Source organism: Ischnura elegans, chromosome 10, assembly GCF_921293095.1.
Source record: "Ischnura elegans chromosome 10, ioIscEleg1.1, whole genome shotgun sequence".
NCBI classification, from domain to species: Eukaryota; Metazoa; Arthropoda; class Insecta; order Odonata; family Coenagrionidae; genus Ischnura; species Ischnura elegans.
In genome coordinates, this window is record NC_060255.1 from 59,606,372 (window position 1) to 59,678,460 (window position 72,089).

Here is a 72,089-nt window from a genome sequence, read left to right on the forward strand (position 1 = left end):
CTTAATCAAAAATGAATGAGCCAATAAATAAAGCTGATTGTAGGAGCAAGATCCATTAAAATAAATATGGACGCTTAGAAGTAGAAAATTTGATCAAAGGAAATGTGCTCTCTCTCACATCTCCCCTTACGGTGCGAGATTTGAGTATCTAACCGTCGGATATGGAATAATAGACGCGGTGGAGTACCCAAACGAATCTTAAAACTAGTTCGACGATAAAGCCCTCGGTCTTATTTCCTAATTTTTTTACATTTAAATTTAAAGTTTCAACATCCATTAAATGAATTCTCACGATTAAAGAAAGGCTGAAATATCAAGGTTATTTACCTTCTATAGAGATAATAAGAAAAAGATAGGGGATCCATTTCCAGCAAATATCGGTAGAAATAAAACTCCAGGAGTCTTATCTCGGTCGCCTCAACCACCACGAGTGAATATGCTTGGTCTTTGCATTCAAAAGATAAGCCAAGTCCTCTCTTTCCTTCAATCGGATAGCTTCATGCGGGCTCTCTCACTCAAATTCCCTCTCAAGCATTTCCAAGGATACGGGAGCTAACGCCTCAGTCAAGTTCCGCTGTTGGCCACTTCTGTGGAACGCGGCGCTGCCTTCAACGGCCGTGTGCTAACTTTTACCTCTATTTCAAACCGTTATTCGGTGGACGGTAGGCTTCCATCAGTCTCTCTTCACAGCTATCCGTTTCTCTTCATTGTATGTCTTACATCTCATACTTTGTATGACTTTCCTCATATTGTGGTCGTAGTTTTCGTTCAAAATTCATGCCATCAATATTTCTTCAATTGTATTTTTAACATGAATGTGGAAAATGAAAATGCCCCTAACTGTGGATTGCCCTTGTTCAATGATTTACATTATACTTCGTTATTCATGAGAAAGTTCGAAAAATTTTTCACTGTACGATATCCATGATTTTTAGCAAAGTACTTTAAACACACTTCACTAAGAGAAATATATACATAGTACCACAATCCTGAGATTGGTATACTACTACCCTAAAGCATTGCCTTACCAAAGCTCGTTCCTTCAGCTCCCAGATGTCATTTTAAATTTTCTTTAATCTTTCTTAACTAATTATTGCTGGGTTGTTATTTGTTGACTTTTCCTTCAATTTTTTCTCACTTGTATTTCTCCTTTTGTTACTGCTACATGAGACGACCGATTCGTCTGCTCTTTCTCTGGAATATTGCGGTAGACAATTCCCTTTCTTTTCCTTATCCTCGTGTACCTTCTTCGGCACATTCTCTGATAACATCAAAAAGTAAAAAAAAGCATTTTATTATCCACAGTGTCATAACTTCCATTTTCATAAGAGTGTTGATCTTAAGTTCAAGTGTTGATGGCATTGGCCGACGAATAGATGTTTTGATACAGTTTCAAATTGTAAATTAGGCTATTTTGGGATTAGAGCGTTGTTTTTTCCCATAGATGGTTGGACCGGTATCTAGGATATCATTCTCTTCATACATTTATTTATTTTTCCATTTTCCCGTAAAAAGCACATGGAGACCTTTGCAATGGAGGATTGTCATACATGCCCTGGATAGAGACCACCTACCCCGGTGGGATTCAAATCCTCAATCTACGGTGATCTTAAATTTTTCTGGAAAGAATAAATCTAGTTTAGCTAGCCTGCCTCGTGATTGACGGCGGGGGAATTCTTCCATCTCCTTCCCTTCGATACCTATCCTTTCGCTGGAAGCGTCGACAGGCTCTGAAATCGCGGCGGCGCGGCGCCTCCGTCTTAAATTACCCCCTGAGGTCTGGTTATATAGGTCTCTGACTTATGACCTTGGTCTAAGGTCCAATACAACCGCGGGCCCCGCCCTTAGGATTTTTGGGATTAGCAGCTAATTGCTGGATGGACCGGCGGGATAATGTTTTGATTTTCACTATCATTCAGAAAATTTTTTCTTTAGATGAATTTTAAAATCTCCACCCGTTGTCGTAGATGTAAGTTATGGAGCAGTCCCTTCCATCCTGAAAATAAGCTGCTTGATCCATGATTTTCAAGAAATGAACTTTTTTAGATGAGACTCAGAATTTTATCTCTACGTTAAAACACTATGTTGGCCAATCAACCTCTTCCCCGCGCTCACTTTACCCTTCCCTCCTCACTCCTACCACTCATTTCATCCCCTCTCTATTTTATTTTAGTTTGCCTTTTTTCCATCTTTCATCATGTGTCTTTTGTGTGTGGGACGAACGGCGAGAATAATTTCAGTCCAAGGGTAGAAAATCTGTAGGAACTCGCCTTTTTCATTTTGAAAGTGATAAAAATCTCTCAGCTGTCAATGGAGAGGTGACCATAAAGTGCGGTGGGTGAGGAGACAAAGGAAAAATATGGATAAAGGAGGAGGGTGTAGGAGATAGATGTTGCCTAGGAGACGGAGTTACAATGGAATGGGATGGTGAGGAGGTTATGTGGGAGATTAGGGTTCGCACTTGCTCATCTCACTTGTGACTTCTTTGGGGAGGCGGCTATCTTGCCTGAAGGGATGGGTGAGACAGAAATAAGGGTTGGATATATACGATTTAAAGTGGAAAAGCGCTGTCATTGGGAGAGCAGGGAAGCCCGCAGGATGATGGGGCTTTTCATGAGAGGCAGGGTGGAATTGAGATAAGAAGTGACTACGACGAAAATTCATCTCCTCACTGCAGACGAATAGGATCGAAAGGTTTGGAGATAAGAGAACAGCAGGAGGTAGCCTTTCACTTCAGCGTAAATATTTAGGTTTTAGTCGAAGATTTGCGCTTGAAGTGGATGTGTACACCCGCATATGAAACGCTCGCGTAATTTTCGGTCAACGGTGTGGCTTGAGCTTTTCTGAAATAAATTGATCCCTTAGGAATAAATTTCACCTTCTCAAACATTTGTGTAGGAAGGACAGGCTGCCAGATCGCTTCTTAATTACTCCATGGAAACCTTGCTTAATCGGTTGATTTCTTTAATAATAATTAGTATTATTACTACTTTTCCTCTTCTATTCTTGACCTTGTTTAATAACTTTTTATGGTGCTTCTTGGAGTTTAGGTCTTAAACCTAAACTCCAAGAAACATCATAAAAAATTTAATAATAAAAATTTTCTGTCATTATCAATTAAATTTCAAGAGTAAATGGTATTCCCTATCTTTCCACTCTGTCTCATTTCACTAACTTCTATATTCTGCAACGTCTTAGTATTATGGTGCGAGTGAGGAAAGAGCTTCCGTCTCTTATTATTAAATATTCAGACAGATCAAGCATTTTTCTTGGATAAAGCTGAAAATAGGCGTAGGAATAATGTCAATTTTACTGATGAGTTTCATGTAGGGAGATTGGCTGCAAGCTTTATCCTCATTTTATTCCGTCACCCCTTGGAAAATAGTTGCGTTGAAGGGAAGGGACTGAGGAACGTAAAGCTGTGGAGGAATGGAGGGCGGGAACAAAACGTAACTGTAGTAGTCTTAAATGTCCTCGCACTTGTGTTTATCGCTGTTCATATTAAACCCTTCTCTTTACCCTGAACCCTTTGCCCATTCGTTGCAAACATAAAAAACAGAGACTTCCTGTTTCGTTGAAGAGCAGAGGCGTGAATAATATGGATGGTTCGCAGTTTCCACATTCCGCCGCTGTTATTGAGGAGGGCGTGGCTCTCTCGCTGCTGTCTTATGAGGGGAATTCCTGGCCCGTCCTCATTGGTTATAGCTCGGAATGAGCGCGTGAAATGAAAAGGCAGGCGACTAAAATGCGGATAGTGCTGCAGCCCTGATGTAGCTCGATGCGTCACTGTATAAGTCTACAGGGTTGAAATTGTCGACAAATAAACAGTTAAAAATTAATAGTTAAATGACGATGATCAAAGTATTTTTTGTCACAATTCATAAGTTTCAATATGTGACCCCATTAAAATAGAACATTTTTTAGAAGAGCTTTAATATACCACTCTTACAATGGCACTTAATTTTGAAGAGCATTCATTTTAGAATATGTCGAAGCAAATTTCACATTTCTACGTTTGCCTTGAGAGTCTTCATCTACTAACAGTTCCAAAATGTGTCGGTTTCGAAAGTAAAAGGATATCGCCATGAATTGCATAGTATTCCATCGTCTGGGAGTCTTGTCAAAAAAGAAAATTGTTTTCAAAAACTAAGTCTTTGTGAAGCCGTTTCCTGGGATTTGTTGATTTGATGAGACAACTTCGTCCCATGATATCGCTCTCCTTGCTTCTTCCCTTAATCGAGTAAACGAATGGGGGATATAATTTTTTACGTTTCTTACTAGTAAAAATTAGGCTCTCAATTCAGGTTTATCATAAAAGAATATCCCGTTTTTTAATATGAGTTAAGTGGAAATGGAGAAACTTACAGTTAACGTTTTTTAAACCTTCAAATTTGTCGTATCAAGCAGTTTTTTACATCAAGCTTTGCACTTCTCCTCCCTTGCCATATGTCGATGACACGAGGCTACCACTCTGTTTCTTTTCTCTCATTTTAGATTCCTCTCAACATAAATACAGTCCACATGATAGGGAATGAATGATAATCTACGATGCCGCCACATATTTCAGGCATATGGTTTAAGCAGGGCATTTTTTCTATCTTCACAGATATTAAGGCCATTACCTACCCCTTTCAACAACGCCGGGATAAATGCTCGTCCCGCCAATTCAAGCAGCTGGACTTCATCCCCAATTCACTACCGATAGTCGGTATGTATTGGGGAAACTGAACGTGGTCGCCAACGCCCTATCACGAATCGAGGAAATATCTGCTACAGTCAACTACACAGCCCTTTCAAGATCTCAGGGGAATAATGGAGGGCTTCAAATGTAAATGAAAATGATCAAATAACTTCATATCCTACTTGATAGTCGACCTAACATGTTTTATCATCTACCAGTGCGATTTTTATATTGTTCCAGAGATAGAAGCAACGAAATTGACGCAGGTGCTTAGTTTTTGGGACTTTTTTTGCTATTTTGCTCAATAATTCACTTTTGAAATCAATACGCAAAAATTATAAGCATTCCTCTGACATAGAGCACAAAACGCCGTCTGTTTTCCTTGTTTTATATCACATGTATAAAACTCCAAGGCCACCCCAAAATCAATTATCACGCCAAAGAAATGCAAATTAACAACTATATCAATGTCGCACATAATTTTTGCTAAAGGTTTCACCTAATCATACACACATGCATCATATTTAAGAGAACAGAATCCCGCGTCATTATCTTGATGGTTGCATGGGAGTTTTAAAGTCAGTTGAGATTGTATTACACAATTAAATTAAAATTTCGTATACAAATAATTAATTAACTAATGAATCCCAGTCCCATAAATTAAACTCACGATTCATAAAATAGAAATCTACCAGGTGTTTCCGTGAAGGTATTGGTGCAAGACGTGGCACAAATTTCAACTCTTGGTCAAATATCTTCTGCTCCGTTTTAGAAAGGTTTGGTTAAGATGTTCTAACTCTTCTTTGATGAAATATTTAATAATTTTTCACAAAAGTTTATGGGATAGATGAGTACTAAATTAGATCGTGAAGTTTTCTTGCATTAATTTCCTTATTTTCGGCCATAACTAAGGAGCTGACAGATAAAATTTTAAATTTAAATCGATAAAATCTAGCTGCTCCTTAATGGAGGGAAAGAAATCATTTCCGAAATGAACAAAAACCTTTAGTATTGTGACCTCTGGGATCTCAAGACCCTATTCAGATATCAGACATATGTTGAGTACATCTGTCATAAGATATTGCTTTCAAATTGAAGAGAATGCTTTTTATCAGGAAACACTCCCTCTACAGTGACAGATTGATGTTGATTGACCGCTTTGAGACATCTAAGAGAGAAATGTTCTCCCTCTTTTTCCCTGGAGTCCTATGGGAGAAGTGGAAGTTAAAGAGATAAATTTTGTATATCTTCCATGGATTTTAACGATAAAATATATAGTAAAATATATTAATTTTAGGTAAATCCAATTGCCACTCATGATATTCAAATCTAACATCAATCATTTCATATATTAGACCATGTTCTGGGATAAAGTTATTGAGACTTAAATATTTTAGTAAAGTTAACTTAACAAGACCCTGATTTATAACTCTTTAACGATATAAAATGAAATAGGAAATCTGCAATAAATTATTTTATTCAATTATTTTACGTATTTTAAGGAGATTAGAGTGAATTGTATGGTGGAATTGAACTTGGAAGAAGATTATCCGTTTTATATTCAACCATAAAAACAGCCTACCTACCGCCGTTCGTGCTGGATTAAATATCACCATTATAAAAGTGAAAAAATAAGCAAAACATTTATGGACACCAATTGTAGTTTCATGTATGATCTGATTTACTTTACCGAAACACTATGAAATATTTGCATAGATAATGTTGGCAATCTAAGTACAATATACGCCATATTAGAATTCATGTAAGATAAAGGTATGTTGTTCACAGCTGAATGTCATGGATCTAAAACAAGAGGAAGGAATCACGTGTCGAGGAAGTGTTGGTCGCTATAGAATGCTTTAAAGAATTCCTAAAAATACAGAGATTTATTTTGAAAAATCTCACTCTGTCACATGAGAGCTGTTTTATAATGGTAGTCCGGTCTGCATGCCTATCCCTTATCAGTAAGATTAGAATTTGTTACGCATACAATGATTAACTTACAAATTCAGCCGTTCTTACTCGTGCTTCAGATAAAATTTCTTTTCTTTACTGGGTATTATCGGCTAATCTGTTGAATGATAAAGGATCATTAATTTTTCTTCTGTACGAAGTATAGGTTATTTTTCAAAAGAAATTTCAGATGGCTAATTTAATTGGACTTGGAGTTTTGCTTGCTCGAAAACAATCTTCGGATATCCTTAGTGAGAGGGCGAGGAGACGAAAACTGGTGTGGGGAAAGTTTGACCATGAAAGGATAAAAGTCATTTCAGGCATAAGTTGGGTGTTGGGAAAAAGAAAAATTTCTGAGAGGCTCACTTTTTTCAAATGAGAGATTTAAAAAAAATGTATTTTTTGGTCTAATTTGTCCGAATAATTCTTTTGTTATTTTCTTCCTTAAGGTTTAGTTACACAATAAATTAACACGCACAATTTAATGTCTAATTGCATGAACACGAAATTGAACGTCATTTTATAATGCATCAAAGACCTTTACCTATCCGCATCTACATCTATACACTACCCCATGAATGCAACAGCTCAAATTGTAAACGTGAATGATAGAAGCTGCTCTAATATGAGTCGGCCATTCACATGTTCTGTTGCGGTTCATCAAAATCTATCGTGCAAGTAGACATTACCTCGTGCCGTTAAATGTTTACTTGTAACCAGGCTTTAAGGATCTGCAACCTCACATTTAAATGGGATCGTTAGCTGCCACAAAAATCATTTGTCCATCCGTATTGAGATCTTTGTCTTATATCTCCAATGCTGGTCAGTTTTTTAAACTAACGTCTGTCTTTTCGTTTCATTTAAGGGTAAATATATTAATGAACTTCTAATGAATAAATTTTTTTCTGAATTTTCCTTTTCTCAACAGCCCCAATAATTTTCCAACCGTTGTTATAGCATGTCTTCTATCCGGAACCATCTTAATTTCCAATTCTTTTCAGATATGCATAGATGGATTCATCTTTCTTCACGCTCAGCACAATTATCTTCATGATATAGTGACGTATTTTTTTCCTGTCTCTTATTCATTTTCTTATAAGATATATTAACTGGAAATATGCTTTCAGCTTGTATCTTTTAAGTCTGTAAGCCAAGAAAATAGGCAAAGAATATTGTGGGATGCACGTAAGAGGCACTTAACTATATGATCCTATATACTATCGTTTAAAACAGTGGTCGGCAAAGTGCGGCTCCAGAGCCGCAGGTGGCTCTTTGGCATCTCAAGTGCGGCTCTGACACAAATATCCACGGAAGGTGCAATAGTATTTTAATTTAAAGAAACAATTGGTGAGAAAATAAATTACATCTTATTTTGAAAATTAAAATTTTTCTATAAATCGAGAACATTTATAATTTTTTGTTTGTGTTAAAAGATGGATAGGTATTTAAAAATTTATATTGTTGTGAACTTCGCAACGAATATCGTGTTTAATTTTAGTAGTTTTCGTGAACGGAAAAACAAACCATTACAAGCTACAGGCTGAAATTGTTCGTATGTTTTCGGCGTACTCCGGTGTAATACCTTAAAGGTACCACATTAATGCGCTCGCATACTTTTCCTAAAGTAGTGGAGGTAAAAATTGGCATCACCGACCAGCAATTGCAGTGTGAACAGTTTTATCTTCTCCACCGTGTCTGCCGTCGTCCTGTTGTATAAAGATTTGTTGTATTTTTCATTCTAGCTGCACATCTAGCAGGTATTTTTATTCGATTTTATTACAGCTGCTATTTATGTTTGTGGTTCCGGTACCAAATTTGTAATCCATTCTTTTATAAATTCTATAGACACCCCAATTAACATGGCTACCAAAAAAGCAAAGAAAAACGGAAAATGAAAACCGCGAATTTAAAGCGACAATTTTGCGTTTATTCAAAACTTGAAATGACTTCCGACATGTCTTATTTGTAAGGAGTATTTCGCGCATAACGCGCATAGTCAAATTTAGAAGGATACTTTACAAGAAAGCACGCGTCAGTTAGCACTAAATATCCTACCGGTGATGCAAGGGAGAAAGCAGTTGAGGAACTTCAGATTTAGTATCTTACTTGATTCAGGTTTAATAACTTAATTCAATCTTCCAAAAAAATTAATATGACAAGATTTGTTTCTAGCCAAGAGATTCCTAAGAGATGGAAACAGTACGCAAACAAGACGGCGAATAGATAGGAAATTTTTTTATAAATGCATCCAAAGAGCTATCCGAAGTAAATTCGCTGAAAAGAATTAAAGAGTTACCATTGTCTTCGAAAACTATTAAAAATAGAACAATTAAAATGTTTTCGAATATAACCACCCAGCACATCGAAGATCTAAATTTTGTTCATAATAATTGCAGTTGACAAGTCCTGTGGCATAAATGATACAGTGAAAGATCACTTTTTTTTAAATTTATGTCTCATTCAGGCCCTAAAGAAGTTCTAGGATTATGCCGCTCAATGGTCAGACGCGTGGATAAGATATCCAAAATGCTGTAATTGAGTGTGTGGATAAACATCATATTCTCCTCGATAAAATTGTGTCCATTTCAGCAGATGGGACCAAAAGTATGACCGCCGTAGGAAAAGGGTTTATTGCTATTTTGAAAGAAAATATCAATGAGGAGATACTAGTTTACCATTGTATCACTCACCAAGAAGCGCTTTGTGCGCAAACATTTCCGGGTGAAATTTGTGAAATTATGGAATTAGTGATCACCACTATCAAGTACATTATAGATAAAGCTCTTTGTCATCGCCAATTCAAGGAATTTTTATTTGAAATAAAAAGTGAGCACGTTGATCTTCTTCTTCATAACAAGGTACATTGGTTATCAATAGAGAACGTTTTAAAACGTTTCGCTTCCCTTTTTCCGTAAATTAATGCATTTCTCCTTGAGAGAGTTCACTATCCAGAACTAACAGGCGATCAGTGGATCCAAAACTTTTATTTCATGGGAGATATTACGTCTCATCTAAATCAGCTTAATCGTAAACTACAAGGGGAAGGAAGCTTAATTTTTTTCTATGTTAGAAGATGTAATAACATTAGAAAACATAGTATCCATTTTTGCTCAGAATTTGGAAAGGGAAACATTGTATCGCTTTCCGAGCCTGCTGAAGCATCACCAAGAAAATAATTAATGAATTCCTCGATTAATAAACACCATTTTAAAACAATAATTTTAAATATGGGGAAAGCATTTCTCTGCAGGTTTAAGGAGTTTAAAAACAGTAGAGCGACTTCAGCATTAATCAAAAATCCTCTCAATGATGCGATAACCGAGTTAGAACTTTCTCCTTTTGAAAATGAAATTGGTAGCTTTGAAATACAAATTTTGGATTAAAAAAAGAGATATGGTGCATGGAATTCGAAAGTATTTGTGTTGAATCGGAAATATTGGAGAAGAAAAAATGTGATCTTAGTTCAAAACACAAGTGGTCCGCTTTGAATGATCTGGAGAAGGAAGATATGATCATTTTCAACGCATTGAATAGTATTATTACGATCAGCTGAAAAAGATCGCGTTTACTGTTCTTTCCCTTTTCAGTTCTACATATATATGCGAAAAAGCTTTTTGTAGCATGGACCTTATCAAGAGTATTCTGAGAAGTCGTCTTATGATGAGAACTTGGAATAATGCCTAAAATTAAAAACAATAACATACACACCTGACTTATTCAAACTTTCCAAGGAGATTCGAGCACATTTTTCGCATTAATAAATATTTATTAAGCATGAAATTCAATTTTGTATGTTGTACTACTTATTTAGTGCAATAAAAATTTACCAAAAAAGCAGAATTGGCACCATTTTTTAAATTGTTTTAATGCTCATATTTAGCTCTTTGGATAATAAGTTTGATGACCACTGCTTTATCCGAAAACATTTACTGCACCGATGGAGTAATAATAACTGAACTTGGTGAGATCAATAGTCAACTCGCAATCGTGTATGACTTTGACTTCCATATTAAAGTACAACTTTATATCACCTTGCCAAATCTTTTGTAGACTATGCTCACGCAAACGAGGATTGCCTCTCGGATATTGTTTTCCTATCGTCAAGAAACACATTTCCGCCGGCATCTAGCTGCTGTTATGGGATGAAGCGTCGTCCTTGGGACAGGCTGCTCCAAAAAATTGTTTTTTACTTTATGTATCACACGTCATAAATATCCGGGAGTATTATCCTAGTTCCTCTATCAGTTCCTGCGCAGCTGAGTATTTTTTTCCGATATGTTTTCGTTTCATCCCGTCGCCGGCGGTGCCATCTACTTGCCTGAAGTTTGAATGTCATCAAGGAAACGAGATTTGAAAGGTTCCCTTTGCATGGAAACAGGTCACAAGGATTATCAACCCTTATGCAGAAACATTGGTAGCAGAGTAAATCAGACAACGTCTGCTAAAAAAACCCATTAAAGGTTAATAGGAAATTAATAATAAAGGGAGAGTAATCATGAGAGATATCGCATGTGTATAGTTGAGTTAAATCTACCAGATAGTTTGGAGAGTATAACCTATTCATATATACATAATCAAAGTGATATGCGTGGATGTAAATTGAATGAAACATTTGTCTTTATTTTTTCTGTAAATATTTTGTCTTTTGACCTCAGTGAGTGGTTATTACTTCAACTAATGCTGGGTAGCAATGCAATGGGAATTTCACCGTTGCTAAATTTCATAAGTGTGTCATAAAATAATCAAACGTCCATTCGCCGATTGTTTTACTAAGCAAAGACAATAGCTAAAGGACAGATGGGCCGGAAAATGTGCTAAGGAAAGAACGGCTCCGAATGAATCACTCCGGAAATTTTACTAAGGAATTAAAAACGTATAAATACGTCACTAAAAATTCAAGCAGATGGAAATGAAAAATGGAGCCAACAGCCCTAACTCTAGCTTATTTGCCCGTGGAATTCAAATCGTTCTGCCAGTCAGCGTTGCGAGTGGCGTCTTAATAAACTAATTAAAATAATTTTACTCCGCAGTGGGTGACTACATATCTAAAGGCTACCTGGGGAAACTTCCAGTTCAATATTCGTTGTTTGAAGATTGTCAAGCGCCTCTTATTTTGTAAACACTTTCATCTTGCTGCCCGTTCCTGTTTTTTTTTAGTTTTAAGGGAATGGACCGATAGAGGCACCACGGGTGAGTTAAATACTACGGAATGATTCCTGGGAATTATATTTGTATCTTTTTATTGGATTCCGTTGAAGTGGGATTAACCTTTAAATGGATAGAGGGCTGCACTGTTGATTGGCGAAAAATTAACCAATTATCGGGGTTCTATCCCCGCCCCCAGAAAACAAAAAGTTCTCCACCTCAATCCTCACTCATTTAATCAAATCAACTTCATTATGACCACCACTTTTATATTTTTTCCTCAAATCCAATGGCCGTTTGGCGGTCAACGGAGAAGGGAATTTTTTCGCCAGTAATTAATTCTTTCGTTCCATTAAGCCAACCAGGGATAAAGGATGTGATGATGCTGGCCAAAAAGCAGTCGAATATCGGAGATTTACGGAGAGCTGAAAGGGATTATTCTCTTCCTTAAAAATACTGAAATCAAGTGTGTGGAACTTGAAGTGGATAGCCCTTGGACACAACATTAACAATACTTATAAAAAAACATGAAAAATATGCATGAAATCTGCGAAAAACTTTATAGCTGAAACCTTTTGGTCGTAGGAGTGACCACATATCGTCCAAATGCAGCGGAATAATTTCAAATATCTATGACCTGAATATGAGGAAAAACACACATAAAATACCTACATTGGAAAAGTCTAGGTGTAGTCATTCTTGGACGATATTTGTCCATTTTATGGGCAATGAATATATAGTATTTATCGCAATTGGAATGTATTTTAGAAAAAGATTTAGGAGATTCGTTCATAAATTCCGGTTCGCAATAATTTTTTGCAGAGAAAACAGGGTTTGTGGGATTGAATAACACACTTTAGGAAACCTTAGATCTTTTTCCGTTTTTCACTATCATAACTGCTCGTATAAATACTTGCATACATAGAGTGTACCATCTTTTTATGCCTGCATCATTGAACTCTCCTACCGCAACGCGAAGGTAACGTGATACCTTTACATTCGTCTCCTTTCCGGTTCTGAAATTAGACTCACCCAAGTGCTAGTTCAACTAATGGAGGAGATGGTATTCGCATCATGTCATGTTTGAGCTGTTAGGCAGGTGCGTGGCAGCATCAAATCGTCTCAAGTTTGGTGATGAGAGAGGTTTTTACTCAGGGAAAGTTTGGATTAGCGCTGTTCTATGCTTTTTCGTAAGCAGTCTTTCAATTTTTTGATTTATTTAATCCAGAAAAAAACAAAATGCCAATTACAAAGTGCTGATAATGCTAAATAAAACAATAACAAATGTAAAAAACCGTTGAAAGCAATGAAGAGACAATATTTACAGGATTTTTACATACAAAAAAAATAATAGTAGTATTCATAGCGTGGATACAGTAGTAGACGGAGAAATACGGTGGAGATGGTGCAAGATGAATGAAGGACGAAATAAGGATCAAAATTGGGAACACATTTTTTACAGGAGTAAATTTAAGAAAGTGTCTTAGTAGCAGATAGCGAAAAATACACCAAAGGATGGAGTTTGCCAAGAAATGTATAAGGCGGTACTCAAACCCGGATCTCAAAATTGGTGGTCAGGTGTGTTAGTCAGTCACATTTTCAAGCCATTTTCTCAGAGTGAACTTCGGGGTGGGTTTTACCTAACAAGGTTTTGACGTCACAAGTCCACCCTTTGGCACGTGTGGCTAAGGTAGTGCTTTCTAAGCCATTGTCGGAGTGAAAAAAACCTTATTTCGTCGCTGGTTAGCGTCGACGAATTTCAAAGCACTGCATGAAACAAGTGACTCTGTACGCAATCACACACACGGGTGCAAAGTTTAATACACCAAAGATCAATTTCACCATGAAAAACGGGTTCTAATCCCGGAATGGCGAACTATACTCAGGGAAAAACCCATAATGCATGGCTTATAAGTCAAATCCCTCAAAGCAATACGTAGTTGTTGGCACACATGATTGATTATTTGAGAGACAGGGATAGTTATTGCAACAACTTAAATACATTGATTGAAAGCACTCAAAACAGTATCCTCTTCCACGTTTCAGCTTTCTCTTTCGCTGGAAGGTAGAGGATTATCCCTTAAAATGGACTCGGGGACTACTGGTGTTTTTTAACTGTTGATTGGAGCAAATTGGACCGTGCCCAATCCAATTGTAAACTGCTTCACCACAATATTCACCCTCTCCAATGGTCCTCCCTTTAATAATCACCTTTAAATTCTTTTTTTTTCTCGAATTTCGTCGGAATCCCATTTGACTCGTTGGCTCGGTTGGTCTTTGACGGTTGCTTCACCGGAGATTTTTGGCCAGTAATTAATTCTCTCGTACTAGTTGACCAATCAGAGATAAAGTAGGGTTGGCGTTGGCTTAAAAGGAGCCGGAGGTTGGAGATTAAAAAAAAGGAGTGATGAGAGTTTATTTCCGCCCTTGTTCCATATTTTATCCGTTGGTCTTCCCTTTCCTCTTCATTGAACGAATCCATAAATTTCTCTTTCGCTTCCACTTTATCAAAAATCGCTGTGGCGCCTTAATTACAAGTCTATGCAACAAAGAAAAAACTGGAAAATTTAAGATCAATTGCTTGATTACCACTCAAATTCATTGACTTTGACGTCAATCTCCGGGAATATCTATTGCATAAGATAAGGATTTATTTATACAAATAGCGGGATATAGGTACCTTAACGCTCTCATGCATTGTGTCCTCATATGAGGACGCCAAATCTCTCTTGCTACAATGTAACCAAATGTAACTGTATTGGTTTCCTAAGCTACTACCAGCTTTTTCATGATGTTACGATCCAGCAGAGAATGGTAACAATGGTAATTTTAGAATTCATATTCAAAAATAATTTTTATCTGGAATTACCAATTTTTTGTAAAGTTAAAACAAACGTTTGCTGATGATTTTTATGTTATTTTCCTTGCCTTTTTGCAAGGTTGATGTTAAAAATATTGAACGTGACAACATATGTAAATTAGCAAAAGGTGGTCACAAACACCCGAAAAATATTTCTATGAATGTTAAATAAACAATTAATGATATAATAACACTAAAAGTAGAGTTGAATATTTTTTCTACCTAAAAGATGCAATTCATAAGTTTTGAGGATTAAATCACTATGAGCTGTTTCAAACATAATGCCCTCATATGAGGACGTTAAAATTTTGCCATTATATGTCAAAAATGTTTATTTATAACAATATTACTTCAATATTAGAGTCAATCACACGTAGAAACTTAATTTTAAAAAATTATATCGTTTGAATTTAGTAACTCATGCATGAGGGGGGTTAATAATGTGCTTGAAGGGAGGGAGGGGTTAATAATGTGCTTGAAGAGTGCGACAAATGAATCAGTAGCTATCTTCCTTCCACTCATTTCTACTTGGTATTATGTGTTTCTACGTATTGGTACCATCATCAGGTACTCTTATTCATAAAGATTCATTATACTGAGTGAAAATAACGATAAATATTCTTCGCGTACTCTAACCTGCTACTGAATTTTCTTCTTACACCTGATCCATGAACGTTTTGTTTCAACCTGTCAACATTGAAAAATTCATCACCAATGCGTGTGCGTCAAAACACTGATGCATTTTGGGCTAAGGAAATAAATCTGTGTAAGGAAGTTTAAATGTTTCATTCTTAAAATTCAACTTTTTCGTAGTAAAATCATGCGATACAGTAACATATCGATCACTATCACAGTTAATTCTGGAATGTTCGTGATCTGATGAGAAAGTTACTAGATGATGATGAACTAGAGGATCATTTTTGGCCAGTAAAAATCTCAGAACCACAAGTTTAATTCAATCTGTGACGTCATTTTCGACGATTGGTTGTTAAAATCTGCAGGAAAAACAACTATTACAGCTACTTACTAAATAATATTGTATACTGAAGAGCAGCGGACCCTAACTCGCTTCCTTAAGTGCAGCAACTGACCTAATATGTCGATACATCTTGCTATGCGCCCGCTGCTAGTCCGCGAGACTCTCCATCTCTCGCGTCTCTTACCTGCCTTGCTCCGGCAATAACGCTCAATTGATCCATGTGCCAGTCTGTTCAATGCACGAGGCAAACGTTGTTTGCTGAGACCTCACATCACTTGAGTGGAGGCTGCTGTTTGCTATTTGCTCACCGAGGCAAGGTAGCGCAGACCTTTACTCACAACTCTGGATTCCTGACTGCTGCATAAATTGGCTGAATAAAAAACATATCATTTGTGAATCAGCGTTTATTTTGTGCAGGGAACGATTTTATAAAAATCCCCTTAAGGAAGGCAAAAGTTATTTGAAAGACAAAAGAGGTGAAAAAGTAGATTAAAATGCTGCGTACCGAAAACGGGAGTTATCGTTTTTTTCTGGGCAATGGAAAGATAGAGTTCTCATTTTATTGCTGACTCCTTTTGTTTTGCTAATTTTATATAATTTTTTATATTTTCCGCATACATAATAGGAAAATATTATTACTTTTATAATTTTGTGTAACTTGTATTCTTTTGGAATGCCTGCATTTATTTTTTTAATGAAGTCATAATTTTTTATTTTCATGCGTTAGCATTACACCAGAAAGGATTACTAGCATCATATATGAGTAAGCACAAGCAATTCAGCTAAACGTCAGTTGAAAAATAATGAAACCATGGCACTTTTAAGAGATATCATTCATCAGCATCATCATTATATTCTTTAAATCCAAAATTAATATTGCTTAAGAGATTGCCCAAGTGAGGCAATTATTCAATTAATGACTACCCTTGTCACACTTACCGAATTCTTCTTTTTCATATTCTCTTCCTTTTAAGGTTCCTGTCTCCTTTTCTTCTATCCCTCTTCCCGCTCCATCTCACACTCTTATCATTCCAAATTAGATTTTGCGTCTCGTCGCCTTTGAAAATGGGCGCTGATCAAGTCGACCACCACCTCTACAATCCCACTCTTCGGCGGTTGTCTCACAGGAGTTCCTTTCTTTATTTCTCCCTACCGACAGACTTCACCGGAGTCATCTCTCTCGTGGACCTTTTCCTTGAAATTGGCCGATTCAGGAACCTGACTCACTCCTTTTCTTTCCGACGTCGTTCAACCACTCTGTCTTGAAAGGAACTCTCCGGTCCTCTTGTGTTCTTTCATTCCTCATCCGCGTTTCTTCTCTTTTCCTCCTTGAGCAGGTTCTTGGATCTTTTCCTCTTCATTCCAGTCATTTTTTGCGAGTGCTCTCATGTGGGGAAAATTCTCAGGCTATGTGCAGTAGAATTTATTTGCATTTGTTTACGGAAGGCAGTCTCAGTACAGGTGAACTTGGAGATTTCTTAAAGGTCTGAATTATTAGCACTAAGATGTAGCCCTCTATGGAGTACAACTACACTTTAAGGTTATATTATGTACTTGATAAGCTATATAACTAGCCTTTAAAAAAAATGGAAACATTTAAACCTATTTCCGTTCTATATTTTGTAGATGGAGTTCATGCGCAAAAGCAGGATTGTAAATATATATTTAAGAAAAGTTATAACAATTGGAATATTGAAGAAGACAAATAAAACGGTAAACTTCGTTGCTTGTACTTTTGGAAAGTAATGCAGTTGATAAAAAAGGCATTCCTAAATCTGAGAATAGTCGAAAAACGGCTCAATGGTAGATGTGGTTGAAATTATTTCATCCTGGCACGATATGACCGCTTTATTTGTGGAGAATAACGTAGAAATTATGTGCAGAGTAAGTTAATTCAAAGACAAAGTGATCTACTTTAAGCAAGATTAAATACACACACTGATTAAAAAAACAGTTAATGAAGAATCAATCCGCAGCATCCTTTTGCATGGTTGAATGCCATGTAAAAAGACAGCACATGAAAGAGCAACAGTGAAATTCTTCAACATGTTAGGCTTAAAAAATTATGAACTCAAAAGAGACCAGCTGCTGGAAAAACTTAGAAGTTCTCAGATGAGTGACAAAAAAGGAAGCAATCTAAAGCCTTTGGTAAATAAAAAAAGTTTATCTGAAGACTTAGAAGGGTCATCACACCGTATTGAAAAATGATTGTCCACAGAGGGTCTCATATTTTGATGAATCTTTCCTTAAATCGACTCATCATAAATACAGCGAGACCGTATGTGGAAAATTTCATTATCTTTATTTGGCATTTTAATTTTTTCACATTTTATTCAAATGTTTTGATGAAATTGTCTTACATCCATGATGAATGCTTTAGTTAAAGGCGATGAGTTTGAATACCAGGCAAGTCCAGTGATTTAAATTTATAAAACGACTTGCATTCGAAGAAGAAGTCAGTTTTTCTAAGGTTTTAATGGAAACTCGAAATAAATTTCTAATTAAAGAAGATAAGCTGATAAAAAGTATTTAGATAAAAACCGTTTCATTTATTTTGGAGTGCTGGTGCATTTCAAAATTTATCTATGCCGCCTTCAAGGCTATAGCTCCCGCTTCCTAGCTTCAGTTCACAAGGAGAATATTATAGTCTTCTGTACCATGCGCTACTTCTTTGCATTCAATGTTATAGTTGGTTGTAAAACCAAAGAAAAGTTAAAAATAAGTATGTAGCCATAAGGATAGTTATTAAAAAATGCTTCGTTAAAGCAATAAAGTTAACATGGACGATGATGAATCGGGGAGTAACATCAGGGATAAGGAAAAATCTACCGACATTTTTCACGTGAAATTTTGTGTTTTGGCATTTCTAATGGCATGAATTTGAATAAATCCAAACTTTTTGAGCGATGATAAAATTGTGCCCGTAAATGTGCATAATTTTGTGTTATATTTGATGCGAATTTGTTAGAATCTTGAATGCGGGGGATGCTAACTCCAACGTAATACACCAATGCAGCTCAATAGTAATTATGCTACAGTTTACCTTTTTTAGTATATCACTGGAAAAAAATATTTTCAATATCGTGCTTAGTTCAAAACCACTTTCTTTTCACAAGCTTACAGAGGAATTTCCCGATTTTTATTCCAGCACTAAAAGCCTTGTGCCCTAAGTATATGAATGAATTTTTAGTATAGTAATATTTTTATATGAAATAAACGTACAGCCGTAATCTCATAAAAGACGCACTTAAACGACGGCGGAGATACAATAATATGCCATTAGGATTTTGATTGCCTCGTGAAAATATATCCTTTCTCGTAGACCTTTGAATTGGCGGAACAGGTAACAGTAGATCCTATATCTCCAACGTGCGTTCAGGTCAATAGAGACTGGAACACAGCTTGAATCTCCCCGAAAGGGCAAGCAGTGCACTGTTTTTCGGCCCAGAACCCAAAGGAGATGTAAAGGGCCAACCCCCTTTGGAAATCTAATCTGGAGTTCCGGGCACAGGATGAGGGCCTCCCATCCAACCAAGCCTATAGCCTAGGAGATCGGTCAATACACGCACCACGCCGAGCTTTCTCTCTCGCTGTAAGAGACCAAAGTACTTTCGCCCTTTACTTCCCTGTTCGTTTATACTTTCATGGAAGGCATGAATAAGGAAAGGGATTGGTTAGAGACAAAGAGAGATTCAGAGATAAAAAAGGCCAGAGTACGCATGTAACGGTGAGAGGATCCTTTGTTCTTGGATGCTTTGGGTTTTTGGTTAAAAGCTGGGAATTCTGGGAACACCTACGAAACAACTTTGTTTTTATCTCCCTTTTGCTCTTTTCCTGTTTCCATCTCACGTGTACCTTCTAGGGGTCATCAAAACCATTTACGTACCACATAAGGGAGATAAGGAAATAAAAATAGACACCGTACGTATGTAATAATAAGATGGGAAGTCTTTCTCCACGAATGCTCTGAGTTTCGAAGAGCTATGAGAAATTGTGAAACAACTTTCAAACTTTTTCTTTCCTTTTTACCATATCTACCTTGTGTGTGCCCTCTAGAGGTCACCTTTATGGAAAAAGAGTTCATCCTGTTTCCATAGTAAGAGCGATTTATTACCGCACAAATATCCTATGGTTTTGTAGTATCGTCGCTTAGCATATGTAAATGTCGCGATGTAGGCTAAGGTTTTTTCCTGGAAATAGTCTTCTGATTAGCGGTAACTGACTCAAATCATTTAGTAATTATTTCCTTAAAAAGAGCTTCTTCAGCAATTTTGCTCACAAGTGATACAAGGATACATTCTTAACAATACTTCACTCTACTACCGATTTTTGTTGATATACTGGATTGATAGCGCGAATCATTGATAAGAGCAGACAAATTCGTTGATATATTTAGAAATTTTATTAGATTAATTGCAGTGTTTAATGTTTCTTTCTGGGGTTAAAATGATATATCAATATTGGGCAGGAAATGATTAGAAATATTACCAGTAATAAGTAGGTCCAACTTCAGTAAATGCTAGCTGTAGGCCATTCAAAATAAAGTCTAGTTCATCTTATAGTGTTAAAAAAATTTCAAGCATGGAAAATTGCGCTTAACGATGTTTTTAGAGACACTTGTATTGATTTTTCTTGCAACTTTTACAAATTCATCTTACCTAATTCTAGCCAAATGTTATGGATACACGGATTGAATTTTGAAAAACTATTTTGATTTAATATTGTTATTTTTATTTTTTTATTCTCGAGAGAAAGCCTTCATAGCCTTGCATATAATTTTAGGTATGCGATGTAGACTTTTTACCTCTTAGGCTGGGCATGTTTTACTTCGTTTTCTAAGAATCAAACTCCTGCTCACTGAACTTGAAATAGTTCTCTTCAGATTTAATTTTATCGTCTCCAACTACCGTCTAACATTCGGAAATTCAATACCAAAGTTTTATAAGAGGTCTTTTACTGTCTCTCCTCCAAAAAAGCCTCCCATTCTCTGCATCCAACTCCTGCACGGAAATAAAGGGAAGAGGAAGACCACTGAACATGAAGATACAACCCTCAATGACCCACTCCTTCATTTCACTTCTCTCTGCTCAACCCCTGCGGCCTATTCATCTACTTTAGATGGCTCGTTTTTGGTTACTGTTAGCGATCAGTGAAAGGTGTATCGATGGAAACGCAGGGAACGTTACAGAATGTTTTGTTGAATTAGTTTTCCAGTTCATAACAGCCGTTGTAATGGATTAAAATAAAATAACGGTTGAAGGGGTTTCATTTGAGGTTTCTTACGGTTGAAATGAATGAAAGCTAATAGTTAACAACGCCTTGCTCCTATTTTTTTATATTATTCAGACTTTTCCTAGAATTCATCGGCGTCTCTTCGTCATAGTATAGGTTGTTTTTTCCTCCAAATAAATGTTAATGCGTTTGAAAATCAAGTAGTTTATATGATATGAGGCCAATCATACTCTTTTTGGTAAATTGTGCATCATGAAATGTTTAATAGGCGGTTTAAGGAAATACCTATTTCTTAGTACTCGATTTAATTTACTCCTACGCAGGCCCCTCGCTAGCTGATCTGGCGCCCGGGGCAAACTGGGATCGTGCCCCTCCCCCCCCCATAACATTGATATACCATCAATCGGGAGATTTGAAAATTAATTGAAAAATTTTTTTCATAATAAAGATATTTTATTGATTATGAAAGTAAAACGTACAACGATATTTAAAAATTTCGGTAAAAAACTTGCCAACCGAGTAAGTCACGAGCCGATGTCATGTGTGCCTGCGTTTTGCGAAGTGAAGGAGCCTCGGAGCTCTTTCATTGTGTTGAAGAGAGCTGAGAGCGCCACACAGCGGATAACGTTGTTAGTCAAAATTTAAAAAAAATGTTAGTCGGCGAACACGGTGCGCCCCCAACTTGCTGCGCCCAGGGCAAAATGCCCTGGTTGCCCCGCCCTCGCGATGGGCCTGCTCCTACGTCACCGAGAGTATAATAATAATGGTTTTTATTCGCCACGTTATAACCAGTGACATCCCATCTTTTGAGCAACATTAATGGCTGTACTGAGAGTGTAATTTATGTTTCTAGCCGTAGTTCTTTCGAAGCAATGTCGATTATAGATAAGTTTCTTCTTGAGCTAAAAAATCGAATGATGGAACGAAAATAACAATTGCAGTTATTTTTTGTTTGCGGCAGTGTAGGGATAGCAGATGATAGAAAATTCGATGATGACGAATACGATGCATCTCTTGATTGAAGTTTTAGCGACTCATGATGATTATATTCAGGTATTGCTCTATTCCATGTGATCTATCAGGAGATTTGGTCTGACTATTCGTGACCCACTGTTGGCTATTTATCCATTGGGAAATGAATAAAAGACTAGCAGGGAGTCTCGGAAATTTTACTAGCAATTGGTAACCAGAGGTGGGTCATGAAAGGTCGGGCCAAATTTTTTAGTTCAACATGCGGATTACATCCGTATTGTAATTATATTGAATCGATGTAGTTTTTTTTCTTATGTGCCATAAAATATAAATTATTATTGTAATTTATTGGAATAAAACTAATGTTTTCTTGTTATTACACAGTGATGTATAAAAAAAATTTGGAATATTTATTGAACATGGCATATAAATCATGGTATATGCGAAACATATTTTAAATATTTGCCTACGTACGACAAGTGGAGAATGATGTATTTCACTTCGAAGCCAAGTGGGTTTAGGATGAAAGTCCATTTCATGTATTGTGATTTATTCGATGAAGGATTCTACCAAACAGTGTACAATTTACATTAATTTGATGACCAAAATTACAAAATTAGAGTCCCAACTATTTCAAAATTCACCTTGTTCATAAGATTTTCCCCTCCCTCCAGTGACTTTTTCCTATTTCACAACTTGAATAAATGGTGGACAAATGGTCATGTCCAGAGAGGAGGTCATCGACCAAATAAATGCCTGAATTGAGAAGTTAACTAAATTTTAGTTTTTGGACGACTTAAATTGATTGCAAAAATGCTTACAAGAATTTACTGAACTTAAAGGAGACTTAGTTGAAAAATATAGAAAAATTGACCCAATATAATTTTTTTCTACCCTTTTCTCGACGAATATTGGACGAGCCTCGCACCTTTATGACACTCACGTCAAAAACAGCATTTGAAGCCCTGGCTTCACCAATTACTCATCAGGAACCGTAGATCGAGATGAAAGGGCGGTAATATTTTGGTGATGGTGGGAGTTTAGTCACCGTTGGCTTTTGCTTCACAATTGGAGACTGTTTGGCTGTTTACACGACGCACTTGAAAAGATTGGGGAGTAGATGGAGCCACAGGTGGATTCTGTCTCGTCATTAATCTTCGAGTTGATTAAGGAGAGAGCGAGTGCATTAGGAACTGTAGACCAAGGGCCCTCCAAATAATTGTATCCTTGAAGTCATTCCCCCATTTTGCGAAAATCAATCGATAAGGCTTTTACTATGCTCTCCCTAAAATTAATTTCGGAATCAGACATTGAAGTCTATTTTACTCATCAAAAGTCTAACTAACTGGATTTGTATCTATGTCTTGTGATTTTCCGGTCAACACATGGGACCTCGTTGTATCCAAATGCGCGTACCACTGCATTACGAATTGCAAATTTTGTGCTCATCTAAAGAAAAAGTAACATTTGGCAGTATTTTAGCCAAATTACACTTAAAAAAACCTTTAAATCAATAAATATTTCATAAATTACCCGTGTATAAATTATCTGCATCAATAAATGGTGATGATTCGGGAGCCAATTTTGGAGCATTAAATTTTACGCTATTATTTTGAGTCACTAGAAAAATTAATTTCAGTACGAAAGTTTTTTTATAACATAATGGTAATTTCTCCAACAGCTAATTGAAACTGACCAGTGGGACCATTGAGGCATGTTTTATGCGTAGAAGAAATGAATGCTCCTTATTTGCCAACTTAAAATAATCTAAAATGACGTAATACGTTTGAAAACTTCAGCAATTAAAGGTATTTTGAATTGCTTGCACGATACGGGCGAATTGCATTGCATATATTTTGAGGACCTCTTCACATGTATTATAGTGAGAATACTGCTGCCTTAGAAAATAAATCCTGAGATTTAAATTAAAAGTTAATATTATAATCCCTATTTCAGTTTTATCTCCATATAATTTATGCCGTTATTGAAGATATATTGCTCTTTATACGCTACGGATAAATATTTTGATAAAAATTATTTAGTTAATTTCAAAAATGGCTCAAGAAAACGATTTCTACACGTTCTCAATCCAAGCCAGTCTCAAGTATTATTTAACATATCTTAATTCAGAAGTCTTCTTGAGCTTATGCCTAGGAAATATACCGAAGAGTACCATTCAGTAGGTATAACGATATATAAAAAGCTCTCAGTTCTTTTCGGAAGATACATTTTCTTTTTTTTCAAATTCACTGGCTCAACACTATTTAAATGAACATAAACAGCCTTGATAATATTTGACCTCAGAATGTTGAACATAATGATATAATTAACCTGTTACACTTTTTTTCTTAGGGTTACATTCTTTCCTACACGTGAATGTCGATTCAATTTCAGAGGGATAGCACTAACTAGTTGAAGGTATTTAAGTTCTATATATAAACTCCAAAATTTGCCTAGTCAATTCAAGAAAATCCAGGGAACTAAATTTAAAACTGAGTACTATACCTCAATTACTTTCTTGAAAATTATCACGTATTGCTGCGTAGAAGACTCATATTAGAAGGTGCCTTCTTTAGGTTTTCTTGTCAACTGGAAAATTGGCCATAGACGAATAAACTAATTTCTCCAGGTTATGCGTACCTCATATATCAACGACGTGTCCTTGGGAGAATAAATGTTAAATCAGAGGATATGTTTTGATAGATTAGTGGGTACCAAATTTATTCAGTGACGATGCATGCTTTCATCACCATGCATAATAAGGGATTTGGAAATAATTAAAGTCGAATTAGAATCTAGAATTGACGTTGGTAGTTGCATATACGGCTATGACAAGCCGCGAAACTTTTAAAAGGGATTATTAGGAGGATTTGGTGAAAATGGCTAGCTCATAAATGCTTTTATTCATGGGTGTCTTTATCATAGCAGCGAATGATCACCATGGCAACGGCTAAAGGCAAGATAATGTACTTCTGTGTGAGAGACACATTTTCGAAGATGTCATCAAACCTCGTGATATTATTCAAATGAAGGTTTCCCTTCGCGGGTGATCCTGCGAGGCTATGTTCACATATTTGCTGTATTTGAGAATATTTAATCTCTGGATTTGTTGACATTTTACTGAACGAAGCCATGTAAGTGGCTATTCCTCTCATTTTTAGGGAGTAAAACAGAATATTATGAGGGTTAACAATGAGAAATTTCTAATTTTATTTTCAGCGCTCGCATGAAATATTTGAGGTATCAACGATGAAGTGACTTAAAATTACTTTTAGTTTAATCCTCACTTAATTAGATGGGGAGATAAACTTCGTAAAATGAAAGAACGCTATCTCCTCATCATTAATTCTATTAGTCCAACCTTCCGTCTACTTTCTCTTCTGTCTCCTGACATCTCTCAACGCCCGGGGATAATTAAGATAACCACTCCTACATCCTGGTGTATTTTATGAAGTTCCTGCGTGAAAAATGGGTGGAAGAGTTGTTGGAGGTGAAGTAATTTTGAAGGAAGAGTTTTAACCTAAATACAGAAAATTAGACGATTTGAAACGATGCATATAATATGAGCAAAGTACAAAAAGTGTCCTGTATTCTATCAATTTCAATGACTTCAGCGTTTTGAATTTTTTCGTCTCTTTTTAGCATTTAAAAATGATTGCTGACGTTGAAACCGATAGATGAATGGATTAGCTCTAGCTTTTGCAACTATTGAAAGTGCTCTAATCATGATCCATTCAAGATTCTCCTAAAATAATATGTCTCGTTTTGATTCCAAATCTTCTTTAGCATGTCTTTTAACTACTTTATCCCATACTCATTGCTGATTTGATGAGAAATCATTCATTAACACTCTCCGGATTAATATAGAGACTAACCTCAAGACGTAGCGAGAAATCTTGCTGTTATCATCTCAGGGTTAATGCTCTAACAGAGAATCTTTTCCCGTCAATTCCCTTTGATCTGTTACGACCTTTGCAGGGCCCTTCTTTTCATTGGTGAGCCGCCGGCCCTGACATTCATCACCTCTTATTATCCTTTTACTCTTGATTGGCCCAGCGTCGTCACTTTATCCCTCTCCGAAACTTGATAGGCATGCGCGTGATTATGATTGGAGAAGTCAATAACGATGTAATTATTTACGGGGTTTATGGCATGACGTTGATGTCGAAGAGAAAAACAAATTGACGGTAGAAGAAGACTCCAGTTGCATGCGATTTATTTTGATTGATTCTGAACCAAAGAGCTTCTTATTTCGCGGATTTCTTTTATTAAATCAATGGCTCTCATTTTTCTCTGGGAACCAGCTGGAATCATAAGACATAATAAATATCAGAGATTTCCTGCCATTATTTCGCTTGTGTATTTTTATTCAAATTTGATTTTATTGCTATAACATTAGATCTACACAATAATAACGTAAAAGGAGTTAAATTTCAATATTATTCAATTCAATGACTCGCTTAAATGTAATTTGAGTTCATCAGATGTCCCTAAAAAGTCAATTTGTACTGGACAACGAGGAAAGAGAGTTTTTTTAGGCTCAATTTGGTGGAAATGTTACTCATTAATAAACTATTTTTATCTGTTTCGATGGAAACAGAAATGGAATCTGTTTTTCATTCATATCAATCAATTCCCCTCTACCTAATGCCCACTATCCTCATCAGCCCATCTGTTCTCTTTTGTTCCAATATATTTCGAACCTCTAAATATCGGTTCACTCGTTTCTTCCGGTCAAAATAGAAGATCCCCGAGAACAAAGAGCGAGTCATGGTAGTTCTGCAACTGACATGTCACTCTGCCTTTACACTTAATACAATTTTATTTCCCTCTATCTCTTCCATCACACTTCAATCTCTTTTCCAATTAGATAAATCGAAGCCATCGGCTCTGTTCTATTAGCCGCTGTGATTGGAGTCGGCGACCCAAGTTTTGGACTTGCCTCTTCAATTCATCAATTTTCAAGTAGAGGCACTCTTTTAAATGAAATAGTCAAAAAATGCTCGTTCCATATTGAATGTATGAATATGTGAAAAGGTTGCAAGAAATATGGTGGTTGACTTTTTATGAATATATATTTCGTGGAGTTAAGCATTTTAAAACATCAGATTACGTCAGCTTATCTTGCTACACTACAATCGGTGCGATATGCTCACATACAATTGAGAAAATGTTACTAATGAGGTCTTTTTGACTCATAAATTTTTATGTTGGTGACATATTTATTTGGAAAATTGCGCACTTTTTAGGCAGATTGTATTTAGGCATTCATGACATTGTTTTTTTACTAATAAATAAAATGCCTTTTGAGCATATTGCATATTTAATTTCATATTTAATAATGTCTTCAGCTTAACCTTAAAGCATGAGAGAACCTATTAAGTAATGCTTATAGAAATTGAAATTTGTCGAATGAATTTTTTATTGCTCTTCATAATATAAACATGAGATATATTTTGTAAAATTTTACACGGAAATTGGCATTTGCCATAATAATGTATCTTCTGAAAAAGTTTCCTCTCATTACCTTCTAAGAATACAAGACACCAGAACAAAACCTCTCTACTATATTTAATATTTAACTCTTAATAGAGGTAGAGAAGATATCGAAATGAAAACTTATTCCAATGTGATATATTGGAAATGTGAACTTGAAGTGAAAAAAGATGCACTGGCATGTTAAGAGGTCCTAAGAGCTCCATTGTTATTTTGAAAATTCATGCGTCTCATATGCTAAGGATATTTTTGCATTTTTTTAAGGTCAGTTTTAGATTGCGATGGTGTCGAAGGAGAGAAGAGGAAAGCAAGTGCCTAACCCTTTACTTTTTCCCTCCAGCTAGTCCTTTTCTTTCCCAATTCCTCATAAACCCTTTCTCGCACAGAATTAGCAAAAGTTCTCTTATCTCCGTTTGGGTGGGGGGAGGTGTTGGAGGAAGTTGTATCCGCTCACCCTCCGAGTTCCTCCCTGCCAACCATTCCGTTTTATCTCCGTGCGTGGGCGAGTCTTCCGATACGCCATCTGAGTCGCCAGAGGGGGAGTGTCTCTCTACCCGTTTGGGGTAAAGGGGGTGAGTTTTTAAAGGTTTAAGGGTTCAAAGGAAGGGTTGGGTCGGTGGGTAACCGTAGCTCTTTAACTTGAAGTTATGTGGAGGGGAAGCAAGAGTGAGGAGAATATTATACAACCAGTGGCGCCGACTCCATGGGGCCTGAGGGGGCCCGAGCCCCCTCAAAAATTCTAACGGGTGGGAGGAAAAAATGTGTCAGGCTTGACGATTTTCCTCGGAGTGCCCAGACATCGAGATTCGTGTAATCATGGTTCTAATTTTGATCATATGACTCTTCTAAAATGCTTAAAAAATTTAAAACTCACTACTTATAAAATTTCCCAGGGCTAGATCCCCGGTTTGGGCCCCCCCAATATTTTTTGTAAGTCGGCACCCCTGTATACGACCCACCATTTTCGCTTCTTTTTCAAATCCGTGAATGAGAGTTTTCTACTCCCAATGCGTGGTCTTTTCCACCGTGTAAAAAGAAATTGTGAGATAAGGATTCGCCGTTGCCAGGTCAAAGTTTACAGTGGTAACCTGCATCTCTCTACGAGGGTTGGCACGGGATAACAGATCGTAAAAATTGTATCAGTTGTACTTATTTTAGTTAATAAGAGATGGAGATTACTTTTTCTTTTGTAATCCCAAACCTCAAATCAGTTATTACTGCGTAGTATATTTTTCTGGTCAAAGTAAATTGTACACACTATTCATACCGGTATCCTCCTTGTCTTAATTTGACCTTCCCTCTTCTATTCAAAATAAAGATGAAATAAAGGCGGATATTTTTATCCATTTAGGCGCGATAACTTAAACAACATCAAAGCATTTAATATTTATTTGATAGTACGTTTTTAGCTATTCTTCATTACTTTATACGAATGTAAGTACTGTACTATTTAGCTGGGATAAGTTATATTTTTAACATTAGTTTTATAGCCATTTTTACACAAAATGTAGTAGGTAAGCCTATTTTATGAGCCAAAAAAAAAAGTAAAAATAGTTGCAAGATTAGCGAATAATTTATTCACTACAAAAATATCTTTAGAGACAGAATAGTTTCTTAATAGACTTAATTGCTTTTAAGAGTTCTCTCTGCTTTTTCTTATTGTATCTCTCAATTCCAAATGCCTCTGTCTCTATTGGAAGTAGGCTTCCGATGTGTTAAAGGGAAGAGTAACCCCTTACGTGTTCAGGGGAAATTTCAGCAACTTGGAGCCCCACCACCCTATGCTAATTACCATAGCAACCCTTCATGCCAGGAAATTTGAGTTATCACATAAAGATTAAGTACGTTTTTGAACAGTAAAGTTAATGCAGGGATTTAAGCATCGCTTTCTCATCTCAAACACTATGTACCCGTTTAAAATCGGTATGCATTTTATAAAACACAACGTAATTAAAATATCTAAAATAATATTAAAATGACCAGTGATTGTGTAATTTAGTTAGCTGATTCTCCTTTGTGGAATATTGCTAGGGTTTTTCCTAATCCATTTAAACGATTATACTTAGTGGCATTTGGTTATGATAATTGGAATGAATATAACCTTTGGTACAAGAGAAATGGATCCATCTAAGAACCTAAGTAGGCTATTGTTGACTCCGGCTTTCTCTTTTGTCGCATGGTTAAGGGCGCACGCATTGAAATCGATTAGTTTTTTTAAACAGTTTGAGATGATATATTCGAAAAATAAAATAAATGTGTATAACTAGTTCTGTTTTTATTGAAATAATTTTCAAAATCTATCATGATAACCCAATGTTCGCTGCTGTGCTAGAAATGTATTTTCTACCCGTCGTTCTCCTTGAAGTGATGCTTATGTTTTACTTTTTTCTTCCACCTAAAGTTATAGTTACACCTCTCTGAGTAGCAATTTTGGTTTCAAATTGATAATTATAAATTTTACTTTGTTATTAAAAATTTCTGTAAGTCTGCAATCAATTGAGTCAGTTTATATTAAATAGATAACCCGAAAAAATATATGATATGATTATTTCACCTCAAGTAACGATTAGATGATTTTTTTCTGATTCGGAATTCGTGTTTGGTATATTCGGGCGATGTCCTCCCTTGGGTTGATAATATTTCTTTACGGATGAAACTATGTGAAACGACTACTACAGCTAAATTTGATTTTTCCAATGTGAATTTGCTAGCATTTATGTATTTTTTCCTGTCATAGAATTTTGTAGAATTATATCCATTTCAGGTTCAGGATATGAGTATTTTTATTTAAAGGTCTTCAGTATAAAATCATGAGTCGTTTAAGGAAGTTAAGAGACACCATATTCCGTACAACACTTTTATATCCTCCACATTACCGTACATGTGATAAAGTTTGCACTTTAATATTAACCTCAAGAATCGATAATCAGAGCTCCTTATCACTATTTCAGTTTATTGGCTTCTCCGTCATAAGCCATATTTTGAAAAAAACAAGTTAGTATTTTAATTAGATTTTTTCACGTTTTCTTAATGGTTAAAATATTGTTGTATGCATATGTTATGTTTTAATGCATATAACCATTTGTTTTTCTTAAATATTTAGTAACGATAGGACAAAGAGTTTTATTGAGTAATGGCAGCACGATTTTAGCATTACTTTCAATGCAAGGGACACAAAATAATTTGGGTACTTTGATGCACCACATACTAATTTCAAACTTGCTCTAAATAAATAAGAAATTTCCTGATAATGATGCATTTGTATATGCAACCCTTGATCCAACGGCTTTTGACGTGTTCAGGTTCATTAATAATAGAAAATTGTTTTATAGGTTATCAACAGAGTATAAATATCTCATAGTCAGTATGAAAATTGTAGCAAAGGAGTAAATTAATGATAAATGTTAATAGAGGGCTCCACGATGTTCTCTTCAAGAATTGAACTCTAACTTCTTCATTGGGTTCTCAGCAGCCATATACTTTTCCTTTCTTTGGAAAATAATTTTTATTTTTTCCTCTGTCTCATTCATGTCTACTATGAATTCATGTAATTTTATATTGTATTCTTTAATTTTTCTAAATCAAAAATAAGTATTTCAATTAATATCAAAGATCAATGAAATTAATAAGGCGAAAATGAAAATAGTGTATTAATTTATGGCTAGGGATTCTTTTATCGCTAATAAATTAAAACGGTTTCATTATTACCCAAAGACTGCAAAAAAAGGAAATTTTTCCATAATTGTATGGAAATAACCCAAAACGAAGCATCATTCTCTTAAAAATTAGTCCTAAAAAATGCACATAATCAAATTTAATGGTGTCACATTCCAGTAAAATGTTTCTTGTATAGTTAACTTCAACTTATACCACTTCTTCCATTTTCGGTTCGGTTTTCGATGAGAAATATTCATCATTATAACCCGGTGTTAATAATTTATGATGAACATTACTCATCGAAACCTGGGTCACTTTGTGTAAAAAAGAAGTGGTATAAGTTAAAAAAAACAAAAAAGAAACCTTTTCTCCTTAAAAACTTTTAATTAATTATTATATAGGTGTTCATAAACTCATTAGCTCATCCCTACCATTTAATTCCATTGGTTAGTTTGTGATTTTCCATCAGGTGGCAAAGGATTCGTAATGCAAGTGAATTATAGTGAAAGAAGCCATTTGGGGCATCTTTTGCCATAGCATCGACACGCGCGGAAACAGCTCCACGCACGCACATACTCTCTAAATCAGCCAGTAATCCCTTAAGTTAAATACTTTCGTTCACTCACACCCTTCTTCTTCATCCTCTCTCCACCTCCTTCGCACTCTTAAACCCATTTCTCACGCCCTATGTCGCTAATTCTGTTATCCAGCATAGAGTCTGGGTCTCTTTCCCTTTAAATGAGTTTTCAAACAGGCAGGAAATAATGATTAAACGTTGGAAGATGGTTAAACCATGGATGAAAATGTTTTCTCTTCATGTCTTTGTTTGGAGACTTGAAAACCGCTTTCTGCCTAATATTTTATCACTTCTTTCATCTTCCTTTTGCATACAGTCTCAGTTCCGTTGGTTCAAATCCTTCGTATTCAGTATTGTTTCAGACGAAGTAGTCACATAAGGTTACGCAACTTGGTTTGGAGCATTATTCGTTGTTTTCTTAGCGTGCAGTTGCCCGTTTTTCTTCCTCCATCCAAAACCATACTATTTTCACGGTCACCAAGTTCTACATTTTAGGTGAAATGAATTCATAGTGGTAATCTAGTGAGAGTAAAGTGTTTATAGCAACATTATTATCAGATGTTGCTCATTTTTAAGTCCCGGGAGCAGTATGTTTAATTTTGCGGGCAATTTAAAAAATGTCAAAAAGTATAAGTAAAAAAAATCTAATTAACACATTTATTTTACGAACGATCTCGAAACTTAAGCTTGCAGCCTCACCGATTGCCGCAGTGACTCTGCCCGTTCTTACGATTCCTCCAATATTGCTTTATGGTTTGCTAGGATATTATGTAATGGTAAACATTAAAATAGCTGTAATTATTTTTGCTATTGTGATACCGAAGTTTTAATTCATACACCCGATCGTATTAAAAGATAATGGAAGCTGACATCATAGTGCATATACGTTTATTTTACTGAGAAAATACGCTATTTCATGGATTTCAGTGAACGGATTTCTAGACGAACGGATTTCTGGACGTAATAAACCTAAACTGCCATTCGTGTTATTAAATAAGCTATTTTATTCATTTTATTCCTGTAAAGTGTATGCGATTAATAATTCATACGAAGGTCTTATAACTGAAAATCACGGCTTTTGATATTATGTGATTCTATTCTGCTAACCTAAGGTTCTATTAGCCTGGTAAAATGACGAAATTTAATCTAAGATAACTATATAATATAATTATTTTTTTCCTTCTGTGATCGGACCTTTCCCACATACACTTCGTAAGCCGTTGGGAGACTGTTGCACACTAATTATCCTTTTATCAACTGCTTTTTTCCAAATGTCAGCGTATGCCTCCTTTCATGAGAGACCAATTCTCAAATAAATAAATTTCTATGAAGAAAAGGAGTTACGAAATACGTGGATTGTAGATTGCCTTCAAGTTGCATGGAAATCGGAGAACTTACGGAACATTTCTTGATCGATATAACATAGAATTACATTTTAGAAATTTTTCACTCCCTACGTTTTCTAAATGCTAGTTTTTTGTTACCCTGATGAAGGAAAGGATGAAATATTTGACCTCAACCTGTGTAAGACTATTTTAAGGCCAGAATGAGCTTAGAGCATTAAATTAAATCCTGTCATTCATCTCGATCATTTAGATCCTTCGACTCTAATGGAACGAGACTTTATATTCTGTAATCGGATAGAAATTGTTACAAGGCCAATGTACCCTTAGCAGTTCGTTCAAAGCATTCATCTAATGTCTGCTGCGAAAGAATCTTCGAGTATTTGTTTCAAAAACAGTTTATATATCTGGCATTTAATTAATTATTTATGTTATTTAACTCACTAGTTTTATGAATGATAAGTTTTTGTTTGTCTGATGGGAGGAAGACGGGAATTTTGAATGTTTGTTCAGCGAATATTAACGCTAAGTTTAATCCTTTGACGCTGGTGGGCAGAAATTTCGAGATATCCTCTAATGCAATACATCAAAGTCTCCCATTTTGCGATTCCCTTCTGTCCTTTTTGGTCTCTCTTCCCATCCTCTTGTATCAGACGCTGTGCCCTCGATATATTTGTCGCATCCAACGCCAGAGGGCATCACAGATGCTTTCCCTTCCCACTCCTAACCCTCTATCGCTCCCGGCATGCGTAGCGTCAGGTCACGTAAATCACCTTTGATATTACTCGCTCCTTATCCACCAAACGTTACTTTGCAACCGTAATCATCCGACCACACACGTTTAGAAGTCTCATCCCGGTCGTGTATCCTCCTCTTTTCATGGAAGACATGCATTATATATCATACTGATGTATTCGGTTAGCTTGTTTACGTCGATATCAATATCTGCGGTTACTCATCACTCCTGAATTTATTTAATCCCTATTTCAGTAGAGACCAACCCATCCATCAAAACGAGACCATATCTTTTGACGTGAGAAGAGCGATGATGGACGCCATTATGGTGATTCATTTGCGAGTTCTCATATTCTCACCATGATTTCAGAATTATTAAATAGAGAAACAATATTTAGGACGTCATTCTCCCCTCAAACTACCAGGGATAGTCACAGCTGCTGAATTTATGAAATTAATCGCTCCACTCGTTCCGATGGCTGACGCAATTTTCTCTTTTTTGTTTGTCCCTATTTTTGAATTTGGAAAGCATAATTTTTCACTTTATCATTCATTATCTATGCTTTTCTCTGGACAGACATTTAGGTCATGTACGAAAGCCTACAAAATATGAAAATCATTTGATGATAGTAAAGCCTATTGTAATATTGCACTTTACACCAGGAACTCAGTGAATGTACATTTCCAATTGATTAGGTTGTTGTTAAAATTGTAATCCGCACCATTCCGTTGCTCCATAATCATTAAATTCATTTATCTTCGTAAAAAATAATTTTTCACCTTGTAAATACCGTTTCTTTTTCCAGAGTGAACTTATTTTGATTAAGCTTTTCCGTCCTAGCAAAACATAATTCTAACTCATATGCTGAGATAAATTTTTTGAAATTGATATGTCATATATTGTTCACAATACTCATTTATTGGCGATTCTTCGTGATAATAACGCAGTAATAGAGTGCATTTGAGGTGAATATGTGAGAATTGGAATTAATGCCACCATAATGCTGTGCTGTGCTATAGTAGTACAGCTGTTCTCTATCTTTGAAAAAAACAAACGACGGGTAGTCATTATTCCGCTTTGAAAACAATGAACTGCGCCATATCAGAGACTATTCCTCAGATCACTGGGTTAATTGGATGGCAAAAAGGGAATATTAAAAATCGTGATCATTGAAAAAGGTAAGCGTCCGAAAAAAAAAATTGCTTTTTTAATCACACAGAGGTAGTTCATCCGTCGCATCAAAAGCATCGATGATTTTTTTGTTTTTTTTTTTCACTCTTTCATTCCATTCCCATTGACCCCTTTTGACGTCTGCTATATTTCCTATGCATTTTTATCATTTTTTATCTTTGAACGCTATGCGTTCATTTGGACGAAATCGGCAGAGTACAGCGAGTGACACCCTTATTCTTCTCCTGCTATGGTATTACTATTTCATTCCTCGGCAATGATCCGAACTGATCGATTTATCGCAGTTATACGTCCACTGGCACGCTTTGAATAGAAGTAGAAACGACACGAACTGCTTCGGAATCGACATATTTGAGGTCACACTATGAGTTTAATTATATTAACGAGCAACCGAAGGACTTTTTTTTCAATTCAGGTGCGTAGGTTTTATTCCTAGTTTGTGTTGACATAAAAACGCAAGCTATCACGCACAAATTGATTTTTTCCGTAAAGTATTGTTTTTTTATAATAATGCTAAAAATATTAAAATCGATAGAAAAACCGTATACGATGGTTATTTAGAAATGAATTTCATTTACATATTTCTTTTAATTGCAGTCTAATGCATCGGAACGGAACTGAGGTTTATGAAGGTGCGAAAGCAAGTAACGAAAAAGGAAAAAAAGTCTATAATTTAGGTATTGGAATTACGTAACCATTCAATTATATGGAAAGAGGTTCGCTGTGAAAAATCCAATGTAATTATAATAAATATGCAATGGGATAAAACATACATATAAAGCTTATGACAGCTGGAAATGAAAACATAATATACATTTAGCTTTAACATAATATATATCTTAGCTTTTTAGAGGTCATTTACATTCCAGCTAGTGCCTATTGGAGTCCGTTGTATTTGAGATGATAAAAATTAAATTTTACTGGGTAAAGATGTCTTTGTCGGATTACATCTTCAACCATATTGTGTTCACCTCAGATGAAGGATAAATGAATGATGAGGGCAACACAAAGAAAACTAAAATTCCTTCATCAGCTCATTTCTAAGTACCTATTCAAATCCTCGATCAAAGTACTCATCTGTGAAACTAATATGCTTCATATGTGCTTCGAAAGGAGTCCTCTAGACATGAAATACCTTGGTACTGTTCATTATCATATAAAAGAAAATAAATTAAGCCTTGATTGAGACCATTTAATTTATTTGTGCCACTGGGTTGCTTTAAATAAAACCGCTGAACAATATATAGGTAGCTCTGAAGTTTCATTTCGCTGGACGATTTATTATAACCACCATAGTTAAATTTGTCAGTCTGTTTAGGGAAGTAATTGGAAAGCGAAGGATTATTAATGTGTTTATTACCATATTGTGTTGGAGGACTGTGTCCTTAATAACCGCTGGTGTTTGCACTGTCATTTGAGTGAATCATGTGAGTTCGTAGGAGTGATCATTTCTTTCACCTGTCGATATTTACAACTTTGAAAATGCTCCCAACACATTCTCTGCTCATGAAAGACAAACACCATTACATTAACCATTACGTTCGTACCTTTGTTTACACATTACCGGGAAATAATAAGGTATGTTGGATGAACGTCAAACAAGCCCTGCCCTTCAGTGCCGGTGATGGATGCAAATCCGTGATTAACTTATGAAACACATTTTTTCACATACGACAATATAGTCAAACAAGGCTGAATAAGTCGAACAAGGCTTTGTATGCATAACCGCCAATAACCATTCCCTGATTATTGTGCCATTGCTTACGTAGGGAATTTTCTCAGTTATCCAATTAATCATTAATGGATTTTATTCCAAATTCAATTATTCCCGAACGCGAAGGAAACAAAAGATTTTATCACTGAACGAGCTCATTCACACTAAGGATAGAATAGAATATACAGATTCCAGGTGTGCGTTATAATGAACTTTAAATATTCTAAAATTGAAGCCCTATAAAGTGTAATGGTGCAGAAGCTTCAAGAAGAAGAGCATGGTAATCGAAACCATTTCTGCATTGGATGGTTGACTAGCACAATGAAAACTCCATGTTCACATTTCAGTTCATTATCCTATTAATTTTGTCGTCTTATGATATTTCTCTTTAATCGCCAAATTTTTATTACATGCATGATAAAATCAAAATAAAAGCTGGATTCATCCATTTCTTTTATATTTTACCTTGTGATTTCGGACATAGTCAATATCTTTTTAAACGGAGTTTTGTCTTTCACTTTGGGCGGAAAATCAAAAGAATGTTTAGAGAAATAAATAATCAGCTGCGGCGTGAAAATAAGAGGGCGTGGGAGGCCTGTCGGAAAAGACTGCGAGGAAATGGAAAAATTTCGGAAGGAAGTGGAGGGGTAAGCGCGTTGCATATTATCTCTTTGATCTTTGAGCCAATCATCAATGCAAGCATATAGGCATTTGTTTTCATACATTAACGGCAAAAAATTTTCAATCGTTTGTTATTTTTCCTTATTAGACACATACGTGCTTAGATAATCTACTTCTTAATGGAAGCAAAACGTAAACGTGAAAATTTATATTCGGGAGAGAATTCCATAATAGATATGCTGTGAACATTAACACATCACGTTGAGATGTTGTACAGGATATAATTGTAATTTAGAAATTTAGAAAACTCAATGTACCCCGCTAATCCTCTCTTTCTTCCCCAACACCGCCACCTTCTTTAGCTCTCGTCTCCTCACCCACTTTAACCCCGCCCTCCCCTGGCTGGTCAGATCCTCACAGGAAAAACCCTCGTCCCAAATCAAGGCTGCCCCTTTCCCCCACCCCCTCTCCCTATTTCAGTCCGTGTTTAACCCTCACCCCCGCTCTTTCAACCAGTTCTTTTCCTTTCCGATAGATATCCTCACAGTCACTTGTGTACTTTGTGTATAAATATATGATGCATGCAAGATCAGTCACCTGACGATGTAACCAAGTTACGAAACCCGGGTCGTGCCCATAATTAAATAACAGTGAACCTTACAAAGTTTTATTTCCTTACTTCCAAAATGATTATGCTTCTAATTTATTAGAAAAGACTTAATCCTCTAAAAAAACCAAAACCCATTCCAATGATCAAGGTACAATAAATCACCTATGCAAATTATATTTAGTAAAAGTATGACGTAGTGCACGCATATACTTACCTATCTTTATTGTTTTGTTCCATTTCGGGCCGTTTCCCGGTGTGTTGCGATTCAAATGTAACACACCGTTCACTCCTGAATGTTTGCCTTCACTGATCAGGGTTCATGTAACGCTATGCACACAGTCCAATCATGTATTCAGATACGCTCTGCTCCTGCCGCGAGTCACGCGTACCATGCTGTGCTTCCATTCGATGAAGTAACGCGCGTGAGCGTGCCACGCTCGCCATTTCCGGCACCACCTATCGGGAAGTGACCACAAACTCGCACAAGGGGAAAAATGAATTTAGTAGCCACTGCAGTATCAATGAAAGAAAAGAGAATAGGAAGATTTTTCCAGGAAGATTCAGTGACAGTTTTTGATCCATTAGTAAGATGATTCAGGGAAAATTGCGTTTCCACTTTGTTTCTCAGAAGATGTGATTCAACGCTGATTGCCGATTGTAAATAGTCATTTTTTTCCTGTTTTAATAATGAGAATTTCTCATTATCAGAGTAAGTAGTAGAGATATAAATCACATACTTTAATATTTCCACATTGTCAGTCTCTCTACCTCCGTGACAAATTGTTTATTTTTCTTATTTTTACATCCATTGGTGATTGCTCAAAATTTTCCTGCCCAACTATTCCGGTTAAAGCGTCGAACGAACAATTTTGAGCAATATGCTCTCATGTACATGTGTGACAATAAAGGAACAACCTGCAAGATAAGGGACATTCCCTAAGAATCGGCTAAATCCTCATTTTGTATTTGCATCGTAAGTCCCCAATGGAAAAATTGGTCTGACGTAGTTCTCCACTCCACTACTCCTCCCCTTCCCCCCCCCCCCTGGCCTTCTCTTAATTACTCTTTCCTACAACTTGAGATTGTTTGTAACATATCTTACGCAGCTCATTCGGGGCCTTCCGATGCCTTTTTTCCATCCTCTTGCTCTTCGATGATTGTTGTCCATCATATCCCATTTTTTTCATCCTTTAGCTTATTGATGAAAGATTGAAGCTACTAAACGTAATAAAGATGCGGAGAATATCGTTAATAAACACAGAATCACCATTTTACCTCAGCGTACAGTTATATCAAAGTTGTGTACTCGATTCGATGTAAGAGATGCTATTTTCTTTGTCTCAATACATGGAGTATGTTGCAAAAACTAGGATTTAAGTCAATTCATTTAACTTATGGTTTTAAAGCTGGATGCATGAAGTAACACAGTTACTGTCTTAAAGCAAAAACCGTGACTCTTTAGTGTAAGGAATTATTTTATCATTTAAAAAGAGGGTAATAAGAGTGGTCTATCTACACATAGTACCAAAAAATATAATAAAACGCGGTGCCTCAAGGTACTAGTTAGGAGCCACTACTCTTACATTAACGCGTAACTTTTCCTCTATTACTGTCAATTGGAAGAGTTTGATGATTAAGAATTATAAATTGGTTTTCGCTATTTTGTGGTTGATCTGATGGAGCTCAGTGATCAAAAAAGCATAATTGAATTGCTGTTTAACTTTTACACTGCATGAATGAGACTATAGTTTTAATTTTAATGAGATTGAGAAACCAGCTACGAATATGTTGGACTTTAGGGCAGAAAATACAATATTCATAAAATCTATAGAGGAACTAACCTTATGTTTTTAACATAAGAACGGATATTTGGGGAGAGGAGATCAAGGAAAAATTTGAATTTTAAATGAACTTATTTTGTGCTAGCCGAACAATAAGAAATTCTATTTTTTCTAGTTTCCCAGTCAGCGACGGAATTCAGCGCTCTTCGTGACTCTAATTCTATCATTGATTAAAATCTCGCTCCTCAAATCTTCCATCTTTCATTCGTGCATTCATATTCATGATATGCACCATATTTGCGACTCTCATCCACGCTTAGCAATGCAGTCGAATTCGCTCTGTAAACAGCGGAGGGAGCGGTAACCATGACAATCAACAAATCCGATGAGACATTGTCACCAATGCTGCTCTGCAGCTGCCTCACAAGTACACACGAAACGAGACCAAGCATATTAAACAACCAACCAGCAACATTTTCCTCATCACGGAGGGACTGTTTCTATATTTTTCTGCCCCAATTTGTTTACATTGTCCTCAGAATAATTGCACTAATGTCGAGTCTGCTCTCCACATGAAGTTTACTCAAAAATTCTAGTTTACGCGCTTTCTGGCTTCGAGATTGGGCATTCATAAACCGTATCAAATAATCAACTGCAGTGGTCCGATCTGAGTTAGCACTACGTTTTTATTTCCATTGGATTTGGTCGCACGATTTGTATATATATTCATTTATCTTTAATCCCCAACTGCTAGGTTAATTAATAGACTGATCTTGTTAGTTTGCTGATAAAGCAATCCAACGTATCGATAGGCCAAAATGCAACATGCAATTTACTTTGTTTCACATTCATAAAAATATCTAAACAATTGCGGGTCCTGCTTGAAACCAGATAGTATTCACATGTTTAGTAGAATAATCGCATCCATACGTATCAGCAAGGCTCTGATCACTAAAATTGGTAATTACCAAGGGCATTGAATCGAAATAAGTTTTTTGTGTGGATGAAAATTGAATTATTCAGTTCTTTTAACTGAAGCTTCAATAATTAATGAAAGATGGAATAGTTATACCATGTCAATCATGAACTTGTTGTCTACCCCCTGACCCGTCCTACACACCGAAGCTTCCTACACCTCCTCCTGTCCCTGGTCTACTTCTTGGTTTCTCTGCAACTAATTTTACTGCCATTTTCAGCCATTCTACAGTCATGTTCAGCCTTCACCCTCCCTATTTTGGTTTTCTCATTCCACTGCTTCCTCTTATACTGTATTTAAATTCCTGTTTTCTTTCAAAATATGCCCTACCTAAAACTTTTTTACGGTTTCCCATTCTCCTGTTAACTATGTCAGTTTTCAGCAACTCTTTATTTCCTCTTTCCTGCCTCCGTCACCACCAATGTTTCAAGAAATTCAACCCTTGTTTTCACTGACTTCATTAATATTATCCTTGTTTCAACCATACTGTCTCGAATAATAATAATTATAAATATAGTGCCTTTTTTAGAAGATAAAAAAATGTTAAATCAGAACAATAAACGTTGTTAGATTCACAGGAGTTTAGAAAAATATTTATTATAAAGAGAGATTCGTTACATTGTAATATGAAAGGAATCATTTATATCTTCCATTAATATTTTATAATTCTTGCCGGCAAGCTATAATCAACGTAGCTACGCGTAGAGAGTGTATGGCAGATGAATGTCATCTAATTTCTATAAAACTTTCGCTAACATGTGACTATATTTTCCTTGGTAATTGAGGTCTCTGACTTCGTGAAACATATTGATGTTAGCAATTTGTTTTTATATTAAGGGACACAATTGTTAAAATCCGATTAAATAATCAATCGCACCCGGTGTTAGTTATAGTTATTCTGCAAAATTTAATGCGCATGAGCTACCGAAACGTTAATTAAACACGGAACCGCATGAAATTAAATTTTCGATATTGACAGCAAAGGATGCCAGATTCCATGCTATGTATAATAAAGTATTTAGTACAAGCCTCTTTTGAAGAGGTGCAAACATGTTGTTGATACCCTAAGACGATCCCAAAAAGAGAATACTAAATATTGATAACTTTAGTAGATAAAAATCCATTTGAGTTGCACTTAATACACAAGAGAAACATATTAGAAGTCATTTCATAGAAAAATATTAAATCCATCGCAATCGTCATAACATCGTCAAATATCACAAATAACATTCATTAAAACAGCTTTATTAATGTGATTGACTTGCCAAAGCTTCAATTTCTAGCCTTCAGGCAACAAGCACCTCGTATTGATTAGCGAATACCGATACGGCTTCATTTTGGGAATGCACCGACATTTTATTGCCAAAATTTTTATTATTTAACGATTAATTCAATCACTCCTTGTATTCCGGAAGAAAAGCTTCACTCCGGTCCAAGAAGGAGAAGTGAAATATTTTGAAATTCTTGAAAAATCCTCAGAGATATTTTTTGGAAACTTGCATTAGAACGTGGAATTCCAGTGATATCAGAATTTTCCTGACTTCTAGTACTTTCAAAGTTATGACTCCAGTTTTATAATGTAATACTTAAGTACAATTAGCATTACACTCTGAAGATTTGAAGACGTGTTATTCCATTATGGTATGTGCTTATAATCGATCGTAAAACCCGAGTTCAAGAAAAATTATACGGGTCGATAATTTCGCATTTCAGGCTATTTTTAAGGTAGGTATGACATTTGAAATTAGCAGGCAACAGATAAGATTATTATTAGTATTCTACCGATTAAGGTAGGTTTTCATGGAGTATTCAAGAAGTGAGCTGGGAGCCTCCCTTTCCTTCCAGCACTAGGGGAAGGAAAAGAATAGGATTTTTAGATAGATTGAAAGAGAGGTTGGACACTCTTTCAATCTATCTAAAAATCCTATTCTTTTCCTTCCCCTCCCTCGTTTCCCAAACATTCTAGCCTCTAACACCATTTTCAACATCCCCTCACCGCTAAGCACTAACTCCATCCATACCTTCCGTCTCCTCCGTATCTCATCTAAAAGCTGCCTCTCCTCGCCAACCATATCCAGCACTTCGTCATTCCTTTTCCTCTCCGTCCATTTCACCCTCTCCATTCTTCTCCATACCCACATCTCGAATGCCTCCAATCTTCTCTCGTCTTCTTTCCTCAGTGTCCACGTTTCCGCACCGTAGAGAGCTACACTCCAGATCAAACTCTTCACTAACCTTTTCTTTAAAATCTTACACAACGATCCTCTCAGAAGCTCCTTCCTATTCATGAATGCCTCCTTCGCTAATGCGATTCTCTTCCTTATGTCCTTACTACTGTATCCGTTTTCCTCTAACGTACTGCCTAAATAGTTGAATTGCTCAACCTGCTCAAGTTTTTCACCACCCACCTTTATCTTGAGTCTCACATTCCTCGCTCGTGATGCTTTACAAAACCGCATATCCTTAGTTTTCTTAATGATAAGATATGAAATTTTAAACAATGCATTTGCGACTTTGGGGCATGCATCCGGTGAGTTTATATTGCAAGAATAAACATGGACAGAACACCTATTTTAAGATAAGTAAGCAGCAGTCTCAGGATTATGGTACCAAGAAGCTGGTAGGAAAAGTTGCTCCGGCGCAGCAGTCAAAGTAAACACTCAACCATTTCTTCGCACTAATTCCAGGGAAATTTCACCATAAAGATAACGACGAGATAATAGAACGTGTAAGTGCTGTAAAAGCTTTAATCACACTCAATATCAATGAAAAATAATTTTTTACTCCAAATAAATTTTATAAAATGTGCATTTCTACGCCAAAGTATTAATTATCGAAATAAATAATCTTTTAGGCTTTATTTAGGGTAATATTTACTTTACCACAATTATTTATAAATATAGTACTTGAAAAAGGTATTAATGACGTTCCGCAAATTCACCTTCCAAAAGGGAAAGTATGAATTGATACAACTCGCAGCAAGATATTACGAGTGTTGTATTGGATGCCTACACTGGAAATTTGTTCATCTCTTGTTGATTCTTACTGATTGCAAAACCGTAAATTACTTATAGAAACTATGAACTTGCCTTTATTACATAGTAATTACATAGAATTATGCATCCTTATGTTTGAAATTATTGTTCATTATGATCAAATTCATCAAGGAAGCAATTTACTGCAATACCTGAGCTATTTTTTTAAACTATTTATATTCACAATTATGGTAGGTTATACTTCTCAGGCCTCTGTTCCTCTAGCTGTCGTTGGCCGCTATGATACTTTTTCATCCTATGGAACACATTCAGCTGCAACACATCCACCTATTTTTGCGCGTGCATCTTTCTCCACAAAAGTCCATTCACTCAGTTGAGCAACAACACTTTGACACAAATCGTTCTTTCAGCTAAATCCTCTCAAATGAAATCTGTTAAACCACCTTGATTTTCCGCTACACACCCAAATGTCCCACGCCGAACGAAAATGCGAATTTCCGTCAAACTCTTGTTTTTTTCCCACCGTCTGTTGTAGCCGTTTTTCATCGTCACTGTGCGATCGCGTATCTTGTTTGGGTGAAACATCAGTCCTGATTTTGACGTGCGTTAACTTTTTTTATTTCTTTCCATGCTCTGAGGAACACGGAGAAACAAAAACGTGTTTGATTCCATTGAGCGTCACGCGGCATTTCTGGCGCTGGCGTCGCTTATCGCCTTTGAAGGGGAGATATTTTTGTGGGCATTTAAAAAAGAATGCCCAGTTTTATGTTTCGCTGGTGAAGATGTAACCTATTCCAGTCTATATTCTCTTCATATTATCCATTGATTAATATTGATGGCTAAGTTTAAGAGAGGATTACTGCATAAAAATATTTATCATAAGAATATTCTATCATAAGAATTTGTAGAAGCATTAGAGATAGTTTCTTTACTGCTTTCTAACTCACTAGTCTTATTTTAAGCTTCTGAACAGCTAATATGATATAATGTAGGCATGTCGGGCTTAGCTTAGCTGAAATTTGTTATATCTATGCCCAAAGTTATAGTAAATAATGTGTTTTTCTGTAAAAAAATACTATAACTGAACTGGCCTAGTTTAGAAATTTATTGCTATAATGGAGATCTATTTTATACTTTAGGTAAATTGTATCTTGGTATTGGAATAAGGTTTCATCTTTTGAAGTTGTTATCATGAACTTATCTAAGTACCTTGTTCTTTTTAAGGATTGATAATTCTTACTGATAATTCATGCTGATAATTCTTATGTTATGACTACTGGTATGTTCAAGCGTTTGGCCTATGGGGTATGTGACTTTTGACATATCTGCAGCAGCGCAAGAGCTTATTCGGTGAATATATTACATCATTTAAGGCAAGCGAATCAATCTCACTGTCACTTGCAGTACATTTCTTGGCCGTCTCTGTTTTGGTTGGAGAGTGATGCTTGAAAGGAAATCAAACTTTGAACGCTGTTTCTTTGTCTTCAATCCATTGACTGCTTCGTAAAGAGCAACTTGAAGGAACTATATTTTTTCCGCTTATTCCGTTGATATTGACGCAGTAGCATCTCATTTGTCTTTTGAGGGCTTGGTTCTTAAAGCTTTGGCAAGAAAGTGTTTCTATGGTGTGTTCTAAATCCACAATTTTCTCAGAATCGCAGAATAGAGGAAGAACCTCCCAAAAAAGTTATTCCTCTACGAGTTTTAGTAAAAGCTGGAGATGAAGAATGAATGTGTTTACATTAGAGTACCTTGTGACTAATGTATTGATGGAATGAAAATATTTCAATGTATAGGTTATTTTTGGGGGAGGAAATAAATTCCCTCTAAAAATTATTGAGATTGGAAAATGAGATATGGACAATAAGAAATATTTGCTTGCTCACTAAAGTCCCTAGTTCTGTTTTTTGTTGTGTAAAGTACTCTGAAGGTATTGCGATGCCTTGATTGAAAACTTGCGGCACACATCTTGCACGCGCGTCTGGTTAAATTACAATGTATGGATTTTTTGCTGTCTGGATCATTACAGTCTTCAGAGAAAACAGAATTATGCCAAAATCTAAGTATTGCAATCGGAGTTTAGACAGTAAATAAATATGCATTATAAGGTGATATTCTGGAATCTTATGCTACATGGTGGTGAGATAATAATCACAGTCAGTATATTGGAATACTATTTGCAGAAAAGATTGAAAGCAAGAAGCAGCCTATAGGAATAGATGTAATATAAGCACTAATGGTATTGCCACGGAGATGCTGAATATGAGCGATGCGCACAGGATGAGTTCTTGACGTCATCAACTTGTCTGAAAAACTGCAAAGGCGACGATTATTTTTTTTTGCTTTCAATGTAGGCAACCGATCGGAAAACGGAAAGATAAGGGTCTCTTTAATTAGCAAAGTAGTTATGGTTTCCACGAGTGACAGTGAAGGCCTAAATATGTTAAAATGCTTCATTTGCAGCTCCCGTTTCAATGAAAATAATCCCAAGCCCCTGTACTGCCACACCAAGGTCACAAAAGCAACCTGTCACTTCCTTGAATTTCAAAGTCAATCAATAGCGGGTGTCCAGAAACAGCGTGTTCGTAGGCGCAGGTAGGCTTCCGGGTTGTCCTCCGCGTCGATTTATTTTCGCAACGACTATTTCACTGGCATTTCACATCAAACCTGAAGAAGCTTAATGTATTGACGGCGAAATTTACTTCACGAAGATGAATCGACGTGGAGGAAAACCCGGAAACATAGCTGCGACTACCGGACCACTCCGTGGAAGCCTCCATCAACATTTACAGCCTCTCAGTACGTGGGGCTCTAATCAAGAAAAATATACTTATGACTTACATTATGTTCTTATTCATCCTTCATTCCTTTCCTTTGATAAAACAGTACCTGCACTTGAGCTAAGGTACCTGTGGTTAAGAATTTCGAAAACTCTTGACCTATAGTTGGTTTTCCAACTAAAATGGCAGAAGTTTTTACATTTTCAATTACAAAAAAAATGCAAACGCTCACTGAAAGGATGGAAATCTGCCATTAATACTCACATATTTCGGTTTAAAGATCTATGAAATTCATCTCTCGTCCCAAGAATTTCCTATTTGTTGGCCAGATACATTTTTTTGGTCAAAGAGGTTTCAAAAAATTATTAATCACGCAAAAAACTCCCTATGAGAAATTTTAAATTACAATTTTAAATGTTCTTTACCTGTCTGGAGGGACCGCAAATCAATTACACCGCACAAATAAATGTTCCCTTTTTTCAAACACGTTCCATCATATGTAACAAGTAAAAAAGATATTTTAAACAAAGAATGCAAAAAAATAGCCCATACTTTTCTTTATCAATAAAGAATTGAAGTGAAATTTTCAATCAGCCACTAGTACTGCACGTAGGTATTTGGGCAATAGCGATGGAAATTATGTTTATTCCAAGACTAACTACGCTTTAAGTTAATTGCTGATCTTATGATATGATAATTTTTCGTATCTTATCACTCGTAAGCATAAAATTTTCATCTTGTGTACGATTATGGAAAATTTATTTTTGTCAAATCCACTGATTGCTCACAGAAAATCATATTCATTCCTTAAATATTTCAAATAAAATGTTACTCGCCCCAGTCAAGTACAGTGTATGACTTTTTTGGCCCCAGTAGCAATTTAAAACTCATTATGATTGTGTGCGATTATTGGAAATTTATTTTTGTCAAATCCACTGTTTGCTCACAGAAAATCATATTCATTCCTTAAATATTTCAAATAATATTTTACTCGCACCAGTCAAGTACAGTGTATGACTTTTTTGGCCCAGTAGCAATTTAAAACTCACTATGAGCAATGATATATATATACCGGGTGCACACACCGCTATTATGCTTCACTTTATTATTAGTATATTGACCAATATGTTATTAAAATATATCCCTCTGTAAGGACATATTTTAACACAAAAACTTATAAAGCTTCATTAAAATTTTAGAAACGCAAATGCGATTCACAAAGCAAAGCAATGAGATTTAACTTGGAATTTATTCCTGCTTGTCATACACATTAGTTAAATAAACTAGTAGAGACACATATGCACTAGTGTGTAATTAAAGTTTCTTACATTTTTCCGAGTCTTTACTCTTCTAGAGGCCAAGAACAGAGTGAAAAAATGCTAGCCATGTTTTTTTTGGTAGCTGCCTTTGCGATAGAAATAAAATCGTTTCGCCCAGTGTGGGAAAATAACAAAACGTAGAATTTAAAGCGTTGAGACCAAATTTGGGGTGAGTTTCCCTCGACTGAAATCTGTGATTGGCTGAAGCCTCCTGAGAGCATCTACCCCAACCTGCGATGCACTGCTGTAAGACCGAGTGTGGTGTGGGCGTTTCCACGGCGACAGAAGCGATCCTTTGTTTATTTTATATCGGGCCTCAGGTGGCAAGAGGAGGGGAAATTTCTCTCTCCATCCCGTTCATTTTTTTTATTTTTAAATTTCCCAAACGGGATACTCCTCTTGCTCTCTACATGCGACAGGAGGTGTGTGGCTTTTGCAAAGACTCCGCAGAATCCCTTGCGGCGAATGGGAGTCAGACCACACGGCAAACATTCCTCAGTTCCCAGGACGGCGGGTGACTGCGGTTTTAATTGGGCTCACGTTCCAAATTCAGGGTAACTCGAATGCTTGAAGGTTTATGGGAAGAACTGGTCTCTCTGTTTTCAATCTAACTAATGATTTATAACTTATGGCTCAAAAAAGAAATATCGTTATTGCACAAGGATAATTGGTATGTTTCCGAGTTATTTGGATTGAAAAATAATTATAATCATCATGTATAAACTTAAAGCGTTGTTAGTGTTGATGTAAAACTACTTTTAATCGCTAACTTTCAAAGTGTGTGGCTCTATGGTGTAAGATGGCCAATTCCATTTTGCGATCGAAATGATCGCTTACTTTATGGCAGTTTCAATTTGTTGGCAATTATATTCTATTTAAAAGGTATTTCATGGAAAATGTAGGAAAAACGATATTGTAAAGAATTTGCCAAAATGCCACTACATTTTTCATTATTCGCTGGTGCAAAACACCTTGGAGATGATGGTGAGAGTTATTTCACAGGAATGACTACTTCAGAAGTATCTATTATTGTGAATATCTTAATTGGGAATATAATGTGTTACAGCTCAATAAATATTTTAGCTAATTGTGCGTAAAATAAGCTTTATTCTTACATTTTTCTCATGGGCAAGCTTTAAATTTCCTTTCGTCATGATTACAGCCAATTGTTATGCTGTAATTAACCTTGGAAAATATCAATACAGTATTGGATGGACAAGTGTTTGACTGTTTCATAGCTCATTTTTTCCAAATTTTCGGAAGATGCGGCCATCAAAACTCAAACATTTTCAAGCCACATTAATCACGTCACAGCAAATTTACCAACATTTCAAAACGGCCAGTTTAAATTATCACACTAACTAGGACTGAAAGGATGTTCGTAGCCCTATTTACATTGTCTTTCATTTGTGCAAAATGTTATCCATACGCAACCAAATGATTTTTTGTGTGATATTAAGCCTATGATTATTTCCTTGCAGTCAATAATTGGTATTTAAGACAGTTTTCTTAGGTCCAAGTTAGTTCTCAAAATTATTCCTATATTCTAGTATCTTTCTCGTTCTCCGTTGATTTTTTGTTCCTAGTTGGATTTTTTCTCATGGTGAGGAATCTACATTTAATCGTAGTCATGACGTTATTTAATTAATGAAAAATATATATTTCTAAAATCAGAATATATAATGTGCTACGACTCACCTGTTTTCTTAATCCTCTAAAATCCTCAGTCTCTCTCAGTCCTTCGTGGTGTGCGGACGTATTTTTCTGTTGCTCTCTCTACTTAAAGCAGTCCACAATGCCTAGCGAGTGCGTCAAGTGCGGTTCCAGTATAAAGCGAAACCAGAAGCAGCTTACTTGTGATACATGTAAGAGACTGTATCACCCTCACTGTGTTTCATTGTCAGATACTGACTTGCAAACACTGGTAGAACTCCAGAAGACGTGGTCCTGTGCTGTTTGCATCGGTGAATCCCGGAATTTACGCGGTGACAACACCCCAGTTCGAGCCACAGGTCATTCAGCTCCAAGTAGAACATCGCCCGAGAATGCCGACGACCCCCTCGCAGAGTTGCTTCATCGTATAAAGCAGCTGCAGGAGGATCATGGAGATCTGAAGAAGACCTTCATCACGTGGCAAGATACCTTCAACGACCAAACCGCACTTCTGGAACAAGTAAATGGGAAACTGGACACCCTAAAAGAGGACCAGAAGAAGCTAACACAGAAAGTAAGTGAAAACAGTGAACTGTTGACTGGACTTTCATCAAAATTTATTCTCATTGAGGAAGAACTGTCAAAAGTTAAAGGTGCAGTAAACGTGCTCCAAGAAAAAGCAAATGACCTTGATCTTAAGTTAAATAAAGCTGAACAAAGCACACTGAAAAACTCAGTCGAGATAAGAGGTGTGCCGCTGTTCCAAGATGATGACATTCAAAGTGTGGTCATAAAAATTTGCTCCTTTCTTGGTGTGCATGTGTCAGCCGAGGATATAGACGGAGTTTTTAGACCCAGGCCTCGCCACAACAGTGATTCAGGCACACACGCCCCCCCGATTATTGTCAGTTTTGTGAGGCAGAGCAAAAAAAAATGAGGTCATTGTGAAGCGTCGTGCCAAGAAAAATTTCAGCTCTAAAGACGCGGGTTGCTTCTCCGATTCAACTTCTCTCTCCCAGATCAATCAAACAATATATATCGATGAAGCCCTCACCAAATATAATAGAAAAATATTTGCCCTCGCTAGAGGTCTTAAGAAGGATGGCAAATTAAAATTTGTTTGGGTGAAAAACGGTAAAATCCTTGTGAGGTAATCTGAAACCGGCCCTGTTGTTGTCATCGAATCTCAGAGAGATCTGGATCTTTTTTTATAAATAGCGATAAGTGCTTGTCTGAGACAAATCTGTATGCTAGCACTGATAAAAATATCAATATTTCATTAATTAACGCTCAATCACTTGTCGCACATTTTGATGAATTTAAAATGTACTATGATTCTAGAAAGATCCATATAATTGGTGTTACTGAAACATGGTTGAAATCAAATATTGGAGATGATTTTGTTGCATTGAACAATTATACTCTTTTCCGAAATGACCGTGAAGGAAAGAGAGGGGGAGGAGTGGGTATATACGTCCATGAATCCTTACAAGCTGAACTGATCGGTTCGTCCCCTAGTGAATATTCGAACCGGCCAGAGTATTTATGCTTAGAGGTATGTCGACCACCAACAAAAATTTTAATTTTAATTATGTATAAACCTCCAAAATCTCAAAATTTAGAAGAATTTGAAAACTTCCTTGGGTATCACATTTCTATGTATGAAAATGTACTTGTGATGGGAGACTTTAATATTAACTTACTTAAACCCTCTTCAGAAAAAGATAGGCTGTTGGAAATGCTACAGGGATTTAATCTCAGCGTTGTAGCTACCGGGCCAACTTGCCATACGCACAACGCCTAGTCTGTTTTAGACTTATTCTGTGTCGATAATCTCAATAAGGTGGTTAAAATTGAATTATTCGATGAACCCGACATGTCTTGCCACAATCAAATGACTTTAGTGTATGATATTAAATCACCAGACCCATTAGTGAAGCACATAACCTACAGGGACTTCAGAAATTTTGACCACTCCAAATTCCTCTCCGACCTGAGTAATAAAGACTGGGATGCAATAGCGAATGCAATATCCCCAAATGATAAAGTAGAAATTTTCAATACCAACGTTATAGATACATTTGATTTGAACGCTCCTATTCGCACTATTCGTGTGACCCACCCACCAACTTCATGGATAACACCCGAAATAAAGACGGAAATTAAGCGAAGGAACTATGCCCGAGCATTATATAGAAGGTATGGTGACCCTGATGCCTTTGCATCGTACAAAGCCCTGAGAAAGTTTACGAAGAAAAAGATTCGTGAAGCAAAAAATAAATACTATCACGCGCTTTTCTCAGAATGCCAGAGTGCAAAAAATACATGGAAGCATTTGCGAAATCTCGGAATCGCTACAAAACATAAAGACGATAAGTTAAACATACATCCAGACATCATAAACAATTACTTCTCTCTCAGCAAGAAGGCAATTCTTCCCCAAACCTCCATCAGCAATGAGGCTGTTGATTTTGATAACCAGTTCTTCTTTTCACACGTGAAACTTACAGAGGTCTCTAAAGCATGTAAAAACATCACCACAAACGCTAGAGGCTATGATGAAATTCCTATAGATTTTATTAAAAAGGTATTACCTATGTTACTACCTGTTCTCTTAAATATCTTTGACTCCTCTCTACAACTAGGTATATACCCAGATGTATGGAAAAGGACCTTTTTACGGCCAATTCCTAAATGTCCCAAACCTTCCAATCCGAGTGACTATAGACCAATAGGATTACTATGTGCCGCAGCTAAAATACTTGAGAGAATCGTATTTGATCAAATAAGTGCGTATATCACCGACCGTAACATACTCGACCCAAGACAATCTGGTTTCAGGAAGGGACACAGCACACAAACTATACTTCTGCGCCTAACCGAAGACATATTAAAAGCAATGGATAATAGACAGTTAACTGTGCTTGTTTTGTTCGATTTTTCACAAGCATTCGATTCCGTTAACCGCACTCTCCTATTGCAGAAGTTAAAAGCATACAATTTCTCAAATAGTGTTGTTAAATGGTTCCGATCATATCTTTCCGAACGAATGCAGGCTGTAATAGGGAAGGACGGAGTAACATCTACTTGGCAAAATGTGGACACAGGAATGGTTCAAGGTTCTGTTCTTAGCCCATTACTATTCTCCATTTTTATCAACGACCTACCGAAATGCTTAATTCACTCACAATATTTTCTCTATGCCGATGACTTTCAAATATACCTTCATGCAACTCCTGAAAACCTCATACAAGCTATAGATAAGCTGAATACTGATATTGAACATATTAGCACGTGGGCTGAGACTAATGGTCTGAAACTAAATGAAAATAAATCAAAAGCCATTATATTTAGCAGTAGAAACCTTTCCCTCAAGATAAATCTTAACCACATCCCAGAAATCATGGTTAAACATCGACCTCTCCCCTATGAAGAGCAAGTAAAAAATCTGGGGGTAATTATGGACCGCAATTTAAATTGGAATGCGCATTGCATAAATGTTAAGAGTAGAAGCCATAAAACGCTTTATTACTTATACAAGACAAAGCGCCTGTTGCCCATAAACATACGAAAATCCATCGTAAATGCTCTCATTTTTCCCCATTTTGATTACTGTTGTGGTGTGCTAAGTAATATTAATGAAGAAACAAATAACAAATTGCAGGTAACGATGAATGCTTCACTGAGATTCATATATGATCTAAAGCGTTGGGATCATATTACAGATGCTTACAGAAAACTAAAATGGCTTAAAGTCAAGGAAAGACGCCTCTATTTGTCTATGGTTTCTGCCTTTAAAACTTTTAAATCCAGCTGTCCTCAGTACCTATTCAACTCTTTCACTTTTTAAAAGAACATAATAAGTCGCTTAACGCGCTCCCAGCATATTGATCTACAGATTCCCCAGCACAAAACCGAAATATATCATAAATCTTACGTAGCTACAGTATCAAGGCATTGGAATGCACTCCCGGAAGATATTAAATCAAGTCAATCTTTAACCAGTTTCAAAATTAAATTATTCAAACACTTAATTCTAAAAACTGAAGAATCTTCCTAAGCACATTGTATCCTAAATTTAGTTTTAATTTAGCTCATTGTTATTAATAATATGTACGATATGTCAATTCCTCCTGTGTATGAGTGTAAATTTATATATTTCCTGTAATTAGTAATCAGACTTAGGATGTCCCAATTGTATGCTACTATGTACCACGGTACAGTCACTTGTTCTTTTATACTTTGTGAACTTACTCTATGTTTTTCAAAAAATTCATTTTGCCCCAGATCAACACTGTTTCATGTTTCATGCCTTGTTATGTATCGAGTGGAAGTTATTGTTGCTATGGGGAAGATACTATTTTTTTCTATTCTATGTAATATTTCTGCTCTACCTAAGTCTTTGTTATTTTTTTTATTTATTACTGTCTTCTTATCATATAAAAAAAAGCTAAATTTTTATTTCTGTAAAGTCTTTAGGACCTTGAAGGTCTACGATAATAAACGTTTATTATTATTATTATTATTATTATAAAAAGAGCACCTCTTTAACCTCGGTGCAATCTGTATGGCAGTATTTCGCCTACATACGCCATATTTTACATTTGAACAACCATTTATTTTTTAAATAAATAACGTGTTCTTATGATCAAAAATTCTCATTGTTTTCATTGCCCATGTTATTCACAAAACAGAAATGTCCGTTAAACGATGGTATACCTAAGGTGTTTTGACTGCTTGCTTTACGGGTCATAGGAGACACATTGTTTTGTGACTCATCCTCGACTGATAACTATGGGAACATTAGTTTTGCTGATAATAATATTTTACAGTCAATGTGGTAAAAAAAGGGTAAGTTATGAGCGTGTACGACGGTAAAAGCTTTTATGCCACTCTCAACAATGAAAATGCAAAAACGAGCAACAAAGAGAGCTTGGAAAAGCGATGAGAAAAGAAAGAGACAAAATTGTTGAGAAGAAAGTGTTTTGGTTGCAGAGATGGAGATGGTTGTTCATTGTGATTCGCACATTTTATTCTGGGAAGTTGTCGCGGGCTATGTTCATTGCAACTACGAACGAGCATTTTATCTTCTTCACTAATTGGACGCAGTGAGTTATTCTTTAGTCCAAAAGGAGGATATAAACGGCGCGAGAGAAAAAAAAGGAAATTTCATGCCACTTGTGCATTATTTTCATTGAATTCTGTGGTTTCCTAAGCGTACAAGCATTCGCGTTTACTTTAATTCCAGAACACTGGCATTCAAAGTACCTCATCTGGAAACAAAAATACCTTGATTAGAATGCGAATAGATTTCACGTTTCTAAAGAAAACAGATTTAATTTTAACAAAGCAATGAGTGGTATACTCGAATTTCCATGCAATGGAAAACTTTTCGAACTTCAACGAAATGCCAGCAAACGTCTACAAGCCAGCATTTAATCCTGCATACTTCTAGAAAATCGGATTGTATGGATTTTATGAGAGTGAAAATGTAAGGATAAAATCACCCTGTGGTATAGCTAGAGAAGAATCAAAACTCTAAGTAAATTGTTTAAAATATTTTCATAGCCTCTTCAAAATACTGATTTGTGAATGAAAAACTTTGCTGTTTCTACAATTTGGAACTTTATTTTCCTGACTAGTTTCGATACACTGTATCATATTCATAGCACTAGCCCTAGACTAGAATATGATACAGTGTATTGAAACTAGTCAGCAAAATAAAGTTCCAAATTGTAGAAACAGCAAAGTTTTATATTCACAAATCAGTAAGATGGATTTCTACAACGTGAAAGCCTCTACTATTCAGTGCATCTCTTCAAAATAATTTTTCTTGAAACATTTTTGTTTTTATGAGGAATATTTATCACATTGACTGAAATTTTAGGGTACAGATAATAATTTGTGCAAGATAAAAAGGCATCTACTATAGCTGACTATCATTGGAAAATTTCAATACTGACTGTGCTTCTCAAATACTCCATATTTTCCATTTTCACCAACAGAGTCTCCCTTTATTTAGCATTTATTTTCATGTTTCTTAAAAGCTGCAAGGTGTAAATTATGTTTTATCGCATTTTTATTTGCACGCAGATAATAATAATCGCATCACTATTATTAAGCATGAAATTTACATTATAGCTCAGCATTTCTTAAAATTTAAATTTTTAAATAGTTTTTAATAGAGTGTCTTAACTGACACAAATCAAAGCACAAAAAGTTCGATTTTTTTTCTGCTACGAGGTGATAAGTTTCAATTAAAGCGGTATACATAATAATTTTTATGATATTGCATTTCCTTCCTTTAACCATGAATTGATTCCTTATCCAAGAAATTCAAATTTGCAATCTTGAATCAAAGAAGTCAAAGGTTAACTTAGATTGAGCTTATCACAGAATCCACGCTTCTTTGGCTGATCTTCTTTAATTAGTTAAGTCCACTCCTTCCTTCAGTTCAATGAAGGCATTTTCAGTCTTTACCATTCAATCATCTACCTTTACCCCGTGGATTCGTTTGAGCTCTTTCAACTTTGAATTCTGACCTTTTTCAGTCCACAGAAAGGGTTACTCTTCCTTTAAACCCCAATCCTCCTTGCAAGAGCAGTCTTCTCATTAATCTGAATGACTTTCCCGCCTGTGTTTACCCAGCGCATTGAATGCTTTTTTAATCTTTTTGAAGCAAAATCCCAACTTTTCGACTATTATAGGCTTTCAGATGACTTAGTAGCCCCATTTAAAGCTTTCTTGTGGCATTTTAACCGTGGAACCAGTAAACCACCAGTTTATAAGTAACAAATATTGCACCGTAGATATCTTCCATTAGGATTATTTAATTAATTGCGAAATCATTGAGTCCAAAATAATCATTAGCTTGTGTCCGTAAATAATGAATTCAGTGCTAGTTTTTAGCAGCAGCTGTTGACCTCTGGAGTCCTGTCAATAACTCAGCATACAAAAATTATGCAAAGCTTGGCCTCGCCGCTGGCTCACTTGGCCCTGCCCTATCACCTTTCAGTGGTGCATGCCTTAAATTTGTTTGCATTCGCGAATTGGAACTATTTTAACAATCGAATATATTTCCTGACAGCGTTCTATTATGTCATAATTTAAATTCTGCAACATCTAGGAAAGGTAACGAAGCGGTTTCCCGTTGACTTCCACATCGCTTTTTCCACTTTCACTCCACTCTCACACGAAGATTTGGCAGTTGATGCCGAACCTATCCTCTAGGTCTCTGCCATCAGTGCCATCTGAAAGTGTAACAGCTGCCTACCACCAGTGGAGTTGGCTAGTTGAATTTAATAGTTATTGACTCCCCAATTACCTTAAACTATTTCGGCTTTTTTTTCTTAAGTTCAAAATTTGGTGAAGCTAGGATTTGAGCCGGCGGCAACGAGCTCATAAACAAAAAACCAGCGTCATGCACACATTTCTCATGAAATGTATTCCTGATTCGTGAATGCTTTCAATGTAACTTTATGTTCCATTTAAATAACTTATAATTATAGACGCAAGGTACACATTTTAAATCCTTGCATTCGGCGTAAAAACATAAGTTGCCCAGACACTCACTCCAGTGTTGGGCAAAATAGTGTCACAATTACATCTTAAAACCGTCTGACGGTAATCTTTATAATCCCTATTGATCTCTTTAGTCTTCTTTCTGGTGACTAATACGAGAGAATTGCCTTTTTTTAGCAGATGAAGTACCTAATTCTCTGAAATCCTCCACTCGAATGAGTGATTCGAGGTTATTCCAAGAAGTTTCGTTTCAAATGGCAAATGGCTTCACTTCCTTCCTCATTAAGATTTTCAACTTAATCGGCACTCTTTCGGCAGAGGGTGATTACTTAATGAGAAGGAGTAAATGGTGAAATTGCTCTTCTGTCGGAGCTTAAAAGGCGAAAAGCATTTGAAGTGATATTGGCAAAGAAAGCTGAGTAAGCTACGGAATTACGTGAAGTAAGAGGTTGGCCTTCTGAAGAGCCTCCTACAGAAGAAGGGCTAATTACGATTACTTGATTTTTGCTATCTCTGTTGTTTTCCCTGTCTTCAGTGCCATTCCAAAATAGATCTCATGATTACGCAAATGGTGTTTTCTAGCTTTGGCTGAACTTGACTGAAACCGTACTCTTCTGCCATATTCCTAAAATAAAAACTTATTTCACTCGAAATACTATATGTACTAGTGTGTACTAGCTTGAAATTATATGATAAAATAGATAAAATATAGAAAAATATTTTATGAAATTAATACGGATTTATAAATCTAATATCATTGCTTCTACCTGAACAAAGAGGAAAGCTGGCGTTAATTTGTTCTAAAAACATTTTTTTCCTAAAAATACCTGTACGTGGACATTAAATGAGAAAATAGCTTGATTCACTTTCTAATAGGTCCATGGGCATGCCTTATATGTGATAATTAAAAATTATTCAACCTGAACATAGCACATAAAGAGAATCTTTGATTAATAAACATTGATTAATAACATGTATTTGCTAATCGTTGTCATCTTAAAGAAAATCCATCGTAATTACAACGGATTTTCAAGTTTAAAAATTAAGTATAAAGCTCCATTTTTTCGTTTAACCAATTTTCCTTTTTTGTTTCTATTCCCAATCTACCAAGTCTATTCTGCAAAAATAAATCCAATGTTTCATAGTTTCATGTTTTAGAATTTAAAAAATATGGCATAGAACTAAAGCTTCCATTGATAATTTCCTATTGCATTTTTCGCCTCATTAATGATGACTCAGGTTAAAAAGGTCAGGTCAGGCATTTAAATGGTTACACGGGTAATCAGGATGCTCGTATGTACGGTAAATGGGATCAAATACACAACCAACTCAAAATAAATTTATTTTAGCTACTAAAAATTCTAAATTTCCGCACATTTTAAGAATTTAAACTGGCCAAATAGATTCACACAACTGGTCATGACCTAAGTAAGAAAAACTGGATTTATTTTATGAGAGAGTATTAGCGATAAGTTTTAGCTTTAATTAAATCTCCAGGCGTAATGTTTGGTGCAATAATTGTCGGTCTGATGGAAAACGCTTTACATATTTACGACTTATTTTGAGTGTTTGGTCATGACATGATAAGTTGAATAAGTTTATATCCACGATAACTAGCTGCAAATAGGCTAGCGATAACGTAGTGTCTCTTAAACTTAATGAAAAATATTGTTCGCACAATGTCTTATTCTAATATCTTAAGCCAAAAAATGTTTATTTTTTACTGACGAATTGTTGCTGAACCAATCTTGGTGAAAAATCCTCTTTAATGAAGTTCTCATTTTTCGAACTCATACCCTAATTAATTTTACTTAATTAAAGGTTACCAGATATAAAAGTCCATGCTGCGGAGATAGAGGGAAACTTTACCAATAATCACGAGTTGGTCGCCAGGCGGTACAGATTCCACCTAACGGCAGCGCCGCCGTCAGTATTACGTGCATGGGGAATAAATCCATAGGCAAGTGTCGGGAGGAGGGGAACAAAAGAGGAGTCAGAAGCGCCATAGGAAGAAAAGAGACGATCGCAGAGCGATGGCATTATGGGTGTCATCCATTCAGAAACAGGAGAGAAGGGATCGGCGGAGTCCCTAACGGAAGTTCTACTCTTAGTACCTATCTCACTATTTGCAATACATTCCGCAAAGCCCTTTATCCGGAAATATTAGAATTTTTCTACCCTAGGTTTAGATTCTAGGCTGACTTCACTTATTTTCTACCCCCTGCTACTGTCGGTCGGCCGATAACTCAGTCAGAAAGGGAAGGAAGCAGCACTGGGAAGTACGGATATGCTGTATTGGTGTACTAGGTAATAAGGATCATTCATATATTCGTATATTATTTCCACGCTAATATTTATTTAACGAATCAAATTGTTCTTCTGGTCAAACGCTCAGAGGCGTATCTCATTTTGTCATCTTCATCAGGCCTACGAGTAATCGTGACTTTAAAATGGTATTCCTCTTCTTGCAGTGGCAAATTTAGCGATGCATTTTAATCAGAAGAAAGCACTGTAATTATCTTGTTTAGCCTTCTAGTCCACGGTCACCTTAACCTAATACTTCTAAAAGCTGAGAAACCCTGTCAGCGCGTAGCTTTATTTTTAATTATGGTCAACGCCTTTTGTTGACAATCCTTCTCAGGATTAATTCTTTCCTATGTGAATCTCTTAATACCCCAGATTATTCAACCCTTTTCTTGAACAATGATTCCCTTTATGGCATTTCCAGAAAATTAGTCAAAAAATATTAGAGTAGCATTATAGAGCTTATCGCCAGAGAATGAGCAAGAATAGAATGTTTCAATGTTTAGAAGAAAGTTTTAATGGGTTTTTGTGTATCTGGTTGATATTTTGAAATAGAACATTTTTATGAAATTTCTGAGTCCTATAAAATTATGAGACATGCTTAAAACATCAGTATGGAGATTCAAGAGTCTAGATAGAATAAGTAACTTTTACGGAATCACACACGCGGTTGCAAAGAAACATATAACAAGGAAGAAATTCACCATGAGAAAACATTTGGCTTAATCGGGATACGAACCCGGATCACCCGATTGCCGTTAAGAGATTCACTTACAATTAGGAACAAAATGCCTCGATTGTTTCACTGGTTGCATACCTAACCGTTTTGTCATTAAGAAGACTGTCTCCCACAAAAAATTTTCCTTTGTCTTACATAAAATATTTTGGCACCTAAGGAAATACTAAGGTATTTATTATTTTCAAAATATAGATTCAGACATATGTTAACTAGGTGAATGATTTATATTCCCAAAAAAGTCGAGGCATAGATATCGTTATTATTTTTTCAGTCACAAAAAAATAGTAGTTGATCGAACATATTCCTTATATAATTTATTATTCTGTACATAATTCTCTGTTGTCATTGTACTTGGTCAATCTTTTTTACTAATAAAAATGGTGTCGTCCATAAATAGAGCGTATAACAGACTGAAAATGTTTCGGACGTCCGCTTTCCGTATCATCTGCGTATGTGTGGTCTCCATAGCAACCGGAGGCCAACGGGACAGTAACATTTTCAGCGTTCACGCGTTGTCAAACTCGTAAATTTTATACCTGCATACGATTCACAGACGATGTCACCGACGCGACGTTGGCAAATCATAATATCGCGTCCGCCTTGTCGATAATTGATATCGGAATCCGGTGGACGGACTTCGTTTGTCACACGAAATCCATCGCCTGGAAAATACATTCAGGTCGCATGCTTCCGTGAATTTATGGGCCGTCAAAGTCCTTCATATGAATTTGTATCGATGCCGGTGAGGGGAAACACTGGAATTTGTTTTTTTTTCGGATTGTCAATCTGCAAGAGCAAAGCGGAGGAGATAGTCAGTCGCTCACCGTGGCTCTGGGCGGTTCGAGTATCTCTACCATTGGCACTACTACCCAAGTGGAGAAAACAGATACTATGACCAAGCCGGATTCATGTTGTTATCGAGGTTGACTATAATACGTGTGTACGAACGAACATGTAGAGGATTTCTGGCATCGTGTCATTTAGGGCTAGCTTAACACTAGAAGGACCAAACTCGTCATTTTGATGGGAACATGTACTTACTTTACCCAATTGCCTATAATTTTTTTCCGCCATTTCAATTTTTTCTTACTTTCATTTACTTTTTTATACTTATTCTGGTAAAATATAATTATTTTGTTTCACATAGAAATGTAGTTACGCCACACGTCCACCTTAAAAAACCGGCACTCGTCAAAATGACGGGTAAATCCTTTATATTTTACTTATAACGATAATAAGTGATTTATTCAGGAAATCAATTAACAACATTACGCCTGGCCTTTTAGACATTTTAGTCAGCGCATTTATGCAATTCTAAATTGTGACTGAATATAAGCAGCATATTTGCCATACCCAGTCCATTCTCGTTGATTGTAATAGCGGCATAGACTATTCGTCTTTTTGAAAATCATTCTAAGCTCGAGGTCCAGATAAATCCCTGCTACCGTTGATTTCAGTGGGTAGAACAAGGTAGAACAAGCGGATACATCTTTCGTGCTGTGTCAGTCTTTTTTTGATTATGCGGCCCGTTTCCGCAAAATAGATGTGACAGTGATGTTTTTCGTGTCATTCTGAAATAAATCCGTTCTGAATTTATTAAGCAATATAGGCTTAGTACGTTATCTTCGATGTTCTAGCAGCTTCTGGTCGTGAAAATCAGTGATTTGAGACACATTCCTTTGGTAGAGGCTGCATGATGAATCTAAAAATCTTCCCATGGCGGTAATAAATGAATGCAATATTAATAACATGATATTCCGGATTGCATGTATTGGTCCTCTAATAAAGTTATCATTCCAATTGTAATTAAGACATAATTCTTGATTTGGTGCGCGCGCAGTTTGCCGCTGTTTTTTATGGCGTATGCAAAGGAGGGAGTTCCGAAGGTGTTTGGTGAAATAAGAGCAAAGAGACGTCGCCCAACTCATTATGAATTCTTTATTCCTCAGATAGGCTTTTAGTTCTTACAATGCATAAGTGTTTTTATGGAAGGCAAACGCCTCTTGGCGCGATGCGGCTTAACGAAGTAATTTCTAAGTACTTCAGGCCAATGCTAACTCGCCCAGGGGCGACCTCAATTCGTCAACAATAGAACATTCCATCACCCTCTCTCACTCCCTCTATTATGTCACCCGTGACCTAGACGTCTCATTTCAAACGCAAGATTGTGAAATTTCTCTCTTTTCCTCATTCTCTCCTCCTCCTGCATTTGAGGCTAAAGTGGGCATAATTTTAATATTTTTATTCAATTCTCCTCTCCTGATAGCACTAATCGGTCCTGTTGACCATGTTTAAGGTTCTGACGGCAACTTTGAAGAGAATATCTCATAAGAACAGGTAGGCAGAGCATAACAAATGCATTCTTTTAATGTATTTACTTACGTTGATACAATTTAAAATGGAACGTCAGGCTATTATTCTGGTGATTTGTACATTAGACTTAATTGCTTGTTGCAGCTATATAGTACTCAAAACTAGTAAATCACATTTAAAATCAACAAAGGAAAAGGTTCTTTTAACTAAATTTATAAAGTATTTACCGGGGCCATATTCAATTTGCATAGAAGATATAATGCGTCCCATATAGATCGATTATCACTCTTGCAGAATTTACTACCCAATTTCCGTCTCAGGATTTCATCATAATGCTTAAAAAAATTGTTCATTTAAATTGTCTGATAAAAGATAACTACAGGTAATACTACTGTCCCGAAAGTTGATGTACAATACCATCTGACGAATAAATAAAAAATTTAAGTACGACTCTGTTTTTAACAAATGGTTGGAATCTCCTTTGGCAAAATGGGCTGCAATCCGCTCGTCTGAAATCTCCCGGATAGGTATATTTTTGGCAATTTTCCTTGGATCACTGCTTCCCAAAAAAAAACCTCATGTCTGCTTCCTCAGAGTCTTTCCAAGTGATATGAGCACTAAATGAGTCCATCTTACCTAGTTTTTTCCGTTCGTATCTGCCGTCTTTGAAACTTTCTCTGTGAAGGCGTTAGTAATACGTTAGTAATTAACATAATTTTAACGAAAAAGCAACCATTCAATAAACACTATGGCGAAAAAAGTATTATATATTCGGAAAGTACTACTTAGTAGTAAGTTCTCCGAAGAAATGTCTCAGAACTGCTCGATTTTGTATGAATGAGCAATTATTTTACCGCGATATTATTGATTATAATGTCTAAAAATGTATAATGGATAAATTAATTTGTGCTCAAAGAAGACTATTCGGGCTACCAGCTGAATGTCCTCTCTCCACCCCACTGAAAGCTCGAATAGCCTTCTTTGACTACATTTGCATCAGATCCAATTTATAGCTTCTGAAAACGAGAGAAAAATTGTCTTCAGATTGAAACACTCCATAGCAAATTAATTTCTAATCGATATTCTTAAAGATTTTCTCTATTTCAAGACCTTTTCTTCTTTAGATTTGCAAAATATATCGTAAGTACGGTTGTAACTTGGATTCTTAGAATAATTTGTTCTCACAAATTAGAATTCTTCAAGTTTACCCTAGGGACTAGGGAATATTTTCGTTAAAAACTCATCCGATTATCGGGAAATTTACCCTTTTTATTGTTTAATTAAATGCATTTATTACGCATTGTACGGACATAATAACAGTATATTATTTTATCGGTGTTATCACTATAATATCAATAAGTTGAATATTACTGGCATTTTTCCACAAATACTTTAATATAACTTTATATCATCAAATCGATTTCAATATATTTTATATTATCTACCCTAATATTTTGATTTCTAATGAAAGGTAGCACAAGATGCATTGAAAACATTGAAAACGGTCGAAAAGTGATATTAAAGTTATTGTGGATATTGTCCAACAATTTTATGCTAGTACAACTAGAATGCTAGTATGCTAGAATAACAGCAGGTTAAGTATGAAAATAACACTCCTAACTTATTGAATATGCATTACAAACTGTGTTTCCCTTCTACCTATCCCTAAGAAGGTACATTCGAGAGTTATTATAGCTATTTCTATGTTCTCCATTCCACCAGCGCCACACGTCTCCATGTCTACGTTAGTTCGCGGCTGTGACCGCAAGGCGTCGCGTCGTCTCCTTGGTGATCCAATCACGTTTACCGCGGAGTAGGAGAAAAGAGGGGAACTGTTAGACATGAGAGACCGGAGTATTCTAAGCGAGGAACTCACCCTCAAAGTGTCCACTAGGGCCACCACATTCAGTTGTGGCATTTCAAGGGGCGGCAGATGGAGGAAACCCCTTTCTAGGAGTATTCGAGACGTACTTACGTGTGTTGTGGGCGAGGTTCGGTCGGATGAGGAATGGGTCTCCAGAGCAACCAACAGTTGACCACTCTGCGTGAATAAGTCTCATTGTCAGTCAACCTGTGCTTAGGCCTTCCTCCGTCTAAATTCCGGCATTAGACATCATTAACCTCCACGTGTTTTAAATAGCAGCGTGAATGTTTTTCTTTAACTTTCTTCATCGTTGAAGAGTTCATGGTTGATAGTAGGAAAGAATAGAAGCATCTAGAAAATCTTAAAAAGAAGACAGAGCAATCTTAACAGCCATGAACTGAAAATGAAAATGAGAAGATATGGAGCAGGTGTTCACTATTGTAAAATATTAGAGATACTTATGTTAGTATTAAATTATTAGCCGTTGAACATCAGCCAGACGTATGCAATAAATGTATGCATGGATAAATTCTATATTCCTTTGCTAGAGGCCATTTCTTTAATTTCCAAGTTTTATCAAACTTTTATTCCTGAGGAATTGCAATATAATGTTTCTCTCCCCACTGGAAAACCTCGAAAAAACTTCCCCAATACCCCATTGTTTTCTTACCATGCATTGTTTCAAATTGAAATATTTCTCCTCAAATGTTGGAGTTCCCATTCCGTTCCATTTTCATACAAAAAGCGTCATTAAGGCAGAATTCTTATGCAGGTTCGTTAGGCTAATTTAAAAGTTGAAATTCAATATTAATAGATAAATCACAATTTTCTTCTATTTTTTTACCCAAGCATTATTTATTAAAGTAATCATGAACTCAAGGCCCCAGTAGATAAGAATAAATTATGCAATTGGCAAAATGAGCAATAAAAGCATAGCTTTTACGACCATAAAAATACTTTCCGTCATATTCGCTCAAGCAATGACCAAATGGGTAAAAAAGTCACTTAAAACTTAATTAAATTAATAATTATCATTATTTAAAACTAACGATATTGTGATGCTTATTATATGTTTGGTTTTATTTCCAAGAGTAAATTTTTGTAGAAAAAAAATAACTTTTAATTTAATTTTCATAAGTCCATAAACACCGGAAATCATTTCTAAAGAATTTTATAATGATTACTACTCACGTATTCGCTGTGAAACATACTACTGCTCTTTGATTTATCCGCCGCGGAATTCGCCTTAAATTAATTTCATTTGTTCTAAGACCATTTCCCATATGAATTGCGAAAGAAATGGTTTTTTATGGCGCAACAAAATAACATTTTTGTCCCGAGAGAGGACATCAATAATGGGAGAGATCTCTCAAATCTCCTCTCTTCTTTCTTGGAGAAGAGAACGTCGAGTTTCTTATCTCGGGGTTCCCGACCTCTGATTGTGAATATTCTTGGCTGTACCTTTGGAAAGATAAGCGGAGTCGTCTTCATCCTACAATCAGAATGGTTCATGCGGGCTCTCTCTGTCTTACGGATTACCAAGGATACTGGAGGGAAGTGAAGTTCCGCCGCCCTCCGCTTCTCATGAGGGCCGTGGCGCTGTCTTCGGAGGCCTGCATGGGCATTCGGTCCAGGACGAGGGTGTGATAGCGGGACAAGGATCTATTCTCTGATTTACGGCTGAGTGCACTGTGCTCTCGGATTTATTGCGTGTTGTGTTTCGGGCAATTTTACGGTCCCTGAATTACTCAGGTCTTAACCCAGTCTTTGAATGAGGTGAAGGACGTTATAAACAAATATATGCGGGGTTTATCAATTTTTTAACATTTTACTATCCCATATTTTATAAAATATTTTTATCTTATTCAATTCCATAGTTAGTTCCAGAGATTCGAATGTGTATCGATTTTTTTCGTGAATTTGAACGAAGTAACGTGTGATTGCAGCATTTGTTATTTTTATTAATTCAGTTTTTCGGCAGTTTCAACGTGCATATGAGAAACAAACAAATTCCGTTTACTCGAGGCAGTTAGGAAAGAAGAGTTGCCCAAATCGGAATAATGAATTTTGTTTGGAGATAGATGAAAGCCATTGGGAGTAAGGATGCAAGTTTTTGAAAATATAGTTAAATATATTCACAACATCAGTCACTGTGGAAGTTAGTTTTTATGGAATTTAACGGTTGTTGTAATGTGTATGGGAAGTAGGTTATTTATATTTTTGAGTGAATTTATCAACTATTTTAGGACAAAACTGTGGAAGAACAGCTTCAGTTCAAATAGCCTCTCGGGAGTATTTTTCCCGTTAGTTGGGTCAAAACTCTTTATTTCACGAGTCCTTCATTGTAAATAATGCAAATAAAACTCCCAAGCCATCTCAAATTACGATTGAATTTGGAAACGCATGCTGATAATACGTCAATTTCTGTGATAGCTAAGCCACTCTCAAAATGAAAGCATGTGTTTAAACGAAAAGTGAATGATATTACAGCAAATATCTGTACGTAATTTATCCGATTTTTTTTCATTGAACGCTATTTCACATTTACAAGTATTAGCATGGAGTAATTGCTGGCTTCGCAAGTAACTGGCCCATTCAGTGGAGTGGTCATAATTTATTTTAATTAAACCAATTCTGGATGATTTAGAAGAAACATGAGAATAAAAATGAGTTCGTGGAAAACTTGGTAGTACGATATGAGCCCAGGACCCTAAATCTTACCAACAATCCTTTTTTTTCCTGTGAGTTTTTATGAATGTTTAACATTCTATTGTTTTATAATGCTAATTAATTGTAATAAGTTATTGTAAAGCTACGGTAACCATCAATTACAGGACTGCTGCGAGATAACGTAGGATTTCAATCTTTGTGAGTGAAATATTCAATATTTCTCACTGTGCTACGTTCACATTCCGTGTCACTCGATAAGTGGGAACGTTAGTTTCAAAAGGTTAGGGTAGAGCTCAAATCAAACTAAGGTGCACATTTTTGAACTTCCCACATTCAGTATATAATTTCCAGTTCCTTTCCCTGGGACACAAGGGTTGGTTTTGGTGACCCAGCGTGTCGCCTTGCCTACTCAAACCGGTAGGTTGGCTTGCGTGTACGAAGATCTGAAACATTTTGAGTTTGTTTGCATATCTTAATTATTCAAACTTAATTTTTGCACCCTGAAAAAGCCTTGTGTTGACTTATCCTTGTTGTAGAATTTGCTCAGCCGCAACCACGACATATTGCATCACCATTACAGGTTTACCTGCATGGAATTCAAGAAGGCACAAGTGTATTTTAATACAGACACATAAATAAATTGTAAAGTTAGGAAAAATCAATAAAATTTTCACCACTCTTAAAACATAAACGATTATTTTCTAGGAGCATACTCCTTTGTTTTACCGCCATTTCCTGCCATTTTTTATAGGGAATGCCTATGGGGCAGTTTTTCGATGCTCTTTTGTCTCACTTCAGTGGCTGCAAATGTCGGAATCAACGTTCGCTTTGAGAAAATAGTAACATCACCATGGCAACAGAGTTGGATGGGTGAGAGCTTAGAGAGATAAAAATGGGTCGCGTGGATTACGAAAGTCTCAGATTCCAGGTGACATTAGGAATTCATGAATAAATCGAAAGGAATCTTTTCTCATAATTCTCCCGAATGCTATCTGAACGAGGCAAAGAGGATACTATCGATAAAACAAACAAAAACAATAGAAGTACTCTTGCAGTGCTTTCTTCTTGATAAATGATTCAGGTGATACAGTATAAATTATTTCCATTAATTTTGTGAGGGAAAATTCCATATATTTACAATATATTGACATAAACATTTAGATTGCGGAAATTACACAGATGGTAATAGCACGTGAATTATGACTTGAGTGGCTGTGTATTAGAATTAAATTTTACATTTGGACTTTTTTTTCTGTAACTCCAGCAGAACGCTGATCGTAACTTTAATATGTTGTGATAAAGCTTAAAATGTACGTGAATCTCAAAACATAGTAATTAAGAGAATACCGGTTTTGAAAATCAAGAGCCAAGGATAAAACAGAATTGGCGTTATAAGGACTGAAAGCTGAAGATTTGTATCCATTGCCAAACCATATACATTTATCGCCACAAGAAAAAGTTCTTTAAATATGCTAACCTACTTTTCAAATTGAAATAAACATTTTATTGATTATATAATATCACTACAATATCTAAAACTTATCCAGCACAGATTAACGATCAGTTAAAGAAGTCTGTAATGTTTGTTGATGTAAATATCGGTTAACTCTTCCATAATTATTCCAAATCTATTTGGGAGGACGTTAATAGTCACTGATTAAATTCATTAATTTTCTCATTACTATAATTAAATTAACTGTGATAAACTCCACATCCATGCTATAAAAATAACATATGTCGAATCATCAGGCGTCGCAAAGCCTTAAGAAATCGATCACAGAAAGAGTCGTAGTAATTGATTCGCGCCTGGTGTCCACTGAAACTTGTACACTCTTTTAAACCCTGCGAATGTCTGCATCGATTTCAGAGGTTCCATTGGCCTATATCCGTTTACACTTTTCAAAAGAATCATTCTGTCAAAGGAATGGACACTTCGAGAATACTTGCGAAGGAATGTTGGTGTCACTTAAAAAAATAAAAATAGCAGTGTTCCATCTTGGTGATGTGGTGCGTGCTTTGAATCGAAAGAAAAGTTCCTTTGAGCTGAAACGGAGGATAGCCCCTAGTGTCTGTCGTGCACACCTTCTTGGGATTCATATTTTATGCCAACTTTCGCCTTAACCGCATTAACCCATATCTTTCGCCACCCTTTCACGCCCGAAAAATGGAAAGAAGGGAAAATCCTCCCATGAGTCTTATTCCGTTATCCGTCACCACTGTGCGCACACAGGCACAAGTGGAATTAACCATTCCCAGGAGTGCCGAAGTGCATACATAACTTTACCTCCTACCAAAGGTTTCTGGTTCAAATCCCGGACACATTCCCACACCGAAGGAAGAATACTTTAGTATTTCCTAGGATATACGGCAAACGTAAGTGAAAAAAGTTAAGTTCAGATATTGAAACTACCCCCCTGGTAATCATGAGAAGAAATATTTAATACATTATGCGGTTTCAGTGTCATTTTTTGCAACAAAAATCGACGTTTTATTTGTCAATTGTAACCTTCTTTATTTGAATAGTGTTGATGTTTAATGAATACTGTGGATATTGTGTGTTTAATGAATATTCATCTACATCTACATAATACCCCGCAAGCCGCCTAAAAGGCGTGTGGCAGGGGGTGTTAGGATTACAGCCGTTTACAGCTATTAAAAAAAAAAAAAAGAAGTGCTCTAACGAGGTTGGGACAAGCGTTTATTAAAGTCCTTTACTGTTCGGGGGAAAAACGAATTCCCATATCTATCCGTTCGGCAAAAAATCTCTCTTAATTTATCGCTTCTGTCGGACCTGGAAATATAGTGTAGCTCTAAGATTATGTTCTCTGTGTCGCTCTTAAAGATATCCATTCTTAATTGTTCAAGCAATCTAAGCCTAGCGCGCAGCCTCCGAGTCTCCAACGGCTCCCAGCCTAATTCGCATAACATCTGGGTAACACTGTCCGTACGCCCGTAGCGGTTTTTGACGAAACGCGCAGCCTTCCTTTGTATCTTATTCAGCTCGCGGATTAAGTCTTTCTGCACTGGATCCCATACACTCGCTGCATATTCAAGGTGCGGTCGGACGAGAGCGAAATAGCACCTTTCTTTTACTTTCTCATCCGAAAATCTTCCCACAATACGCTTAACGAATCCTAATTTCCTCAGGGCTATGCCGCAAATATTCTTTATATGTGTTCCCCACGTGAGGTTCGAGGTTATCGTAACTCTCAGGTACTTCACTTCGTCTGTTGCCTTTATGTTAATGCCATCTACTGCATAAACATTGTTAGTGTTGGACGAATTCCGCAAAAAATGTACCGCCATGCATTTGCTCAGGTTAAGTTCAAGTCCCCACTCTTGACTCCACAAATGAACGTTGTTTAAGTCCGATGATACATTTCCATAGTCAGAGTGATCACTAATTTCGCGATAGATGACAGCGTCGTCAGCAAATAAACGTATTTTACTGCTAATGCGGGAGCAGAGATCGTTAATGTATATAATGAACAACAGGGGGCCGATTACGCTTCCTTGTGGAACACCTGATGTAACTTTTACAACATCAGAGCTAATTCCGTCAAGAACTACTTTTTGTTTACGATCTCTGAGGAAGTCGCGTATCCAGTTTACAACTGTTTCGTTTAATCCGCATGACTTTAATTTGTATAAAAGTTTGTTGTGAGGTACAGTGTCGAAAGCTTTCTTAAAATCTAGAAATAGTGCGTCAACTTGTCTTTTCGATTCACCAGATTTAATAACGTCGTGAAGAAAGAGCGCGAGCTGTGTTTCGCAGGATCTATTTTTTCGGAATCCGTGCTGACAGTCATGGAGGAAGTTACGTCTGTCCAAGAAAGTCATGATATTACTAACAACGATATGTTCAAGTATCTTGCCTATAATTGATGTTAGGGAAATTGGACGGTCATTTCTGTTTCCCTTTTTGAAAATGGGTGTAACACTTGCAATTTTCCAATATTGTGTGTACTTAGAGAGTAGTTGATGGAAGGAGAGGAGGATTGTTGTAGAGAGAATAGTACGGAAGAGTCGATGGAAGGAGTGAGCCAAAGAAAGAAAACTTTATCTTGAATGAAGTAAAGAGAATTAAATAAACAAAAGTTTAACGCTGCACTATAAATTAATTTTAGCAGTAATCTCATCATTTCCAGAGCAATCTTTCAAAATGTTCACATACTCCTTCTCACAAAATATTGGCTCTATTTCATCTTTCCTTGAACAATATTGCTCTTTTTTGCTGAGATGGCAAGACTATTTGATTTTCTAACGACTTGGCAAGCCAAGATTGTAATAGCCGAAGAGCAAAGAGGAGGCACTATTTTTTTATGCTGAGGTATTTGAGGTATCCCTCTGAAGTAGACTGAAAACAAGACTAGAATCTAGGTCTCAAGAGGAATAACGTAGTTCCCACCTTGTTATATTCATTCATAAGTCATTAAAAAATGAAATCACCTTTTTGCAGGTTACATTTACGTAAATAAATTTCATTGTTCAATATAATGCATCAAATTATTTTATGCTCAGATTTTTAAATCTCTTGCTTATGATGCAACTGCAGCTGCCATTTGGTTTATTTTTCCTTCAATTAACAATTTGTAATCGCTACATTTTCAGCCTTTACGTATTTTAATTTATGCATTTACTAAAGTGACTAAATTTTCGTTATTCATGTACCTGAGTATATATTTTATTTTAGGATCGGTTTGTGCAGGTATTTTTTGATGAAAATCTCACATTACTAGGCAAACAATTCCACCGCTAACTAATTGTTATTATTCTTTAACATTGATTTTACTAATTTATTTCAGATACATCAATTTTTTCGTCATCACACTTGGATAATACATTTTCCTGAGAAAATTACGCAATGGCCCCTTTTAAGATAATTTATTCGAGAAGAAAAACGATTGAGTGCTATAACTCTACGTGTTTTTAAAAGCTCCTCAGACGAGAAAGTATATATTTGTTTTTATTTGACATTGATAGGAAAGCTGGTGCTTCATTTTTAATGACCGTGTTTTGATCAATGATTAATAAAGGTTTCTTTTGGAATTATTCTCCCAGGTTTCGCAGGCATAAACTTTTGATTCTTTATGGCATGGAAGCCGTGGAGGACGTTACACGAATGGACGAGTAACAGCTACGGGGTGAGTTGATTTACATTTTATTATTTCTCCATGGATCGTTTCAGGTTTTTAATTGAATGATGTAAAGGAGAATGCATCGAAAAATTATAAAATAACAGTGTTATTTTTCGATTCATGTGGTAACTTAGGCTTTATATACTGTGTCCCGTCACAAGAAGTTCAGGAAATAAAACTTCCATTACAAGCCTCAGTGGTTTTTTTTCTAATATTATAGGTTAACTCCTTATTAGCTTAGGAGCTGAAAATTTGCCTCATTTCGCAT